The sequence below is a fragment of the Camellia sinensis genome, unplaced genomic scaffold (assembly GCF_055761805.1).
Source record: "Camellia sinensis isolate YWXY unplaced genomic scaffold, ASM5576180v1 Unanchor10, whole genome shotgun sequence".
Taxonomy (NCBI): Eukaryota; Viridiplantae; Streptophyta; class Magnoliopsida; order Ericales; family Theaceae; genus Camellia; species Camellia sinensis.
In genome coordinates, this window is record NW_028128988.1 from 3,798,932 (window position 1) to 3,871,020 (window position 72,089).

The window sequence follows — 72,089 nt, forward strand, 5'->3', positions numbered from 1 at the left end:
GAAATTGAGACAGGTAAAACGCAAGAGTGCGTGCCAAGGAGTGGCAAGTCTTATTTCTCTATGGTGGTTTCTTTAGTTCCATGGCAGCAGATGATAGAGTTGATGCAGATCTCTCAAGCAAGCTTGACGCAGGGAGACCAGAAGCCATGGGTGCGAGCACTATGCACGGAGTTGCATAGTGGTAACTTGTACAAAGCGGTGGAAGTTGTCTTGGCAGAAGGGCTAACTGTCAAACATCAGTACGGACGTACAAGTGAGACAGAACCGAACATCAGGGATTGCAGCACAGACAACGGGCGTATGAGATCGCTGGGAAGTTGTTCTGAAGTGCAGAAAGCAAAGGCTGGTTGTTCAGAAATAAGCTCCGAGCAAGGAAAATTGAGGATGTTGATGTGTCAAACTCTGAAGTTTTCTAGTTGCTCCAGTGTTCATCATGAAAGGAGTTGCACGGTAATGCAAGGAGTTGCACGGTAATGCAAGGGTATCCCGAGCAGGGGGTGCAGGACATCCAATCAGGGGGTGTCAAGATATCTTGGTTGCGCAAGTTCAAGCATAGCAAGTGAAGACATCCGAGACAGGAAGCGTAGAAGAGATCTGAGGGAGATAGGAGCAGAGGCTCTCTCCAAATCAGAGAGTTGTATGAGTTGAGTTGAGGATGTAGGATTCCCTCCTCTTCTTGTATCTCTGGTGTATTATCTCTAGCTTCAGGGGATGTAGCGTCTCAATGAGGAGATGAAGATTCTGTTGAAATTTGGGCGTGACAAGATTAGCAGCAGTGTGTGCAGTTTATCACCTCACATGGGTTGAGGGGGTGATTTGTTGGCTATGTTATTATCATCCCATGTGAGTGGCTAACCCACCTTAGAGAGAGTGGGGTGGTTGGAGACCACTTTAGAGAGAGTGGGAGTGGCACCTCCCCACTAACCAATCCACTCACCATTGTTGTCCAGCTACCTTCCTTCATGATATGTATAAATAGAGGTTGAGAGGAGAGTAGACAATGAGTGAGAAAACAGAGCAAGTCAGAGAGTGAGATATGTGAGGCGGAGAGACCGTCTCCCTCGGTGTGAGCGAGGGAGACGGGTGAGTGGGTGAGTGAGGAGAGTGTGAGCTCCTCCTCTATTGTAATCTTTCTGTAATATCTCCATTGTTATAGTGATAACCGGCTACTCTCCCGTGGACGTAGGCATTGAGGCCGAACCACGTTAAATATTGTGTCTCCTTGAGTGTGGGTGTGTTTTTCTGCATGGAATAATTTCTATAAGGTCTTGGGCGGGATCCCAGATCCCAACACTATGCTCAACAGTGGAAGTCCTGGGTGATTTGTTTGATGAACTGATATGTTTGTCTATTTTGTGGGTGATCTGTTTTGCTTGATGAACTGATATGTTTGTGTCACACCCCGAAAAAATAATCCCACATAACTATTACAACAACCCACTTCTGAAACGAGATATTAAACAAAATCATTTACATGGTTCCAAATGCTTACTAATGTATTCACACATGCCATTATACCTTTATTTACAAACTAGTACATAAACCGATAGCATGTAAAAGAAATCATTAAATCACAACAAATAAGGCCCTCAAGGGCTTACAAGTTCCGAGGCAATAGCCCGATTACACATAATGGTCTCTCGGACCCAAACACATTAGCCTTTGGCTTACAACAAATTTCACAATAAAATAAGAGTCAAACTACTCTTCTTCAAACATCTCCACGCCCTTAGCTTGGCGGGGTCGCCACATCTTTACCTGCACCAATTCCCATAGGGGTGAGCATAAAGCCCAGTAGAGATTCCTCACAAAGTATATATAGTTATGCCAATTCCATCAACGTTAAAAATGCATATGTAATGCCATGCAAGTGCCAATAATGAAGGAAAATCTTATTTTGATACACTATTTCAAAATCATCATGTTCTCAATAATATTCAATGCAAAATTTTAAATTCACCATATTCTCGATAATATTTAGCAATCTCAGCAATTTCAAACTTCCAATATTTAAATCAACAGAGGCGGTAAATACGACACTGGTAATCCCTAGGCTGGTGTCTACAAGTAGACTCTACGAGTACTATCAAACTGTCATTTTTACCGGTATTAACCGGAAGACTCGATACCTATCTGCGCGGCTTTCGGATCTTTCACCCTGGACACTCAGGCCAACTTATCAAATTCATCTACACCCCCGATTCGGATTTACCAACGTATTTACCCCATACACATTTCCATTAGTTCTCATTACAAAGATCTTTCTCAAAATGAATGCTTTTCCAACTCATGTCATGATGTGCAATAATGACATTAAAACAATTGAGAATATGATGCAATAAACTAACTCATAGCATTCTTTTATATTCAAAAACATGTCTACAACAATATTCAACATCACATTTTCATTTCCTCCTTACCATGTTCTTCCACAAGATACCCATACGTCTCCAAAGCATGATTACAATTTCTCATTTTACACAATAGTCACGTGTCCTTGACACACCACAACAATTCCTCAACATTAATTCATCATGACCAAACTTTCAATATGGCTAACATGCCATCATTCATTTCACTTTTCCATTACACTACGATTAAGCATTTTCACATCATTTATGGCACTCAACAACTTGCCATCTTACCACTTTACACAAATATACAATGATCAATGGATTTTAAAAGAGGATTTAGTCTCCAACACACACACACACACACACACACACATATATATATATATATAATGAAGTTGCTATTTTGTTAGACATTTTGCGAGATTAGCTCCACATTTCCTTTTGATACAAGAAAATAAATAATTTCAAGGCATCTTCATTATTTTTCAAAAAGCCCCAATTTCTAGGATTTCCATTGAAAGCAAAATTTCATCATTTCTAAGAGAAACTCCATCAAAATCATTCATCATGAGTTTTATAGAGGGAAACCCCCAAGAAGCAGTAAAAGATAGAGATTTCAAACCCATATTCAAGACTCAACATTTTGAACCAAAAATCTAAAATTTAGCACAAAACTTCAAGAACATTTTTAAATCAACACCCAAATAGCAAAACTATATATATAACTCAAGAAATCCCTACCTCAAGCTTGTTGATGAAAGGAGAGATGAAACCCTAGCCTCAAAGATGAGAGAAATTTTGGATCTCCACCACCCAAGTGAAGCCCTAACTTTGGATCTTCAAGATTTGAAGGAAGGAGATAGGGATCTTGGTCCAAAAATTTGTAAAATCAAAGTGTTTTGAGGCTTGAGGAAGTTTTCTAAAGAGAAGGGAGAAAAATATAGGGTTTAGAGTGAGAGAGATATGTGTATTATGGGTGAGATATTCTGACCAAAACGTTATAAGAAAACAGGGCACGGACTGCCCAGTTGGCCGCTCATGCGACCTTCTCCACCGCTCGAGCGCCCCACCTTGACCGCTCGTGCGGTCCATTTTCTCCGCTCGTGCGCTCTAGGCAGAATCGAATTTTCTGGGTCTAAGCCTCCACTGCTTGAGCAGCCTAGCCCACCGCTCATGCGGCCCAGCCCAGCACGTGCGACCTAGGGCCCCGTAAGTACGGCCCAAGCCCAGCCACCAAAATTTTCTGCTTCGCTCCCGGCACTCCGGACTCACCCGTACGCCCTTCGGAACAAGCGAAATTCAACACTGACAAAACAAGAACTAGAATTTTAACCTGGGGAACCATCCCAGACATTTCAAATCTAATAAAGGCAAATAGAGGACGAAGCGAAGAAGGAAAGAAAGGGAAAGGGAAGGAACCCGGCCATCATAGTTTGTCTGTTTTGTGGGTGATCTGTTTTGCTGCTAGGGGTATGTTGGGTGATTCTGGGCTGAATTTTGGGGTTATTGCTCCTTGGTTGTGCTCTGTCTGTGTGTGATCTAAGCTAAGGTTCAAGTATACATTATGAATTGGTTTTGGCTGCTGTTGTGGTTCATTCTGGGCTATGTGTGATGGGCTAGGTTACAAGCTGCAAGCTAGAGTCAGTGTTTACTGGAATCTGAGCATGCTTTAGCTCATTGTGATGATTTAGCTCTGTTGGTACCTGGTTTTTGTTATGTTGGTCTATTTTGTTATGTCTGTTTCAATGACTATTTTTTAGGTCTGTGATGGGCTAGGTTGTGAGAATCCGAATATAAAAATTAAGTAAATAATTAAATAATAATATTACAATCTTAAATATTTTGGTGGTGAATTCTAAGGTGCAAATTAAATATTATTGGAGGATCTTTTAATTAATTTTTAAACCGAAATTAAATTTATGGTGAAAGTCTTTAATTTAGAGGTAAGGTTTATTAGGAAAAAAAAAAATAAATAGAGAGAGAGGAGGGTGTGACTTGAACTCTAGACTACAAGGTTAATATATAAAACTCTTACCATTTGAGTTACATGTAACTTATGCATATGTTTTGTATATTTATCTATTTATTTGACCTATGTGTGCCCACCACTAGTATAAAATAAAATAAACACAAACCCTACTCTATTATTTGTTCACCACATAGGGCAACAACACATCAGCCACGGGAGAGGGTTAGAGAGAAGGAAAAAGAAGAAGAAGATGTTGCAATCAAAGAACTTTTGGGTGTATTGTGTTGTGTGTGATCATCAAAGGTTAGCCCTCCTAGGTTTTCTTCTCTTCTTTCTTTGTTCTTCATCCTTATTCTATAATTATTTTATTCATTCATGGAGAGGTTGTAGGTTTATGTGTTTTGTATATATATGTATACACTATTAAGAAATCTGAGGAGCTAAATTTATGTGTAAAGAATGGGTGTAATTCTTAGTTCAAAAATTCTGCACCGAATCGTAAACTTTAAAAATCAAGAAACCATATCAAACGGATGAATTTTAATCTGAAATTTTTACAGTAGATCAATTACATATTGAATTGCATATCTGATTTTTTTCATAATTTTTGGGAGTCGAAATCCATATAAATTGAGGTATTCAAATCTGTCCAGGAAACCAGTCCGAAACAGTAAATTCGGGAGTGTTGTTCTCTTTGGGTATAAATCCAAAAATTATCAAATTAGTGTCATTAGAACCGGTTACGAGTCTAGTTTCGTACGTTTTTGGCCTTGCATTGATTGCTCGTGTATATTAAGAGAACCGTCAATTTCTTTAAAGTGCTGCAGAAAACAACCTGTTTGGATATAATAAATTGTAGATAATTATTTTGATAAGCAAATCAAGTGAAACCAATTGGGTTTGAAACTTAGGATATATTAGATCATATCTGGAGGTTATTGGAATTTTTCGAATAGCTTGGAGTGCGTTTTGTAATTTTCAAAGTTAGCGAATAGGTTGGGAAGGCTTGTTTGAAATTCTATTTTATCTTAAAGTCACAATTAATTAAGTTTTGACCGGAACCCATGTCTTGGGTGATTTTAAACATTGAAGAACATGAACTTAGCTAATATTTAAGAGTAACGGTGAGTTGGGTTGAGCCGTGTTAGTGCGCTTTAGTTGAGGTTACTTAGTTCCTATTTTGTAGTATTTTAAATTAGTTGTGACGTGTAGTTTTTTTTTTTATACTTCGTTCAGGGCACTAGTTGGACTTTTACACTCTATTCGATTCAAGGATTATATCATTTCGTTTCAGGTGAGTAGTTTCATGCTACGTATTTTTATAAATGTTCCCCTACCCTGAACTGTTGGAAAATTAAATTGTTGTTTTAAGACTAAACTGTTTTGATAAATTATTATATTATTAATTGAATCAAATTATTTCCGAAACATGTGTGAACTTGGCATACTGTAAACTATTTGTTTTGGTCTCATGTTTATAATGATGAACTACCATGTTTTGCAAAACTGATGTGTATTGATTATTGGGACCATGTGTGTATTTAGTCCAGGGAAATTATTCCACTGTGTGTGGTGACTTTGGCCACTAGGGAACAGATCCGAGTTGGGCCGTGATGACTCTAGTGCTCAACGATTGTAAGGAAAAGACCTTTAAAAACAACTAGGTGACCTTCAATCGGATCGTCTTTGAGAAAAGGCCCAGGTGCCACCCTGAGGATGACTCTTAGCTCGGTATTGGATCCAACGGGGCTTATAGCCTTGAGAACTGTGTGGCAGATTATTTGTTTTTATTGGTACCCAGAAAATTATTGGTGTTCATGTTATAATCTGTTTTAAGTGGCAAATGTCGTTTATCATGTTCTTGCGAGACATGAGTATTTTAAGTATTGAATTGTGGAACCTTCTTTTTGAAACAGATTGTATTTACCAAACTGTATGTCAATCTAGTTTCTGTGATATATATCTTATTTTGGAATTGAACCCTGTTTTCAAAACTGTATTTACTATCCATGTTGCTACTCACTGAGCTATCAGCTGACTTAGTTGTTTACCATTTCCAGGTGTTAGAAGGACTTAGAGTGGACTCATGGCATAGCGGGGACTCAATTGCATGGACCTCTAGGGCATTCCTTAGTTTAGAGTGTTATGTCAAGTTTGTGCATATTTATATTTATTCTTATCGAAGTTCATTTAGGATTATTTTTGATATGTGGGTTGTTTATATCCCATAAGTTTGGATGGTTTTTTATTACGGTTGATTTTGCCATTTATAATTGTGACATGTCTGGATTGAGTTTTGGCTATTTATTATTGGACTATTGTTCAATTGTTCAATGTGATTGGATTCGTGTTTAGGCTTACGTGTGCCTTGGACTAAGTCCCTGTGGGCCACGGCCGGTCATGCCCGGATTTGGGGTGTGACATAGGTTATGTTCTGCTGGTGTGGTGTTTGGTTTGCTTTCTTGTTGGTTTCTCACCGACTCTGGGGGTGCTAGCAAATGATAGGATGGGCTCTTTAGTGCCAACCTAGTTGGGATGATTTAGCTCATTGTGATGCCTTTGCACTTCTCTTTCCTTTTTTGATGTAATGTGTTTGAACTTTGTACTTCACTCATTCATTAATAAAGTTTCTTTTTTGCTGATAAAAAAAATACTATATTTTAGTCCCAATTCTTAATTGTTCCATATTTGTTCTCAAATTATGTGATTTGTTACACTTTGATCCCTAACGTTAATACCAATCAAAATTAATAACACAAAAGAATTATTTTTAAAAAAATTTATGAAATGCATCAAGTTCTAATTTTTTTGGTTAGTTTTTTTTTTTTTTTTTTTTTTTTTTTAAGATGCATTAATGGAATAATATGGATTAAAGTTTAAAAATTAAGGAAAATGAAACTGATTAGGTTGTGACCTTATACTCCGTTTGTTTGGGCGGAAAATATTTTGTACAGAAAAAAAATTTCAGAAAAATTTTTCTAGAGAAAACATTTTTCTATATTTACTGGTAGTGGTGGTTGTGGTGGTGGTGGTGGTGGTGAAACAAAGGTGGAGGTAGAGGTGGTGGCATGGTGGTGGGGCATTGACGACGGTAATGGTGGCAGTAGTTGTGGCCGTGGTGATCATGGTGTGGTGGTGGAGGTGAGGTGATGGTGGTAGTGTGAAGGCATTGGTAAGATTTTAGTCCGGAAAATATTTTCTACCTTTTTAAAGTAAAAAATATTTCCTGTCCATATGGACTTATTTTCTGTTAACCATAGAAAATATTTTTCATCAACTTTTGTTTTCTACTATTTCAAATACCAAAAAATACAAAAAAATATTTTAAAAAAAATGTTTTCCGACCAAACTCAAAAGGCTACCTGCCATTTCTTTTGATAGGTTTGGGGGATGTTGAATTGATGTGCCCAACCTTTCATGAGGTCAAGGCAAATTAGGTTTTTTTAATATTTAAATAACTTTTATTAATTTTTATATTATGAAATATTTTATGAAAATTATATGTTTAATTCTTGTAAGGGTAAATTATACCGGTGGTCTTTACATTTTGCCCCTTATGTTATTTTGTTTCTTACACTTTTAACTGATACAATTTTGACCCTTAAAGTTTAAATTTTGTGTCAATTTGATCCAATTGATAATATCGTTAATGTTTTTGACTGAAAATAATTACTAAATTGGTTGAGATAACTTACTGAGTTTAGTAAATTTATAATTTTACTCTAAAAAATATGACACATACTACTTATATGCATATTTTTCTTAAAGTAATATTAAGAGTTGTAATCAATTGGATTAAATTAAAACAAAATCATAAATTCATAATCAAAATCGAGTCAATTGAAATTATAATAATCAAAAACACAAAAACCAAAATACATGAATCACTGTCACAATTTGTCATCCTTGCAATTAAAATTCTAAGTGTTAATATTGGGATCACTTTTGGATAATTATTTTTTTAGTTGAGCTTTGAATATGAAGTTTTTATTTGTTGATCCTTCAGAAAAGGAGGGTTTTTCCTTCTTTTCTTTTTTTTTTTTAAATTTTTTATTATGTATCATTAGTCAAAGAATAAAATTCTTTTCTGGGCCTGTTGATAAATAATATTTTTCTCAATTTTTACAATTGAAGACTTTTGGACAGAGATTATTTGGCTGGGCCTTGATTGAAAAAAAAAAAAATGAATTTCTTAGGGCTTGTTTCATGCTCAAATCAATTTTTGGGCTCTCAAAATCAAAAATTGTTTGGTTTTATAATTTTTTCAAAATTGTTTTTAATCAAATTTTCTATCTTCTCTTTTCTTCTCTCACATTCTACACATCAATTAATCATTTTTTTCTCTCTCTCCTCTTTTGCATCATCCACATCAATCAGTCACGTTTTCTTTCACATTCATCCATTCATTTACCAAAAAATTACAAATCATCCCAAATTACAAAACTATCTTCTATCTATACAGGAGTGTAAAAATGGCACGCGGCCCGTGGGCGGCTCGAAGCTTGCCCGCAACTCGGAGTGGGCCTAGCCCGTTTAGGTTTGTTTCAGCCCAAGTCCGAACCCAGCCCAAGACCCTGGGCCTGGGCCATCATTTTGAAGTCTGGCTTGCCCGAGGCCCAGTGTCTTTTTTAGTAAAAAATAATAAAATTTTGGTAGAAAAAATTTTAAAAAAATATTCAGTCCCGACCCACCAGCCCGCCCATGGCCCGAATACCCCCTAGGTTTTGGGCCTACTTTTCTAGCCCGTGGCCCAGCCCCGGCCCGAACTTTGATGGGAGCCTGCGAGGCCCAACATGGGCCGAACCGAGCCGGGCCGGGCCAAATTTACACCCCTATCTATACTATTATTAAGTGAAGGTCTCAATTAGTGTAATGAAACCTTACTCTCTTTATGCCACGTGGCAGTGTTTTATATAAATAGTGTTTTTTATTTATAAAAAATACACAAAGATCCTCATACCATGTGGTAGTATTTTATATAAATAGTTGGTGTAGTGAAACCTTATTCTCCTTATGCCACGTGATTGTATTTTATATAAATAGTGTTTTTTATTTATAAAAAACTAAATAAAGAGGTGGGTAGGATTTGAACCCATGATCATCATGAGTTTAAGATAAGAGAACTTATGCCACTTAAGCTGAGTACATATTATAACATTAATTTCATTATTACTTTCTTTTATTCTGACTAACTAGCATATTACCCGTACTATGCATGAGATAAAATAATATATTATTTATTAAAATAGGATAATTATATTTAATTTTTTTTATATTTTGTCTCTCGTAAATAATATTTTATATATAAGTTTAAGAATTTTGTTTCAAATGTTTCTTCATTGTAATATATAGCATAGATAGATTAAAATTGTTGTATTGATAATTAATAATTAAAATTATGCTTTGTTATAAAAAAAAAATGACATAGTTCTAATACTTCACTATTTTAGAATAAAAATATATTAATTTAAAAAAATTGTCATATTGGTTTTTGAAAGGGAAATAATTAAAGAAATTTTAAACATTTAATGAGTAAGAATAAATCATCGTAACATATAAAACCGTTAAAATCACGGTTAAATGAACAAATCATTCAAACTTAAAACGGTTTAGCTTAATCAATTAGGTCAAAAAAATAACTAACTTACACAAAAAATTAATTAATTAAAACTTTTAATTTTTTTTTTATTAAAATTTAAACTGTCACTAAATATGGAAAGTAACCTATTAATTTAAATATAAAATTGGCACAATATAAATTTAAAATTAGAATAGTCTATCCCTTATAAGTTTTTAATACAAATTTAAAATGATCATAATTACCTCATAATTTTTGTATTAAGGAGAAGTAAGAGTGACGTCGAGATTATTAATATATCTGTATATTTTACAAAAGAATACTTTTAAGGAGAGATATTATAAGAGTTTCAAAATCTTATATAAAATTATTTTTAAAATCAAAACCCCTATGTAGAATTGTTAAATAAAAGTTAAATGGAAGTTAGTCAATGGGGATTTTCTTAATTATTTAAAATTAAGAAAATCAAAAAAATTAGTATGAGATATTGATCATAAGGTTTCTCATTAAAAATCTCATTTTTCTTATATAAATGGAAGCATAAGATTCACTTTATATAAAATAATTTGCTTTTTTCTTCTTTTCTTGATGTGGGATTGTAAAATAAAAGTTAAGTGGAAGTTAGCCAATGGGGATTTTCTTAATTGTTAAAAATTAAGAAAATTCGATAATTTATATAAATGGAAGCATAAAATTCACTTTATGTAAGTACAACAATTCACTTTTTTCTTCTTTTTTCGATATGGGATTGTAAGATAAAAGTTAAATGGAAGCTAGTAAATGGCAATTTTCTTAATTGTTTAAAATTAAGAAAATTTAATAATTTTAAAATGAGGGTTTGGAGCTCCTAGAAAGCTTCTCTCTAAAAAACCCATTTTTCTTATATAATATAAGTGAAATAACTCAATTTTTTCTTCTTTCCCCGATGTGGGATTGTGTAAAATGAAAGTTAACAATTATTTGGGTAGGAAGTTTATTTCGAATCAAGCAATTCCAGTCGTTTAATATTTAATTAGGTCAATCTTTAATTTATTTCGAATCAAACAAATCTAACTAATATATTTTGATAAAACTGCTAAAATTGCGATTAAACCCAGCGAATCAGTCAAACCGAAAACGGTTCACCCTATGGGCTAGGTCAAAAGACCAACCAACTTATACAAAAATTAATTAGTTAAAACTTTTAAATTTTATTTTAATTTTAAAATTTAAACTATCTTGAACTGAAACATACACAACACTACAATATTAAAAGGGAGTATGAGATTTATATAGTGAAACAACTCATTTTTTCCTCATTTTCTTAATGTGGGATTGTAAAATAAAAGTTAACAGTTGTTTGGACGGGAAGTTCATTTTTAATCAAACAATTTCAGTCGTTCAATTTTTAATCAGGTCAATCTTAATTTATTTCAAATCAAACAAACCTAAAAAATTTATTTTGATAAAAACAGCTAAAACCGCAGTTAAACCAGTGAATTAATCAAACTGAAAATGATTCAGCCTAATCTGTAACAACCCTCACCTTACTCTTGTCATGCTTGCATACATTCATGCATGATCTTGCCTTGTTATATTGTATTGAAGGTTTTGTCTTGCCTTGATTTGCTTAAAGTTGTTTGCATGTTTTTGTTCTTTGCTTGGTGTGTGTGTGTGGCCGAGGTCGCCTTGAGCTTAGTTGGCCTTTGAACCCTTGTACTTAGTACTGTTTTGAGACCTTGGTCGACCCCCACCTTCACCTCGAGCATTTATTGCCGAGATGTTTTGCACTCAGTGAACCTTGTCCGCAGGCAGGTATGGCCTAGGCCGAGATGTGGCACACCCCGGCCAAGGTGTGGCACAGCTTAGTCAAGCGTCGTCCTCCCTAGCCGATGTTTTGTTATCCTGTTGCCGGATCCTTGATTTTGAGCCGATGTCATTTATTGCCGATGTGTCTTACCCGAGCTTGCTGCATACGCTTTGTCAGAGACTTGTCTTATCTATCAATCACCTTTTTGAGTTGAACCAACCCGGCAGCGCCACGTGTCCGAGCTGATTGTTAAGAAAGCCGACAGACCTAGAAACAAATCATTTTTGTCTCAAATCTTTGCCTTTAGAGAGAGAAGCTCTAGAGAGAAGGAAGAGAAGTTCTTGAGTGAGAATAGGTCTTCCAAGCTTGATCTTCGTGGTTTGATCCGTTGGATCCGAGTTTTGAGGTAAGAACCTTGATCTACTTTGATTGTTGATATTGATCATCTAGCTGCATTGCATGATCGGATTCGTTTTGCATGTCATGCATCGATTTGAAGTTGGTTTTGAAAAGAGAAAATGGTTTTCATGTGTTCTTGCAGAAAAGTCTCGTTTTGATCCAAAAGTTGGGACCGAAATCATGTTTTTATGTTTGTTCTTGCATGATCTTCTTGTATGGGTACCAGGTCCATGTTTTGAACTCTTAGCATGAAACCTCAGATTTTGTAACAAGTTTTGATCTTGCATTTATCTTTCTTTTGATCGTGCTTATCATGTTCTTCATGTTCTTCGAAGGGAACCCTGGTTTTCCCAACTTTGCTTTTGCATGAGGCCAACGGGACCACACCTCGGCAAGAAGTGTGGGACCTCGGCATAGACCTGGTTGGTACCCAGTTTGTTTTGATGAGGCGGGAGCAGTGTTTAAACTCCCAGCATGTTTTGCTTGTTATTGACTTGGATCTGGTAAGAATGCCGAGATCCTTCGCATGTGTATATGAGGCTTGTTTTGAGAATGTGATTACCATGTGTTTGTAGGACCTTGACCCTTGCTTTGAGCCTACACCTGAAGAGATAGGTGAGTGGTATTTCTAATAAAGCTATGTTACACTTGTTTTTGACAAATCTTGCTTTGTTTTGTTTTTGACGAAAGTATTTACTAAGCATGAATGAATAGCCCTGTTTTGATGTATCAAGTTTAAGCCTTGTTTCGATGTCATTCTTGAAAAGTCCCTTGTACCGGAGGACTCTAAACTTTCGCAGTACCAAGTGAAAAAGTCCCTCGTCCTGGAGGACTCTAAACTTTCACAGCACTAAGTATAAAAAGATACGGTCCTTTCTTGGAAAGACTATATTGTTAAATCGGGCTACGGGCCTAAGTAACACAAGTCCCTTGTGCTGGAGGACTCTAAACTTTCACAGCCCTAAGTATAAAAGGATACGGTCCTTTCTTGGAAAGACTATATTGTTAAATCGGGCTACGGGCCTAAGTAACACAAGTCCCTTGTGCTGGAGGACTCTAAACTTTCGCAGCCCTAAGTATAAAAGGATACGGTCCTTTCTTGGAAAGACTATATTGTTGAATCGGGCTACGGGCCTAAGTAACACAAGTCCCTTGTGCTGGAGGACTCTAAACTTTCGCAGTACTTTTGAATAAACGATTACGGATCGTACAGTCCTTATTTTGATGAGCTTGATGTGCTTCGCCGATGTCAGTAAGCATCCCTTGATACTTGTAAGATTTGATTGATGAATACGGTTCATCCCTTGTTTTGCCGATGTCAGTAAGCATCCCTTGATACTTGTAAGATTTGATTGATGAATACGGTTCATCCCTTGTTTTGCCAATGTCAGTAAGCATCCCTTGATACTTGTAAGATTTGATTGATGAATACGGTTCATCCCTTGTTTTGCCGATGTAAGTAAGCATCCCTTGAGACTTGTGACCTTGACTTGATGAATACGGTTCATCCCTTGTTTTGATAGATTTTGATGTGTTTTGCTTTGGAGGAATCTCGGCTATATTCATGCAAAACCTTTATTTCTAGTACCATTCACTGAGTATTTGTGCTCACCCCTCTCTATATATATGTAGGTGATGGGCAGGACGTCGGCGATGCCTAAACTGTTTTTGAAAGCTTATTTGGATTCATGATTATGTCGGCTTTGTTTTTGTATTCACGTCGGCGATGCCATTTATTTCATGTCGGCGAATCTTGAAAATCATGCTTCTTGGCTTGTATTTGCTGTATTTTGTGTATGTCGGCTCGAGAAGCCTTTTGATCAAGATGTAACACATATTCTGCTTTGTTGTATTCAAGTTGTAAAGTTAATTGGAAATGTTTGGCACTACATTTGATCTACGCACAGCTCTTATGGACTACTCGTATTTTGGATTATTGCTTCCGCATTTGTGAGCCCCGATTATCATACTCTGATTGTGTTAAGTTTTTGAAAGTTGGCCTTCGATAATTACGGATTACTGGCCATCACGGCACCAAACTACTAGGGGCGGTTTGGGGTCGTGACAGAATGGTATCAGAGCACAAGTTCCTCAGTATACGTTAATCACACACTTGAGTCCTAAAGAGCATAGGATTTCCCTTAAGAAGATGTTAGGGTTGCACCTTGGTATTTGTTGTTTGAGTGAGGTGTGCATTGTCTTGATATGCTTATTTGTTGCTTGCCTACGGGGTTATTTGTTTATTTGTTTTAAAGTCATACTTTGCACGCTCATAGTATCATGAGGAGAGGTAGACCTCCAATTGGCCGGGATCAGCCCGAATACAGAATGGATAGACTGGAAAGACTAGTTGAAGGTTTGGCCCGCGAGTTGAGGCAAACAAGACAGCAGTTCGCCAGTGCTACGTCGACTCAGGCCGAGCAGACCAACGGCCGAAATGTAGTTCCGCCTCCACCCCCTCTAGTGCCGCAAGTTCCCCCGCAGCCAGCCTTATATGGGGATGGCACGATAGCTTTGATTCGGGAGTTCAAGAAAATGAAACCACCAAGATTCTCTGGGGGTATAGAGCCGATGAAGGCTGAGGCATGGGTTTTAGAAATGGAAAAGTTATGCGAGATCTTCCCTAGCACCGACGCTCAGAAAGTGACGTTGGCAGCATTCACATTAGATGATGACGCTCGTAGGTGGTGGATGATGGTGAGAGAGAGCAACCCAGATCTGACCTGGACTCGATTCTTAGAGTTGTTCTACAAAAAACATTTTCCCCTAAGTGTTCGAAACCGCAAGGCTACCTAATTTCATACCTTGACGCAGGACAACAGAACAGTGGCGGAATATGATCGCGCTTTTACTGAATTGGTGAGGTTTGTACCTCACATGGCCAACGATGAATATATGAAGGCCAGGAAGTTCGAGTGTGGGCTTCGTGGACCAATTCAAGACCGGGTTAATTTGCTCGATATGCCGACTTATGCCGAAGTATTGGACAAAGCCATTCAGGCCGAAGCTAATTTGAATCGATACCAGAGCTCGGGAGAGAACCAGCGAAAAAGGCAGAACTATGACAATCGCCGAGGACAGCTGGGCACCAAGAAGAGAACGAACATGGGCAGTACTAGTGACCTAAGACAGGAAGGGAGTGCTAAGCTGACGTGTTCGGACTGTGGGAGACAACATTTCGGGATCTGTCGTCGGACGTCTGGAGCTTGTTATGAATGTGGCGAGATGGGCCATTATGTGAGAGATTGCCCCAAGGCAAAGGCCGATAACAACAAGAAAGGTGAGAATACCTCGGGTTCCGTTCAGAAGGGAAATGCTGGGAAAGGACAGATGAGACAGGGCAGAGTGTTTGCGTTAGTACCAGGAGACACTCAGAATGCTGAGGCAGTGGTGTCAGGTATACTTCTAATTTGCTCCCAAGATGCTTATGTGTTGATTGATTCGGGTTCTACGCATTCGTTTATATCTACTAAGTTTGCCGAGAAAATTGATAGAGAACTAGAGCCCCTTGATTTCATATTATCTGTGTCTACTCCATCTGGGAGACCTATGATTGTTGTGTCCATATATAGAGCGTGTGTTGTTGTGATTGAGAATGTCGAACTGTTAGTAGATTTAATGCCCCTGGATATGATTCATTTTGATGTTATACTGGGAATGGATTGGTTAGCCGCAAATCATGCATCTATTAATTGTGTTTCGAAAAGTGTCACATTGAGACCCCCGAACCTAGCCGAGGTTACTTTCCAGGGTAAAGGGCTAGTGCCCCCACCTTACTTGATTTCGTTCATTAAGGCCTGTAAGTTAATTCAGAAAGGGTGTCGAGGCTACTTGTGTAGTATACTGAGTGATCAGAATGGAAATGTTAGCTTAGCCGACATCCTAGTTGTTAATGATTTCCCCGACGTCTTCCCAGACGAGTTGCCTGGCCACTTAACCGATAGAGAAATAGAGTTTACAGTTGACATCATGTCAGGAACACAGCCGATCTCCAAAACGCCTTATAGGATGGCCCCAGCTGAACTTAGAGAATTGAAACTGCAATTGCAAGAGTTGTTAGATAAGGGATTTATTAGGCTGAGCACTTCACCATGGGGAGCACCTGTTTTATTTGTTAAGAAGAAGGATGGCACACTCCGTCTTTGCATCAATTATAGGGAACTTAATAAGGTCACCATTAAGAACAAGTACCCATTGCCTAGGATCGATGATCTGCTTGACCAATTACAAGGAGCACGAGTCTTTTCTAAGATCGACCTTAGGTCTGGTTACCATCAGCTTAAAGTTAAAGCCGAAGATGTTGAGAAGACTGCTTTTCGAACAAGATATGGCCACTACGAGTTTTTAGTAATGCCTTTTGGAGTGACCAATGCCCCTGCTGCATTTATGGATTTGATGAACAGAGTCTTCAAACCGCATTTAGATGAGTTTGTAGTTGTTTTCGTTGATGATATATTGATCTATTCCAAGAGTGAAGTTGAACATGAAAATCATTTGAGACTTGCCTTACAGATTTTGAGAGAACGGAAATTGTATGCTAAGTTTAACAAGTGTGAATTTTGGCTTTCTACTATCTCATTCTTGGGTCATGTGATTAATGAAGAGGGTATTTCGGTGGATCCTAGCAAAATTGAAGCCGTAGTAAATTGGCCAAGGCCGACTAATGTATCCGAGATTCGTAGTTTTCTGGGTTTGGCAGGTTATTACAGAAAGTTTGTGAAAGATTTCTCAAGGATTGCAATTCCATTGACGCAACTGACTAAGAAGGGGACACTGTATGAATGGACTAAAGATCGGGAGTCAGCCTTCCAGGAACTGAAGACGAGGTTAGTTACAGCACCAGTACTCGTACTTCCATCAAGTAATGAAGAATTTCATGTCTATAGTGATGCATCGCATAAGGGTTTGGGTTGTGTGTTAATGCAAAAGGGTAAGGTTATAGCATATGCATCTCGTCAGTTGAAACCCCATGAGAAGAACTATCCTACCCATGATTTAGAATTAGCGGCCGTAGTATTTGCTTTAAAGATTTGGCGTCACTATTTGTATGGAGCTTCTTGTCAGATTTTTACAGATCATAAGAGTTTAAAGTACCTGTTCACTCAGAAGGAATTGAATTTGAGGCAGAGAAGGTGGCTTGAGTTGTTGAAAGACTGTGATATGCAAATTCAATATCACCCAGGTAAAGCTAACAGTGTAGCCGACGCTTTGAGCAGAAAGTCAGATGGAAATTTGGCGTGTTTGACCATGATAACAGTGGAGCCAACTATTGTTGATGAAGTAAAGACAAGACAGATGGAGGATATCTTCTTCAAGAAAATAGCCGAGGAAATTGACACGAAGCCGAGATTAGGGTATACTATCGAAGAGCAAGTACTCAAGTTTGAGGGACGGTTATGTGTGGCCGACATCCCAGAGTTGAAGAGGAAAATTTTGCAGGAAGCTCACAGTTCTAAGTTTGCTGTTCATCCAGGGAACAACAAAATGTATCAAGATGTGAAGCGGACTTTCTGGTGGCCAAATATGAAAAGAGAGATAGCCGAATTCGTGTCCCAGTGTTTGCATTGTCAACAAGTGAAAGCAGAACATCAAAGACCGGCAGGACTTCTTCAACCTTTACCGATTCCTGAGTGGAAATGGGAACACATCTCCATGGATTTTGTGACTGGTTTGCCGAAGACACCGAAAGGTATGGATTCGATTTGGGTTGTTATTGATAGATTAACTAAGTCAGCACACTTTCTACCTGTTAAGACTGTATTCAACGCCGATCAACTTGCCTTGTTATATGTGAACGAGATTGTCAGACTTCATGGAGTGCCGATATCAATTGTGTCAGACCGAGATCCTAGATTTGTTTCTAGATTTTGGCAGAGTCTTCAGAGAGCTTTCGGAGTTGAGCTGAGATTTAGTACAGCTTTTCATCCCGAGACGGATGGGCAGACAGAGAGGACAATCCAGACACTTGAAGATATGCTTAGACTTTGTGTATTGGACTTCCTAGGAAGTTGGGGAACACACTTGCCCTTAGTGGAATTCGCTTACAACAACAGTTATCAAGCTAGCATTGGCATGGCGCCGTATGAGGCCTTGTACGGAAGAAAATGTAGGTCGCCGATATGTTGGACCGAGGTTGGAGACAAAGCTCTGCTTGGTCCCGAATTGATTCAAGTGACAACAGAGAAGATTAAACTTATCCAACAGAGGATTAAAACTGCCCAGAGCTGACAAAAGAGCTACGCCGACCAGAGAAGGAATGAGGTAGGATTCGAAGTCGGGAACCATGTATTCCTGAAGGTTTCACCAAGGAAAGGAGTTTCAAGATTTGGAAAGAAAGGCAAATTGGCACCACGGTATATTGGACCATTTGAAATTCTTGAGAGAATTAACCCCGTTGCCTATAGACTTGCTTTGCCGCCAGATTTGAGCCAAGTCCACAATGTGTTTCATGTTTCGATGTTAAGAAAGTACATCCGAGATCCACTACATGTAATTGATCATTCCGAGATCACGGTTAATAAGGATTTGGGCTACGAGGAGAAGCCGATGAGGATTATTGACAGACAAGTAAGACAGTTGAGAAACAAATCGATACCGATGGTAAAGGTCGAATGGAAGGAACATTATGGCACAGAAGCCACGTGGGAAAAGGAAGAGGATGTGAGAATCCGTTATCCGGAGTTGTCCTCAGAGCAAGGTAATCTAAGTTTGGGGACCAAACTTCTTTAAGGAGGGTAGGATGTAACAACCCTCACCTTACTCTTGTCATGCTTGCATACATTCATGCATGATCTTGCCTTGTTATATTGTTTTGAAGGTTTTGTCTTGCCTTGATTTGCTGAAAGTTGCTTGCATGTTTTTGTTCTTTGCTTGGTGTGTGTGTGGCCGAGGTCGCCTTGAGCTTAGTTCGCCTTTGAACCCTTGTACTTAGTACTGTTTTGAGACCTTGGTCGACCCCCACCTTCACCTCGGGCATTTATTGCTGAGATGTTTTGCACTCAGTGAACCTTGTCCGCAGGCAGGTATGGCCTAGGCCGAGATGTGGCACACCCCGGCCAAGGTATGGCACAGCTTAGTCAAGCGTCGTCCTCCCTAGCCGATGTTTTGTTATCCTGTTGCCGGATCCTTGATTTTGAGCCGATGTCATTTATTGCCGATGTGTCTTACCCGAGCTTGCTGCATACGCTTTGTCAGAGACTTGTCTTATCTATCAATCACCTTTTTGAGTTGAACCAACCCGGCAGCGCCACGTGTCCGAGCTGATTGTTAAGACAGCCGGCAGACCTAGAAACAAATCATTTTTGTCTCAAATCTTTGCCTTTAGAGAGAGAAGCTCTAGAGAGAAGGAAGAGAAGTTCTTGAGTGAGAATAGGTCTTCCAAGCTTGATCTTCGTGGTTTGATCCGTTGGATCCGAGTTTTGAGATAAGAACCTTGATCTACTTTGATTGTTGATATTGATCATCTAGCTGCATTGCATGATCGGATTCGTTTTGCATGTCATGCATCGATTTGAAGTTGGTTTTGAAAAGAGAAAATGGTTTTCATGTGTTCTTGCAGAAAAGTCTCGTTTTGATCCAAAAGTTGGGACCGAAATCATGTTTTTATGTTTGTTCTTGCATGATCTTCTTGTATGGGTACCAGGTCTATGTTTTGAACTCTTAGCATGAAACCTCAGATTTTGTAACAAGTTTTGATCTTGCATTTATCTTTCTTTTGATCGTGCTTATCATGTTCTTCATGTTCTTCGAAGGGAACCCTGGTTTTCCCAACTTTGCTTTTGCATGAGGCCAACGGGACCACACCTCGGCAAGAAGTGTGGGACCTCGGCATAGACCTGGTTGGTACCCAGTTTGTTTTGATGAGGCGGGAGCAGTGTTTAAACTCCCAGCATGTTTTGCTTGTTATTGACTTGGATCTGGTAAGAATGCCGAGATCCTTCGCATGTGTATATGAGGCTTGTTTTGAGAATGTGATTACCATGTGTTTGTAGGACCTTGACCCTTGCTTTGAGCCTACACCTGAAGAGCTAGGTGAGTGGTATTTCTAATAAAGCTATGTTACACTTGTTTTTGACAAATCTTGCTTTGTTTTGTTTTTAACGAAAGTATTTGCTAAGTATGAATGAATAGCCCTGTTTTGATGTATCAAGTTTAAGCCTTGTTTCGATGTCATTCTTGAAAAGTCCCTTGTACTGGAGGACTCTAAACTTTCACAGTACCAAGTGCAAAAGTCCCTCGTGCTGGAGGACTCTAAACTTTCACAGCACTAAGTATAAAAGGATACGGTCCTTTCTTGGAAAGACTATATTGTTAAATCGGGCTACGAGCCTAAGTAACACAAGTCCCTTGTGCTAGAGGACTCTAAACTTTCGCAGCCCTAAGTATAAAAGGATACGGTCCTTTCTTGGAAAGACTATATTGTTAAATCGGGCTACGGGCCTAAGTAACACAAGTCCCTTGTGCTGGAGGACTCTAAACTTTCGCAGCCCTAAGTATAAAAGGATACGGTCCTTTCTTGGAAAGACTATATTGTTAAATCGGGCTACGAGCCTAAGTAACATAAGTCCCTTGTGCTGGAGGACTCTAAACTTTCGCAGTACTTTTGAATAAACGATTACGGATCGTACAGTCCTTGTTTTGATGAGCTTGATGTGCTTCGCCGATGTCAGTAAGCATCCCTTGATACTTGTAAGATTTGATTGATGAATACGGTTCATCCCTTGTTTTGCCGATGTCAGTAAGCATCCCTTGATACTTGTAAGATTTGATTGATGAATACGGTTCATCCCTTGTTTTGCCGATGTAAGTAAGCATCCCTTGAGACTTGTGACCTTGACTTGATGAATACGGTTCATCCCTTGTTTTGATAGATTTTGATGTGTTCTGCTTTGGAGGAATCTCGGCTATATTCATGCAAAACCTTTATTTCTAGTACCATTCACTGAGTATTTGTGCTCACCCCTCTCTATATATATGTAGGTGATGGGCAGGACGTCGGTGACGCATAAACTGTTTTTGAAAGCTTATTTGGATTCATGATTATGTCGGCTTTGTTTTTGTATTCACGTCGGCGATGCCATTTATTTCATGTCGGCGAATCTTGAAAATCATGCTTCTTGGCTTGTATTTGCTGTATTTTGTGTATGTCGGCTCGAGAAGCCTTTTGATCAAGATGTAACACATATTTTGCTTTGTTGTATTCAAGTTGTAAAGTTAATTGGAAATGTTTGGCACTACATTTGATCTACGCACAGCTCTTATGGACTACTCGTATTTTAGATTATTGCTTCCGCATTTGTGAGCCCCGATTATCATACTCTGATTGTGTTAAGTTTTTGAAAGTTGGCCTTCGGTAATTACGGATTACTGGCCATCACGGCACCAAACTCCTAGGGGCGGTTTGGGGTCGTGACATAATCGGTTAAGTCAAAAGACCACCTAAGTTACAACAAAATTAATTAATTAAAACTTTTAAATTTTATTTTAAAATTTAACTCATCTTGAATTGAAACATGCACAATACTACAATATTAAATTGGAGTATAAGATTCACTTTATATAAGTGAAACAACTCACTTTTTTTTTTTTTTTTTTTTTCTTCTTCTTGATGTGGGATTGTAATTATTTTTAAAGTTAAATATTATGAGAGTTTCAAAATCTCATAGAAAATTATTTTAAAAATCAAAACCTCTATGTGGGATTATAAAATAAAAGTTAAATGGAAGTTAACCAATGGAGATTTTCTTAATTGTTTAAAATTAAGGAAAAAAAAAATTGGTATGAGATATTGATCATAGGATTTCTCACTAAAAATCTCCTTTTGCTTATATAAATGAAAGCATAAGATTCACTTTATGTAAATGAAACAATTCATTGTTTCCTCCTTTTCCCAATGTAAGATTGTAAAACAAAAATTAAATGGAAGCTAGTCAATGAAGATTTTCTTAATTATTTAAAATTAAGAAAATTCAATAATTTATATAAATGGAAGCATAAGATTCACTTTATGCCTTCGTTTGGGATATGGGTTAGCGTTTTGGTGTTTTGACTCTTGGCTATTTTAACATGAGGTTAAAAAACCTCGTTTGGGATGGACTTTTTGATTTTTTTAACTTTTGTGAGAGAAAAAATAAAATGATTATGATTTGGATGTGATATTTTGTCTTATTGACTTTTCAATCTATTTTGTCTTTTGTGGCTAAAATAGCCTCAAACCAACATGCCAAACATAAACAATTCATTTTTTTTTTTTTCCAATGTGAGATTGTAAAATAAAAATTAATAAGGGTAAATTACATTGACACCCCTTGAGGTTTGCACTTAATACAACTTCCCCCCTCACATTTTGAAAATCACATTCCCCTCCCTGAGGTTAATAATCCCATTACATATTACCCCCTCTGTTAGTCTACCGTTAGTCTACTTAACAACTTGTGAAAATGTCAGCAATCTTTTTTAACAAAATGCCAACTTTGCCCCTGAAATTATCATACCAAAATTTTCCATCTTTCTCACATCTCTTTGTAAATGGGTTCAATCCCACTACTCTCTCTTCCCTCCTCCACCCTCCACTATCATTGCCCCACCATGGAAACACTAAACACTTCATCCATCAACACCACCATGACACCACTGAAAATACAGAGTATATGCGATGTCAATTTCTTTATAGTGTTTAATTACCATGTAAACAAGAAGCAAAGAAAGAAACAGCTCAAGTTGCAAAACAAACTCCAATTCAACTAAGATATAACTAGTTAATTGCACCAAAACTACAAAAAGACACAATATACAATTGTTCTGGTAATCCATTCACTGAACAATTACATACATGTACATGTAATTATTATTATTATTGTTATTACTATATATATACATGTATGAATAAATAAAATAGATGGTTCAAGCACCAAATAGTCTTGGAAACTATGGTTCTTCAGTATTGTTTTCATGGCACTATGAGCATTGGCAAACTAGCAGGTTAGTGGCTTGAGAACCAACCAACGACCTCTACCATTATTGAACAAAGCAACCCATTTACCAAAAGCCCAACTCTGTCATCATCACCCACCCACCTCTGCTTCAATCCCTATTGCTATTATTCCGAACCACTATGCTTCCGTCCCACAGCTGCAAGCCGTTTCACCATCCCTCCTCCTCCATCACCCTTTGTATCGCCCCAATTTTAATTACTCGGAAATATTACCAAAGCCTGTAATTTAGGTCCATTTTATTTTATTTTATATATGTATATAAATATCTATTACACTTGAGTAATAGAAATACATCGATACATGTTCTCTCTCTCAATGAATATTACAATGACAACAATACATGCCAATCTCCTACTGTGCTACAAATAAATAATTACCAATACAAAATCCACTTCCTTTACATCTGCCATGAAGTTATACAAAAAGACTCAAGAACCCCATAAATCTTCAATCAAATAGTCCAAACTACCTTCCTGTAAAAAGATAAAACAACAACGGGGTGAGCACTAATGCCCAGTAGGAATCTCATAGTTCTCAATTAATAACTAACACACAGATAGAAATGATCATGCATGCAAGGTGATACCATATAGTAAGATGGCATTTTGTAAGTTCAAAACATTATATTGAAAGTATCTTTTCTTAAAATTTCACCTGAACCTTTAAGAAAACTCCCTGCCATAAATGTAGTCTCTCATCATTAGGAATCCATAGATTTTCTTTGAAAAACACGTACACTTAAGGAAGAACATCATCTTAAATTTATCAACTCAATTCCAAATTATTCTTCATCTCGTTTCCATTTTAATATTCCACATTTCATTTCCATTCTAATATTACATATTTCATATTTCATTTCCATTTCCAATTACTATACTCCATAACATCAAAATCCAAAGGATTAGAGTTTAACATGACACAAGAATCACAAACCCCTTTTTAATTCAATTTCCCAATTACTTACAAAACAAAACTCATAATCTTCCTTTTTGTCACAAGCAATCCATTGAGTTCATCATCACTAGCCCCTAATCCAATTACCCACATGATGCCAATTTCAATCCTTAATCCATTTTCCTTCAGTTCATTTATTCTTCTCAATTCATGAGTCAATTTCATTATCTTTCAACAACTAAATTGAGGCTACAACTCAGTGGTTTTCCAATCATACACAAAACACATAAACATTTCAAACTGCCATTTTACGAAAATTTCGTCAGCGGGATCGGCACCCATGTATAAATTTCGGGACTTTCACCCAGGACACTTCGGCCAACTTAGTTATAATGGAGTGCATCCCCTTTCTCCTCTCAAACAAACATACATATATAATGTATTTAATCACATAATCACACATGGTGTACATCCCCTTTCTCCTCCCAAACAATCATACATATACAATGTATTAAAACACACAGTCATATTCAATGACAACCATTTATCAGACTTATCATATCATTTACTCTTTTCAACTAGCACAATACATGTGATCCAAAGTATGATTTTCAAAGGAAACAAGTGCACTTAAAACATAACACAAGAATTTCCAAAATCTCTTTCCAAAACATACAGTTTAAATCCTCAAAATCCATTGCATGTTCCATGATATGCATGATTTATAAATAGTCCGGTTTGCCTAGTCAACATGCAATTTCTAAAACAATCATAGCTATCTTACACCGATAGCCCAAAACAAATATATCTAAACCTATAAATAAATTCCTTTAATGATACGTTTTTTCCAAAATCTCATGTGGGAGTGATAATGCATATCAAGCTCCACCATCATCATTAATAATCCTTCGATTTCACATTTACAATGACAATTTCAATTATTTATACAAAATGACAATTTGATCCAATTAGCACTACAAAAAAATTGACTTTTTGCGACGGTAAAATACCGTCGCTAATACTCCTAATGCCGTCACTAATACTTTTTGCGACGGCAATAGGGGGTCGCAAATGCAGGGGTCGCAAAAGAGTTTTTGCGACGGCACAGTGCCGTCGCTAATGTTTTGCGACGGCATTTTTGCCTTTTTGCGACGGCACTGTGCAGTCGCTAATAACGTTTGAAATTTCTTGACTTTTTTGCGACGGCACTATTTTGCCATCGCTAAAAATGTTATTTGAGACGGCAAAAAATACCGTCGCTAATAGTCTTTTTTTTGCAACGGCAAAAACACTGTTTTTTGTGACGGTGTGGTGCCGTCGCAAAAAATATTAAAAATATGAAAATTTCTATTTTTTGCGACAGTGTAATGCCGTCGCAAAAAGTATCAAAAAATAATAAAATTTATATTTTAAATAATAAAATTTCTATTTTTTGCGACAGTGTAATGCCGTCGCAAAAAGTAAAACCTGTAACAAAATTAATAAAAATATTTTTAAAAAAAATCATCAGACACTGTCTGTACTTGTGCTTCCTTATCCAATGAACCATCTTCTTTGTCCTGCCCAAACAAGAAATATGAATTTATCCTTAGATCAATTAAAAAAATTATCCTGTTTGAGCCTGTTTTCCAATCTCCCGCTTAAAAAAAAAATAAAATCAAAAAAACCTAAACAGGAGAAGATATTCCTATTCCTTTAAAATTTTCAGTAAATTCAAAGATCACTAAGAATACAATGTAGCATGATAAAGCAACAAGCATGAAGTCCCTAGACCCACTTTGGGGCATCATTTTCTAAAACGCAAGAAATGCTTTCAAAGATCAATCACACGAGAAAGCTTCTGAATTCGGTTTAGTAGGAAGTCCCCTTGCTTGATAGTTGCTTGATAAAGAGCATTCTTTGCATCTGGACGGTTAGTTTCCAAAACACCGGCAACTTTATCAATCTTGCAGTGAAGCTTCCCTGCTGCAATAAAACGTGACAGTTCCCTGGTGCAATCGAGGAACTCAATTAAACACCAATGGTTCACAATAAAAATCAATAACAATCTTACAGAAAAGATCAAAAGCATGAGTGAGTGTATCTAGGAAAATGAGATCACTTACAAATCAATGAACTCTACTGTTACTCCAAATGCTTTTGCCATTGCCTCAATTGTGACACTCTCATAGGATTCCAAGAATTGGGAATAAACCACGGTCCTAACCTCCCTCATGTATACCAGAAGTGGGGATGCAAATGACGGTCCAATTTTATTTGCTCCATCAGGCCAGCTGAAAATCAATTGGATAAAATTTCAGATTGGAATAAACTATAAGACAACATATTCAAATTGGAACAATAGTTTCAGCAATTGATCAGCTTCACAGTAATGGGGCATTTATACATGCATTGTATGTACTTGTGTCAACATGAGAAAGGGCTTGTGATCCTCCTTTATATATAGATCCCACATACTCAAATCTATCATGATTAGACTACTTCAGCCATTCAATTTCCAGTTCATTCTATGGGCAGTGTAAACAGATTTGAAGCTCTATAATCAAAAGGCAGAATATGAATACGTCCAACATTTTGTTTACCTATCTATGTAATATATAATACTGCAAGGGTAAAATATGAGATATACAAGATAAATACTTACCTAATGCTGAGAAAAATTACTTGTACTGACAATCATATAAAGAGTTCAAAAACCCCAACAGATGCGGGATTTTCCCAATAACTGTGAAGATCTCAAGAGCATCAACTACCTACAACATGTAGGAACACAGGCATAGTAACATGCCACATAAACAATCCCTCCCCCTCCCTTTTTTTCTTTCTTTATCACCAGGAAAAACAAAAAAAGGGAAAGGAAAGGAAAGGAAAGGAAAGTAAAGACAATCAAAAAAAAGAAAAGAAAACCAAAATACTGCCAGCCAAGCATCTCTCTAAAAAATTATCAAGGGGAAAACAATTCCATGCCAAAACCCTAATGTGCAACTGTGCGTACCTTCAGTTTCAAGGAAACTCTATCCAACGATATGATGCTGGTAAGGACCGTGTAAAATATGAAGTTGTCATATGGGAAAAGTTCATAAGTTGTGAAAGTTGAGATCGAATCAAGAAACAAACTGGTGGCTTTCTTAAAGTTTCGAGTAGACATGTAGTATAAGCCTTCATACACCTTTAGACGATTCTTCCTTTCCTAGTCACCTCCCTCCTCAGGCCACCACCCCTTACTTCTTTGCTTTATCAATGCTCTTGGAAATAAGATCGAAATCCATATAGAAAAAGCCAATCTGTAGCGTATGGAAAACCAGGTCCATTTTCTGCCCAGCAGCTACTGTCTTGCTTTCTGTTAACTTGAGCTATTCCAGAGCCTTCTCCTGGGTTTACATCACGACAAGTTAGGAATAAAAGAAGTCTACAGAAATGCATAAAAAATAAGAAGATGATTAAAGAATTGAAAGACATAACAGTTATATACCTTGTCGCCAATTCGTATGAAAAACAATGACTTGGCTAAATGGGCTTCTCTAATTTCGCTTTCACATAAGTTTTCTTCAGCATCAGCAATCCTAATAAAAAATGCAACCCGATAAAAGTATAAAAGAGATCAAACAACTGTACATCATATACACTTGCGTTACATTTAGATACACAGAAAGGGGAGTGAAGGGAAGTATAAATTAGTGATGGAAAAAAAATGGAGGGGAGATACCCCTCTTCTTGTTTGGTTAGATAATAATTGACCAAGGGCTAGGTAGGGTGACCTTTCCGCCCTTTTGTTTGGTTAGACAATAATTATAAAGGGAAGGTAGGTACAAAAGCCAAATAGGTAATGTTTAAAAAGTAGGGGCTGTTTGGATAGACATGGATTTCAAAAATCAAGGGATTTGACCTTGATCATTCAAGGACAATAACTCAAATTTAGAAATGCTAGTTTATTTATGTATTTCAAGATTGAGTTAAATAGTTTTATCATAATAGATTTGAAATAATTATATAAAACTAGTTATTTGAAATCATGCCAAGAATTATCTTTCTAAATATAAGGATCCTCATGCCATATAAAACTACTTATGTTTTCGTAAAATGAGGGGTATAATTGGTATTAAAATTATATTTAAAAACCAGCACTTTGCTTCCCCTCCATTTCCTCCCAATTTTAGAGGAGACGGGAAGCGCTCAATTTGTGGACCCTCTCTCCCCTCACAAACCCTCCATATACTTTCCATTGTTTTCTCAAAAACAATCCAAACAAAAACCAATAACTGAACCATAAGCATCATCAGGCATTGTCTCCATTTGTGCATCTGTAACAAAGGCCCAAGAAAAAAAAAAATGAACCATCAATGCAGTTAGATCTAATAATTCCTTTCTGCTTTGATTGTATCTTTCCTTTTGTGTCCACGAGGAAGTATCTGCTCAGTTGGAATAATAATGATTAAAAACAGAATTATGGAAAACCCATATACCTAGATTGTGACATTTTATTCAGAAAATGTTCTAAATTATGAAAATTATACTCTGGTTCTGTTGATTACCCTTCCTTTTGAAGATCCTTAGAGACTTGGTCATAGAGAACTTGTATATTGTCGAGGTTTGAGTTGCCACAATAGTGATGGAAATCAAATGAAATATATCTGAATCAACTAGAAGTATAAATTAAAACTTCCCCTATATTAAGTAGGGAATGAAAGTCTAAAAGATGATGTTTTCATTTAGAAACAGAGCATGTGAAAATGATATGTAATATGCATAGATTTTCCATAAAAAAATGAAAAGCTGCTATGATTCAATCTATCTCTCAAATTTCAGCAAGGCCGGAAAATCTTATCCTTCCTAATTGCACGTGATAATGGTGGTTGAAGAAGAAACAAAAAGTTGATCATGTACAAATGGCAACTGAAGCTGTCACCTGCTTTCATCTCCTCCAATCTTTTTCACTGTTTTTTTTCCTGTAATCTTTCTTTAGTTTATCTCTCAGGTATCTTGTTAATAAGATTTTCAAAAGCCGAAAAGGCAAACAAATATTCTATTTATGATGTGTTTCAATCATCCAAGTCACATGTTGACCTAGATGGTTTCTAATGTACTGACAATATAAAATATATTCCAATCAATGCATCAGAAACATGGCATAATCTGAAGCGCAAGTACAGGCACATATCCTAGAACCTCTTCTCAGCACCAAAATTGGAACTCAAGCAGAAAGAGACAATGACACATCTCTTTTGCATTTATACATCTCTTTCTACTAAAAATACAATTTTTTCAACATTTTATAACATCAGATCCAGACATCTATTTTTCTAAAATTTTTCTGAAAAATAGAAATTAGTTTGACAAAAATAAACACCATAATGATATTTTTGAATTTTAAAAAATTATTTTCTCCCTAAAAAATTGTAAGACTATATAAAAATGATGAGTGTTTTTTACTTATTATTTTTTCACTAAATTAGATTTTAGTTTTTTTCAAAAAAAATCAGAAAATAATGCTGCAAACCAAACCAAACCAAACCAAACCGATCAATGGATGTCTAAGCAAACATCTATCACTGTGGATATTATATGTTCAAAATTAAAGATTTCCATACTCAGAAATCTAAAAAAAGTTCACAAATTGCAATGAACATGAAAAGAAAATCACCTCACATTTGGCAGCTTTTCCATTTCAGTAGCATATGCCATACTCAGTTGACCCTCATCGCCATGCTATAACACAAGATAACATAAAGATGAATATTTGCAATTGGAGAATACAAAACAATAATTGCATAAAATTATATGTAAACTTATGTGCATAAATTTCCAGTTTGGAATTCCATAAAGTGGACCAGCTGACCTAGACAATGTCATGGAAACTGACTCAAAGAATGTAAAATTTTTTTTGCTACCATAGTGATAATTTCCTATTTGAACCATCATAGAGTTTCTTTTACATAAAAAAAATAGACTTCAAAGAACAACATTCATATTTGTTACCTGGATTTCTCCACTTCCAGTAAGAAAACCATATTGAAACTACGCCCCAGGTTAATGTCCTAGTGTGGTGCTGGAAAGTCTTACCTTATTGGTTAGGTCAACTGCTACAGTCTCTCCGTATCTTTCTATAATATCATGAAAATGGCGCTCCACAACCTTTGACTAAAGGAAGAAAAACACAGTTAGATGCTCATCATTACACAACTTAAACATAAAGAGCTGTATCCAGAAGAAAATACATACTGTTTGCTCATGATCAATAATATTAAGTCGTGGTTTATAGCTCAAATCAACAATTTGCTCCCAAATGAGTGGAATTGAACCTCGAATCTAAAGCAAATTAAGAAGTAGCTGTTACTCATTGGTTCACTTGCCAGAAATTTACTTTGGGGTCCAGGGAAGAAAAAAACAAGTTAGCCAGTGAATTGGTCCACTTAAGATATTGAGTTGAAAAGATATTAACCGGAACAATTAGTATCTGAAGGCACATTTCCTGTGGAAATAATACCTGTAAAAATGAAGACATAGAACCTTCAAGGTTAGCCCCTCTTTTCCACATTCGGGTCCCTCCATTCAATATAACAACCAGTTACTACAATGTTTTGCCATAGCCATATTAATAGGAACAAAAACCAGTGATGTCTATATTGCACTACCTAAGCGCCATGTACACCTCCTTGAAATTAAAGTAATTATGGCTGGTGAATTTTTCAGCTTGAGTTGTCCAGTCCGATAGCTTATGCCTTGGTTAAGTGAAAACACCATAAATAAGAAACTACTCTTGCATCCATAGTTACCTTTAACACGCACGCATGTGCTCATGCATAAACACATGCGCGCACACGCACACACAAAATAAGCATTGAAAAGCTTCAGGATATTCCCTTGTAACAGAGGGATGATAAACCCATCAAGCTGCATAGGAAAAATAAAACATATTAGACAAAGAATTTGTTTCAGTGATCATATTTCAGATGTCCAAATAGGCAACGTTGATTAATCACTTAGAAGTACTTGGTTTGTTTTTTATTGCAAACTTAATGCAATATTTGTGTCCTAAGGAAAGACAGGTGAGTACAAAGCAATGATAACATCTTTTGAACATAAGAAATGTTAACCTTATTCTCAATGAGCTCCTCCAAAATATTTCTGTTCCAAACAAATCGGGGGTCAACCTCAAATACAAATAAGAATTTAGAATCCCAGACTATTCAGCAAAGTTGTAGCTACTGTTACTTGAAAACAACAAAAGAACAAATGATGTTAAATTTTTTACAGACACACCCCAGACAATACTTGATAGTCTCTTACCAACAGTCTGTTATAAACAGATCTTACAACTATGGAGTAATGAACCAAATTCTGAAGAATGAAGTGAAACTTAATTATGATGAGTTTGAATTTTCTTGAACTAGTTAATATCTTCACCTAACTGTCATTTCAGATTTTAAAAAGTAATCAAGCAACTTTGTCAAAGTACTGTATGAGTAATTTGGCCCACAGAGACATCTTTTTCCTTATATAGAAGTGTACAACATGCAATTTGGAAGTCACACTGATAATATCTGTTAAATTCATCAGGTTTGAGTTACTTCGAGTAAAAGTTAGCTAAGAAACACAGTAAGCAGACAAACCTGCTTCCAAATTGGTTTACTCATTACAGAGATACTAAAGTGCAAAGCTCATTAGCAGGAACAACTAATTAGCTAGGCTTATGGGGCTTCGAATAGCTCTGGTCTAGTTATGAGGCTTCAAATTATTTTGAAACAAGAAAACAAACAAAAAAACAACACTACAAGTCTACAATATTTAACCCTATTTTCTGACATGACTTTTGAAGTAAAGAAAGCTTCAATTAAAAATAGAAAACTCACCCCTTTTGACAAATAGATTTTTCTTTGCCATCTCTGTGTGCAAAACAGACTTTGATTCCTCATCAAACACCATCTCCTAAACCACAAAACCAAACCCAATAATAATTTAGTACAACAGAGATCGATTAATCAAAACAAATAATATAGGTAAAGATTGTGAAGATGAGAACCTGAAGGGCATCTTTGGCAGCAATGGCAAAAGGAGGAGTAGTGAAGAGAGCGAAACCCATAGGATGTTCACCTTTGCAGTTAACCTGCGAAGCCTCGTAACGAGGTAACCATCTGAGAAGGTTCTGGAGTTCTCTCTCCTTCACATCCTCCGGGAGGCCCGATATGAAGATCGTTCGAAACTAGAAACCATCTAATGGATCTACTAATGATTTGAAAATGAATCGATCGAATTGATGAAATGAAATTGAAAATGTACCTCGTTGTTGGAGAGGCGATTAGGGTTTTCCATGGGCATGGAATGGTGGTGAAGAGGAGGAGCAGCCGTGGGAGTAGGAGGAGGTGGAGGAACAGTCGCCGGCGGCCACTACGGATGGTAGGGATGGATTTTTGATCGTTCGAACCTAGAAACCAAACACAGTGATGAATCTAATGGATCTACTAATGATTTGAAAATGAATCGATCGAATTGATGAGATGAAATTGAAAATGTACCTCGTCGTTGGAGAGGCGATTGGGGTTTTCCATGGACATGGAATGGTGGTGAAGAGGAGGAGCAGTCGTGGGAGTAGGAGAAGGTGGAGGAACAGCCACTGGTGGCCACTGCAGATGGTAAGGGTGGATTTTTGATAAATTTTTTTTTGGGGGGGAGGAGAGGGGGAGAGGGAAAAACAAGCGCGAAGGGAAAAATAAAGCTGAGCACTCAGATTGCGTTTTTTTTTTTTTTTTTTTTTTTTGCGACGGTGGTTTATGCGGTCGCAAAAACTTGCTTTTTTGTGACGGGAAGTAGTGCCGTCGCTTCAACCCGATCTATTGGCGACGGCAAGTGGTGCCATCGCAAAAACTCACTTTTTGCGACGGGAATAGTGTCGTCGCAAATACTTCCGTGTTATATGTCCCTTTTCCTTGTAGTGTAGGGCAAACCTCCTTTCTTATATCAACCAAAACTCAATACAACCCAACACAACTCAACTTAATTCAACACAATTCAACATAGTCTACACAATTCAACATAATCAACACACTTCAACATAATCAATACAATTTCACATAATCACCACAATTCAACATATTTTAACTCAAAACCACTAAATATAATTCAACATAATTCACGGTGTACTCTTAAATTTTCATTTCATCATTTCATCCCAAGGCTCATGTTATCCATATCATTAACTAATCATTTTTCCCAAATTTCATTTCATATCATAGCATGATTTACAATATCCATAAATAAGGTTCAATCACTAATTTATAATATAATTTTGAAACACCTCCAAAATCTAATTAAACTTGTACATATATAATTCAACCTACCAATTTTATGAATCTACTTTCAATTTGGGCAAAATCATTAATCATCATAACGAATCAACTTAGGGTTTTCAAGGAAAATTAAGATTTTTAACAAAAATTCAAACTTCTTAAACCACTACTTTTAATTTCAATTTTCCTCTTGATTATACACATAAGGTTCATAATCCACTATATTAACCCAACAGTTGAACCCCCAACACTTCAAACCCTAAACCCCCAAAAATCATAATGTACACTATATGCTCGAAAATGTGGGTTTTACATGTATATAATCAAAATACCACAAATCTATCTATTTATGGAAGTATTGAAGAAGAACTAGGACCTCTACCTCAAGAATCAAGCAAAGGAGCAAAGCTTTGATGAGATTCTACCACAAATCCGAACTTCAATCGGTTGAAAAGTGCAATCTTCAAGCCTTCTTCATTTCTTTGTAAGAGATCTTGGCCAATCCTTTGGAAAATGGAAGGAATTTGAGGTCAAAACCCTAGGGTTTTCGGACCTAGGGTGAGAGGAATGAAGAAGGAAAAGGAAAATGGAAAGAATGGGCTAAAAATCACGTTTTTAAGCTGCTGAATTCGCGCAGTTCGCTCGAGCGTATATTTCCACGATCGAGCGTACCTGCTTCTAGCACAGATATGAAAACTTCAAATGGGTATAACTCTCTCATCGGGACTCCGTTCTAGGTCGTTCTTGTGTCCAAATTGAAGCCCCAGAAACAAGCTTTCCAATGGTTCCAGCCTCACATTCAAATTCAAAGCACGGAAGGAGAAAAGGGCAAAAGAGTGAAGGTTGGTCAAAAACTCAAACTCAAACTTGGGGCTTTTTATCCAATCTTACCTAAATACCTTGTTAAGACTTCAATCAAGGTTCCAAACATCACCCAAGGGTCCTCAATTATAATATTTAAGGTTCATTTGCCAACCCATTAATATCAAGAGTCCGACAACCATACAAGTTTTAAGGTGACGGGCACCACTTTGCACCAATCCAATGTAAATTAAAATCCGAGTCATTACACCCTCACTTCCGACCTCTATGTCTTACCAACCCACAAATCATGCAAATAAGATCCAAATCACACAAAAATAATACCCAAATCAGACAAAATTATATACAAATCATACAAAATAAAATCCAAATCACACAAAATCATCCCCATTGCCACAAAGCAAACCCCTTTCTAATGACTCCTATTTCTCCAAACAAACGGTGTTGGAGTTGATGTATATTGAGGCAATGGAGCTAGTGTTGCTGAAATTTTTCGGTGACATAGAAGGTTCAGAAACTACTAATGGCAGTTAGTGGAGTTTGGTGATGATGAAGGAGACCAAGGGAAGAGAATTATGAAGACATTTTAGGGTTCAGATAAAGAATATAGAGGATAGATATGGTAGGGTTATTAATGTCTTTTTATGTTATTGTGTACAGGTAACATGGTAATTTTATCTTTTCCATTAATTTTGTCAAAAGACACGCTAATAGGGGTATCAGTGTAATTTCTAAAACGTGAGGGGGAAAGTTGTATTAAATGCAAACCTTAAGGGGTGTCAGTGTAATTTACTCAATTAACAATTGTTTGGGCGAGAAATTTATTTGTAATTAAGCAATCTCAACCTTTCAATATTTATTTAGGTCAATCTTTAGTTTATTTCGAATCAAACAAATCTGACCAATATATTTTGGTAAAATCGCTAAAATCACCGTTAAACCAACAAATCATTCAAACCAAAAATGATTTAACTTAATCAGTTAGGTCAAAAGACCAACCAGATTACACAAAAATTAATTAATTAAAACTTTTAAATTTTATTTTATTAAAATTTAAAAACAATCTATTAATTTAAATTTAAAATTAACATAATATAAATTTAAAATTATAATAATCTATCCCATGATTTATAAGTTTTAAATACAAATTTTAAATTATCATAATTATTTCATAATTTTTGTATTAAGGAGTAATAAGAGTGACATTGAGATTATCAATATATCTGTATATTTTACAAAACAATACTTTTAAGGAGAGATATTATAAGAGTTTCAAAATCTCATACAAAATTATTTTTAAAATCAAAACCTCTATGTGAGCTCGTAAAATAAAAGTTAAATGGAAGTTAGCTAATGGAGATTTTCTTAATTGTTTAAAATTAAGAAAATCCAAGAAATTAGTATGAGATATTGATCATAAGGCTTCTAGATAAAAATCTTCTTTTGCTTATATAAATTAGAGTATAAGATTCATTTTATGTAAGTGAAATAATTCACTTTTTCTTTCTTTTACCGATGTAGGATTGTAAAATAAAAGGTAAATGGAAGCTAGTCAAAGAAAATTTTCTTAATTGTTTAAAATTAAAAAAATTTAATAATTTTAGAATGAGGATTTAGAGCTCTTAGAAGGTTTCTCTCTAAAAATCACATTTTCCTTATATAATATACAGATTTGAATTATCACTCGCTAGTTTTTAAAATATACAACTAAATAATTTTTAAAATTTTAAAAACTCTTTTAAAAATTTTAAAAACTCTTTTAAAAAATATATCTTTTAAAATTGATTTTCAAATCGAACCAAACGGCTTCTTTTAGTCTTTTGGGTAAGTGAAGTATTTTTTTGTTGGATCTTTTAAAAATGACATTTTTTTTTTTCAATTATTAAGATTTTGGACGAAGAAAATTTTGGAGACTTATCCAATATGGGGACTAAAGCCATTGTTTGAATGGTCTACGACATGAGTCGGCCGGGTGTTTAACTGTCATGACCGGACTGGCTAGTTGTAGGTCGATCAGTTTCTATAGGTAGAACCAAAGTATATCAATATCAAAGGACCAAAGAGAAGAGAATAAATTACTTGCTTACACTCTGGTTTATAAAAAAAATAAGGATAAAATAAACTACTTGCTTGCATTGCAGTCTGATTTGGAGAAAGGGAGAACAAATTACTTGCTAGTTCATTACATTCATATATACAAACAAAGTGCATAAAAATAAAAATAAAAAATAAAAAAGTATACAATTTACTAGATTGGAAAGAAAAGAAAACAGAATCTAACTAGCCATGGTGTTTAAATTTGAATTTGGGGTGATTGTTGTGCTTTATGCACGGGGTCACTGTTATGCGGTCAATAGGGTCTATTATGGGTCTTATTTCAATAATTTGAATCATTCACTTTTAAAGTATATCAAATAAAATATATCTGCGAAAAAATCAAATTGATCGGATATCGATAACTTTTTCATCTAATTACATTTGTATTTTAAAAAAATGAATGGTTAATGTGATTTTGTGCATAAAATAGAATGTAAATGTACTTAGGTGAATGGGCTACCAATATCCGATTAATTTAATTTTTTTCAAATATATTCTACTCAATATCTCTAAAAATTGAATGATTCGGATTATCAAAATAAGGCTCGAAGTGAGGCCAGTTAGCTGTAAAACAGTGACTGTTGTGCTTTATGCACAGTAGCTACATATACTCATCTTCCTTAACATTTGGCAACATTTGTCCTTCTATTAGCATTTAATAGAATTAATCCATTGGCTAGAGCTCTTAAAGTGTACGAAGAGGTTAAGAGTTCGATTCTTTCCACCTGCATAAGGGTCGTATTACCCTTGCAATCATTTGGGATATCTCTCTCCTTCTTCGGGAGTTTATTTGTAGTCATCTATGCTATAATTGTTGGTTTAAACTACGTCAATGTATTGAGATACATTGTAATTTTTTTTTAAAAGAGTAATTACATTGATGGCCCTCAAAGCATACATTACGTTACATTTTAAATCTCAATATTTTAATTGTTCTATTTCAAGTCTCAAAGTATATCATTCGTTACACTGTAATTCTTGATGTCAACACCAATCAAAATGAGTAAAAACAGAGATATTTATAAAATTTTACATGAAATTACAGCGTAATGAGGAGCCTAATAGGTTTGACTTGGTGACTCTACTCCCGTTGATGCTCGACTTTAGAAAGAAAAATAAATTATATTAATTTGATGTGTCTAAATAAAATAATAATATTAGGTTGTTTTACAACACATTTTTTTTAGTATATATTATATGTAAGTTATGTCATTTATATCATAAATATTATAACTAAATTACTTTTATATTCAAAATAAAAAATAATATAATGGATCATGATCAAATATCACTTATGACATGATTAAGACTTTTTCGATCATAACCAAAATAATAATTGTAATAAGTTATAACACTACAACAAATGACGGTTTTAAAAATAAAAATTTAGGGATAAAATCACTTTTTAGATACGTAACATTTTTTTTTTGGGTCAAAAATAGCATTATTGTATTTTTAGAGACAAAAAAATTATTATTTTTTTGGGACCCAAATTTTATCTAAAAAAATGATTGTCCCTAAAAATGTATCTACCAGCAACAATTTTAAAATTTTATTGCTAAAACTTTTTTTTTTTTTTTCGAATTGACCTTTTAGCAATTATTCTCGTGACAACACAAATTGGTTCTTAAATATTTTTTACAACAAAATTTTTATTTTTTGAAACAAAAATTTGATATTTAAAACTCTTATTTGTTATAGTATAACCAACTTTACAACATAACTAAGGATCATAACCAAAGACTAATTGAGGCATAATCAAATACCTCAGGCATAACTAAAATAAAACAACAAGTGATTATAATCAAATTATAATTTACATTACAATTAGTCATAGTCAACTAATACCAGAACAAATAATAATAAAAAACTACAAAAAAATCACAACTAGATGTGTTATAGAATTTTCCCAACTAAACCCACTTACACTTGTGATTGTAATATATACCTCTTAACTTGTCCACTAATGATTCTAATTTCTAATATAATCTGTAGCTCTTTATGGTTATTTATATAGAGAACTTCTAAATTATTAAAAAAATATATCATTTTGATCTTTAATTTATGAAAGTGTACAAATGAATCCCTAAATTATTGTGAAATGTCACTTTGTCCCATAAATTATAAAAGCGTATAGATAAACCTCTTAAATTATAAAAACTGTACAAATTGGACCCCTAACAAAAGGGGTCAGAATGAAACATGCCCATAGTGTATAAAACTATACAATTTAGACCCCTAACGAAAGGAACGCCAATAGTTTAGGAGTCTATTTGTACGCTTTTATAATTTAAGGAACAAAATGATACTTCACAATAATTTAAAAAATCTATTTACAAGCTTTTATAACTTAGGAATTCAAAATGAAATTTTTCAACAATTTAGGAGGTCATGGTGTAAATAATCCCAGCTGAAATTATTGGTTATATTTCCACATTATTTGATAAAACTCTTCTATTTTGCTAATAAAAACAAGAGACAAAACAATACAAAGGTATCTCCGACCAGGGAACATAAGTTGCATTTTTTTTGTTTAATGGTAAAAGGCTGAATTTTGATGCAAACTGACAAAAATATTACCTTTTTTTTTTGTTTATTTATTTATTTAAGAAAAAGTGTGGTTGACTAGAAAATGGTACAATCATATTCAAAATTTCAAGCCTCATGTTTCTTACAGAAAGAAAATATGAGAAAAAGGCACCAAGGGACTACAACAAATGCTGCAAGCTTTAACAAATCTTCAGTCTCCTTTGAAATCACTCCAATCCTTGACCAGTCTCCACTATACCTTCATATTTAATTGTGCAGATTTTGCAAGTTAGAGTTGTGTGAGAGAGAGAGAGAGAGAGAGTAGATACTAGTAAAATCTAAACACTACTATATCTATTTAGATCAGAAAAAATAAAATAAAACAAAATAAAAATAAAATAGTAGAAATAATTTCTAGGAGATTACCTCGCATCGATGAACCCCAATCCGAGCACTGTAATTGCAGACTGAGCAAGAATTGTGTTTGAAACTCTCAATGAAAAAATGGGTTCCTATTTGTCCCTTGATTTCTCACCCAGTTCTCTCTTTTGAGCTATTATTGTACTGCTTCTAAACTTTGTCCCATTTTTCTTCACAACCATGTGTGTAAGGACGTTGGAGATAACACTCTTTTCTGTGATCAGCATTTTCTTGTCCAAGTCCTTTCTTGCATATTCATTGGTGGCTATCATTACATACATATCCAAAAAAAAAAAAACTCAAGGTAAGGGTAAAAATATAGCGATCCCGGTTTTTCCCTTTCTTTTTTATTCCGGACTCGATTCCGTGATTGATGGTTATTGGTTGTGTTGCATTTCCATCCTTTAACTCTTAGTGAGTGAGTTTAGAAATGTTTTGGGCAGAGTTGTTATAGGTTGGTTGAGCTTTGGTCCCATTCCTCGTTGCCCAAATTTTTGGTGGTACGCTCGAGTAGGTACTTTTGCACTCGAGCGGAGTTTGATTTTTGGTTGTCCGCTCGAGTGGGTATCTTTGCGCTCGAGCGGAGTTTGCACACTTCCAGTATACGTGCCTCTGCAAAAGTACTGCAGGGTTGTTTTTCACGCTCGAGCGGATTTCTTCACACTTGAGCGGGTCGCGCTCGAGCGGGCCTCTTTGCGCTCAAGCGGGTGTTTTGTGTCTGTGAAAGTACTGGAGGTGGTGAATCTACGCTCGAGCAGAACTTCTTTCGCGCTCGAGTGGGTGTGTTTTGCAGTTGTGTCTTGGCGCTCGAGTGGGTATTCTTGCGCTCGAGCGGGTCCAATTTTTTGTGCTTGACGCTCGAGCGTCCTATTTTCCGCTCGAGCGGACCTGTTTGTATATCACTTCGGGACTTCACCTTTTGGATCACTTTTTGATTTCCTTTTTCTCTCTTAATTACTTTTTCAAAACTCCATTGGAGAGTCTCTCTCTCTATAATACCAACTTCTCTCTAGGGTTTGATCTAGTAGGAGTGATCCCCTATCCTTGGGCCTTTGTAAAAAGTGTTGATCTCGTTGTGGGCTACGTTTTGATCCGAATGTCTTGAGGTTTGGAGCATTTCAAAATTCTTTATCTTCTCCATTTGAGCTCCGAGTTTGAGGTAGGGATTTCCTTGTTCTTTTACAATGCTCGTCTATAGATAGACATGTGGTAGTTTTGTATTGCATGAAAATCATATCCATGTTGGGTTTGTTTGAAAATCATGAGGGTGAACCTAGGGTTGGTTGCTTAAAACTGGGTTTGTTATCATTGATGGTGATTTGGACTAATTGAGGTGTAAATTAGTACATTATTGTTAAAAGGAGAAAAAGCCCTAATTTATGTTTGATTTGATAAATTAAAAGAGGGGTTTTGTACTTTGGGCCAATACATATGTATTTTGGGTCTCGAATGAGGTTATTGTTATTTGTTGTGGGTATTTGAGCCTTTTTGGTCAATATTGAGAAAGAGGGAGAAAAGCCCTAATTTTACTGTTATGAATTAATGTGCATACTTGATTTGGAAAGTTATGAAAGAATGAAATTGGTTTTGTGAAATGAGAGGAATGATATTGATTTTATGAAATGAAGAGGTTTTAGAATTAGAAAATCCTGGAAGTCGATCTTGGAAATGGGTAGTGTAATGTTAACTCCATGTGAGTTTTAGAAAATGAATATGAGAATTGAATTGTTGTATCTTGAGTGTTGAATACACACATTTGAGGGAAAATCGTTGTTGGATTTAAGATCTCATGAGAGGTTAAGTCTTTATAATAGATGTACTAAAATCATGCATCTAGAGGTTTTGTCCTTGGTCATCGGTGGAGGATGACATGGTTATGTTGAATTGTCGTGTATGCATTACACCTGTGTTGATTGAACATTGTATGTAATGAAGTGCTTTTGTACATTATATATGTATAAATTGTTAGGGAGGAGAAAGGTGATGTACTCCAGCGTGTGGGAGGAGATAGGGGATGTACTTCACACACCTATGCGTTCATATATTTTAACACATTGATTATGTATCTTGATAGTTCATGTGCATGTATTACACTTATTGGTTATACCTTAATATGTTGAGTTGGTTGATGTTATATACCGCGCTTATAATGAGGGGTACCATTACCTTCTAGCTAGTGCCTGGAGAATGTGGACGGGGTACCATTACCTTCCAGCTTGTGTCTAGAGAATGTGGCTAGTCATTTGTCGGGAGACATATCCTTGGCTTATTGTGCTTATAGCCGGTAGAGCAGAGTTTTATTGTTAATGCCCCAGTGTATCTGAGTAGTTTCGGTTGCGATGGTTACAATTTTGAAAGGCCGAGTTGCCTCATTTGATAATTATATACATGTTGATGATTTGTTGTCTCCCTTTTATTAAAGGCATGCATGTATAGATATGAATGTTTTGGGAACAAACCAAAATGACATTTTGAGATTTTGGAAAGTGTGAAGGAAATCGAGTATTTTGAAAATATGTTTTGAGGAAAAGCACATCTGTTGTAAGTATGGAAAATGGGAGGGAAGTAATGGGCTTTTAGTGAAATTGTTTTTCCTAAGAAGTTGTTATTGTTATGAAAGTTTGGGAACCGGGGGTATTGAAAGGAAAAGAAAGATGTATCGCTTATAGCGTCGAATGAAATGGTTGTTTTCGAGAAAAGCTCATACTTATGTATATTTTGTATAAACTGTCACATTACTATCGTAGTATGATATTGACCATTCATGATCATAACTATCTGTAAGTTGTTATTGTTGAGGATCATGTTGAGATCCCTACTGGACTATATGTTCATCCCACGTTGTTGAATCTTTTTCAGGTAATAAGCAGGATGTGCTACAAGATTTTGGATCTTCTTATTTGTCGGCCACGGGGCCTCTTTCTTGTTGGCGGAATGCCATAGATGTAAAAGGGTTACACCCTTCTTCTTGATTCTTTAATGATGTAAGCCTGCGGGCCTTTTATTCTGTATGCTCATGTTGTATTTAATTTGCATTCGAATGAGAGAATGGTTATTAATTTCTACTCATCGGACTAATGAGTTTATTTCCGCATGTTATCTCTGAAATTGAATTAAGTACTGAATTTGGTAATACCTTCAAGTAAAATAAAAGTGGGGCGTGACAAAAAATGTCATTTAACAAAAAACACAAACTCTAAATTTTCTAACATTTGATGAGCATTCAAGTAAAAACCTAAATAAAAGGTAATTATGTTAGCACACCCAACTTTATCTTAGTATGCATGTTTGTATTATTTCAATATCAATTGTCCAAAAATAATATTAACTTCCAAACAAAATTATTTGTTTGAATATCGTATTGAATAAAATTTTTATTTGAACAATAGAATTTTGTTTAAAATTGAAATTCGAACAATTAATTTTTGTTTCAAAGTTAATATTCAAACAACATAAATAATTTATACTTGGAAAAAAATAATGAGTTAGGAATAGAATTAGAGTAAAGATATAATTACCCAATTTTTACACAAATTTATAGCCTATCTCACATGGGAGTATAAGAGAGTTCGTTGAATTTTGTGTGGAAAAAAAAATGATTCATTTACACAATTTTTTTCTCCGAAATGTGCTTTTGACCTGTAAGAAAATGATTATGACCTTTTTAACCGTCAAAAACATATTCGGGAAAAATGCAGAAGGAAAAATTGTATGGATGTAGCATTGCTAGTATAGAAAAATAGACATTCATTGTTGGTAATAAACTCAATGGACTGGGGTTTTAAAAAAAAATAATGTTCGGTCCATACAAAATCCTCAGTTTGGTCAAGCCTGAATTATGTGGCACCATCAAAAGGACACAAAAAAAAAAAAAAAAAACCACGCTTTTCTTTGCTCTCTTTGTCTACACCAACAATCCTCTCTCTCTTTCTCTCTCAAACAAATAGCGTGGTCTCTCTCTTCTCTCTCAGATCTGAATCTATGAAAAAAATAAAGGAAGGGGTGATTGGAGAACCGACCTCCATACCCTCGCCACCACTTTTCTGCTAACCACCGTGAACCACCCACCCCCTTTCACGAACCTTGCCACTGCAAGTTCAACCCTCTTTTCCGCTATTGCAAATCATGGATCACTGCGCTAGAGAGAGAAGAAAGAATGGAAGGGGAAACGTGGGTTTAAAAGCACCATTTTTGTAATGCCCTCAAATTATTAAGAACAAAACAACATCCAACTGGACAAAAATATATATTTATATATATACCAATAATAACAACCAGTGATTACAAGATTAATCCCAAAGATTCTCTTTCTCAATGAACTATAAGTTGGGAATCACAACTTACATGAATAATTTTCATAGTTCAAAAAGCTAAAGAGAATTTATAACAAATGCACTACGAGCTTAGAATCTTTAAGGTAAAGCCTTCATTGAACAAAAGAACTCATGGTCCCAAAACAAAACCAAAACTCCAAAATGCCATCTCCCATGTTTTGCAAAATGTTCTTGGCTCAAACAAAAAGTGTTGATCCATTCCTACTTCATTGGGGCGGTTGCTGCTCATGAAGCCCTGAAAATTTATTATATAGGAATGAACAATTGCCCAATAGAGAATATATTTAACCAAGTATATAAATATTTGATTTAAATTATGCATAACCCATGACCCTTACCCATGAACACTAGTTCCACAATCCCATATTCCCATGTACATTATTCCAATTCATTCCACATTTCCACATTTCTTTGTCCTTAGACGGATGGCAAGTGGGCACCTCAAGTCCTCCACATTCATTGTCCTCACATGATTGGACATGTGGACACCTCAAGCATTCCCACATTTATCATCCTAGCATGATTGGGCAAGTGGGCACCTCAATTTCCCAGCACGGGTAATATCGTGACACACATCAAACAATTTATTCAATAACTCTAGTTTTGTCATAACACAAGATGCATCGACACATCATCAATTTATCCATTAATTCCCCTTTACTACCAACCAAGACCCATGAACAACGATTAAGGCTTCACAAGCGAATTAGGGCTTTTCATTCCATTCTTTCATTTTCCAAGATTCATGATGTGTACATCATTTTTCATTAAGCAATAACCAATTATTCCATAAAATTTGGGGCAAAAGCCCTCTATCACCATTAATGCCCACATATGAATCACCCATTCCCAATCACACACACATATCATGAAATTAATACAAAATTAAAAGGGTAAAAATATTCCTACCTCAAGGTTGCGTGAGAAGGGATGAAGACTCAACAAGATGAACTCCTAAACTATCATGATCCAATCGGTTCAAAATGTAGTTTTCAACAAGATCAACACTTTTGATAAAGGAACAAGAAGAGATTCTTACTATAAATAGATGAAATCTAGAGTTTTGGTACTAGGGTTTTCGGAAAAGAGGAGTAAGAAGAAAAAAAATGGAAAAAGTGAGAGAAATGAGTCAAAAAGTGGGCTTTAAAATATCTGCTCCTGAACAGACCGCTCGAGCAAACTTTCCACTGCTTGAGTGAAGTGTACAAAAGCAAAGTGACCACTTAGGCAAACTTTACACCGCTTGAGTAGTAAACGCAAAGTCCCACAGAAGTTTTGCATAGTTACGGTGGAATTACTGGGATCCTCATATCTTCGCTCAAGCGACCACAGAACCACTCAAGCAGTCTCGCTTGCAAACAGACAAGATACTGAGAGTTTTGCATCTTCGTTCGAGCAACTAATTGACCACTCTAGCAATCACCCAGAACAGATTGTTACAATTTTCACTCTGTTTCTTTAAAACTCTAGTGATCAAAATTAGGGCTGCAAACAAGCCGAGCCAAACTTTAGTATGTTTGGGCTTGTTTACTAAGATTTTAACGAACTCGAGCTCGAGCTCAATAAAAATTTAATGAACTGCTCGAGCCGAGTTGGCTTAGGCTTGACTCGAACTCAAGCATGTTCACGAGTTTTAACGAGCCAAAAAATTTATAAATTCATACTTGCATATGAGACAAAAGTTACAATTAAAACTTTGATTATACAATTATATATACAATATATATAAAGATTCTAAAAAAAGAAGTCAATATTTTATCAAAATAATAATATCTACTACCACTATTTTATAAATGTACTATCTATAGTTAACTATTATTTACATTTATATTTTTTAAATATATAAATAAATATTTGTTTTATTTTTCGTACATATTTTTACATTATTTAATATATAAATAATAACTATTAAACGAGCCAGCTAACGAGCCGAGCGTTAGAATGTTTGGATTTGTTTATTAAAAATTTAACGAGCTTAAGCGCAAAAAAAAAAAAAAAAAATTAACCAACCAAGTTCAAACGAACTCTTACCGAGTCGAGCTCGAGTTTATTCAAGAACGGCTCTATTCATTTACAGCCCTAATTAAAACCCACATGACCTCCATTTTGACACAAACTCCACATATTTTCACACACATTCTTCCACAAACACACACACACACAAATCCCTCACAACCCATGACGATCCTGACTCGATCTTGAAACTAACTGGCCCTAATTTGTCTATCTTAGAGGGTAATTGAATGGGTGTAGAGAGATTAACCATATTTTTTTTTTTCATTTAAGACTTCTCTCTCTTCCTGTGCATATGCAATACATACAACTATGACCAAAACAATAGTTGATGATGATGAAATTGACAATGCCAAGACTAGAGCTTTTTTTTTTTTTATTTGAATTTTTATTTCTTGATGGGTTTGTGTTTTTTTGGTGAATTTTGTGAGGTGGATTTATGAAATTTTGGATATTTCAAGTGTTAAAATCAAATCTCTAAACCACCCACTTGGTCATTGAAATTGTTGAGTGAGAGATTCATTGTTTTGAGACCAGACATGAGGGAAATCAAATGGGATGCTGGCATTGGCTTGGCCACCGTTGGGGCTATGGGTTTGCACAACTTGTGGGGGAGTTTTCTTTTTCTTTTTTAATTGGACTCCCATGAAGAAATCTGAAGTTCTAGTGTTTTTGATCATGTAAGAATTTGCATAATTAATCTTAAGATTAGTACTTTTTTTTTTTTGGATTTTTGTATTTGCAAGTGTTGAGAGAGAGAGAGAGAGAGAGAGTGTGTGTGTGTGATTTGGTGGTGGTCGGCGATGGGTGTCAGTGAAAGAGAGAGAGGCATCGGTGAGAGAAAGTGTGTTGTTTATCATTTTAGAGGAGAGAGAGAGAGAGCTTTGTTTACAATTTGAGAGGAAAGAGAGAGAAGAAAAGAGGCGTAGGTTAGATTTGATTTAGGCCAAGTTGGCATACACAAAATAATCCATCTTTTTATCTTTTTATCTTTTTTTCATCATATCACCTCTCTACTTTTCTGCACATCTTTTCGTAAAAAGACAAAAAGTGTATTTATTTAGGTCATCCCAAACAACCCCTAGTGTCTCTTCTTTTCCCAGCGCGTGAAATTCACACATTTTTTAGGCAAATGGGACAAATAGCAGAGTAAGACTTTTCACCGCATTCGAGCATTTTTGGTGGGCATAATTTCGGTGGACATAGCAAAATTGTTTTTTAAAATTCATAGTTGAACTTGATAGAATTTAAAGGGCTCATGTAGTAGTATTCGTTTTAATGATCTAAATTGTTTATTTTGTAAGGTCTTTCATAATCTATTAAAAAAAATGTCAATTTAATACATATAAGTTTTTATATTTTATCGTATTTGTTTCCAAAAAAAAAAAAAAAAAAAGATGGCCTATTTGAAAAAAACATGCTTCTTCATTTTTTAGACAAAAATATTATAAAATAAAAATGTTATAATTATTTGATCAATTTAATTTCTTTTTGAGTAAAATACACTAAAAATTTTACAAAATAAACGATTTAAATTAACAAAATAAAATTATGAATTTCACAAGTCTATTAAATTTTCTTAAATTTATATTTAAATTTGAACGTCATAACTCAAACTGAATTATCTAAGGCCAAAACCTTCCATTAGACTATCTGTAACTCAGACTCAAATCTTTCATTAAATTTAAATTTGATGAAAATTTAGTGAAGATGGTGTTCCAACCATTTCACTACTCGTTTGGGAAGAAAAAGCCCCAGACTTTTGGGTTAAAATAGTAACAAAAAAAATAAAATAGACTAGAAAGTCAATAAGACAAAATGTCACATAAATTATAATTATTTTATTTTTTCTTTCACAAAAGTAAAAAAAGTCAAAAAATTAATCTCAAACGAATCTTTTTAACCTCAAGCTAAAAAAATTAAAAAGTCAATTCACATTTCAAACGATGCCTTAAATCGGTATCAAATGATTAGAGTTTTACTTTTATTTAACCAAATGAAAAGAGCCTTTAATTTTTTTATCAAATTTGATAGATGATTGTCGGTGAATGACCAAATAAATGACCAGCCAGTCAATTGGCCGAAAAATCAAATGAACGGCCGAATTAGAGAAATTTTGAAAAAAATTTATAGTAGGCTGAACAACCGTTTGGACATTTTGCCGACTGGACATCCTCCCGTCGATTGATTGTTTAATGAAAATTAAATCTAATTTTTAAACCGTGTAGATGCTCTTACACTACCATCAATCACACATCTCACTTTCACAGTTTTTTTTTTGAACGACTCACTTTCACAGTTCACTGTCCAAAAACCTTACAAAACCCTAGCAATGGCGGTGAACAGGACACCGGAGACCCTCCAAGTCCATAGACTCCCACTCTCCAAATACATTGATGCCCTCCGCTGGCTTCCACCTCTCTCCGCCTTTGACCGCTTCGTCCTCGCCGTATTCGACTCCGATTCCAACTCCTCCGCCATCGAAATCCACTCTCTAACCCGATCAAACCCCTCAGATCTAACTCTCCAATCCTCATGGTCCTCACCCTAAAAAATTTCCTCCCTCAAAGTCTCTCAAACCCTCCACAAACCCCTCATCGCCGCATCCACCTTCTCCGGCTCGCTCCACGCCCTGCTCGCTGACCCGGTCGATGCGTTGATCAAATCAGAGGTTTCGGTGCCTGGGAAGACATTGCACGTTGGACCCATTTCGTGTATTGATGTGCAGGAAAATGGGTCTGAGTGTGTTAGTGTTGGGGAAGATGGGAGGGTGAATTTGGTGAGTGTTGGTAATTCGAATTTGAGTCATCGCCGGTTTTTCGATAGCAATGGGTTGGTGTCGTATACAGCGGCGAAGTGGGCGTCACCGATGGAGTTTGCCACGGGTGGATTGGGGTTTAGTCTTCAGTGGTGGGATCAGAGAAAGCCTGGAGGACCAGCTTCTCAGTTCAAGGGTAACTGGTAGGCAAATACCAAAATTTTTTTTTTTTATTTTTGTTTTTCATTTTGTGCAATTATTGCATAGAAATTTCATTTTAAACATTGCAGTTTCATCCAAAAATCTGGATAGAAGTAGTGGCAAGTAGGTCTGTGACTAGCTTATTTTCAACCTGATATGCAAATTTGCAAACTCTCTTCAAAATGATCTCATGGAACTTGTTGATCTCCCTATTTGAATAATAAGAAAATTCTATCTAAAATACGGGGTTCTAATTGGGTTCAGATGTGGCAAATGTTATTATACATGCCAATAATATGGGCAAGGTCTGGACTTGATCATGTTTATTTGCTTCCCGTATTTGAGTTGAAACAAGGGCTCATCAAATGTCTCAAGGGTACAATCTATCTGCAATAATACATGTATTAATGTATGTGGGTGTGTTTTGTGTATATGATGTAGAGTGAATGCTTCAAAGTATGGAGTTGGGATTAGAAGTATGCTTCAAAGTATCCTTTCCCAACCGTCTGTAGTGTAAGCTTTTTAAACCTTTTTAGCCTACCAAGTCCCAAACAAATGAAGAACAGAGGCAAGATCCCTAATCCCTGTTCCCTTTTGGAATGATTTAAAAAGAGACGGATGATTATTTATGTTGGGGCTCTTTTGTGCTTGTGATTCACTGCAATTGCATGGTTCCCATTGATTAGTCTGGGTATTACTAGGCAGCTAGTTTTCAATTTTCCGTTCATTAAAATTTTAGTATAAGGCCTACAATCCTTGCATGGAGCAATCTTTGTTGTGTTTTTAGTTCTTTTTCTCCTATTTATAAGTAAAACTAAATGGGTAAAAAATAGTATAAAATTAAGAAGGCAGAGGAGTCAAAACATGAGATAGGGTTGGGGAATCTTCCCATTTTTTGAATAGTAGAGATATATATTAAATTAAAAATAGGAAGGAATGTCAATCTGAAATATATTTCAGTGAGAGTCATGTGCAGATTGCATGGGTTGCTCTACTACTGTCTTTTATCTTTTACTAGTGAAAACTGCAGTTTAGGCTGAATTTTCCAAGTCCTAGTTCAATTTGGCTTTGGATTCTGGAGATGTCATAAATTTATCATGCCTATTAGTTGCCTACCCCATACGAAAATGAACCTTTATTTTGGGTACGTCTTGGGGGAAGATCCTTTCCAGTTCCAACACTTACTTTATACAATCATCATTCAACACTTGATCCAAATGCCACAATTCAATAGCTAGTCATTATCATTTGTGGTAGTTGGATAAAGTGTCGGATGATGGTTGTATGAAGAAAGTGTTGGAGAGGATCCGAATCCCATCTTGACACACCTTAAAGGTGTGTTGTTACGTGCTTTTATCAATATGAGGTGGGTTAAAGGTGTGTTATAGATAATGGTTGGAAATGTTTAGAGCTTATGTTGTTGGCTTTAAAGGGTGATCACTTGAGCTTTAGGTTAGTTCAATCTGGCTGTAAGTGTAACTTGCTGGCAAGTAATATTTGAGAGTACAAAGAGTTCTGTGATTTTATATACGTGGAGGTTTCAGCTAATTTAGCAGTCGTCACCTATTGATCACGTTTTCATGTCTGGTAGAGTTTTGGAGACCAGTAGACGAGGTTAAAGCCTCTAATTAGAGCATTTTAGTGAGATTTTCGTTCATCCCCCTTTTTGAACATGCTTCTTTATGAGAATTATTTTGTTCTCCACTCAGGTTCTTTATTTATTCATTTCTTTTTCATTTCAGGCTTTATTTTTATTTTCTTTTTGGAGCCATAATATTATTCATTTGAACTGAAATCAATTGTTTTTTTGCGCTCTAATGTGTTAAGGGGACCTATTTCCTATATGTTCTGATAAAATCTGCCTCTTATCAAATAAAGTTATGATTTTGGGAAAATAAACAAAAGAGAAAAGATGGATGGTGATACGCTTCACATGCAAGGATCATGAGGAGTGCATAATTTGTTGATAATTTGAACATACCAATGTAGGAATTTCTTGAAGCTTAATGTGTTCTTAAGTGGTACTAGTCATTTTCTTAGATGAGTTTCTACTATGCTTCTAAATTCAGTGTTTATTTTTGTTCTGTTTGCAGTATCTTAATTGCATATTTTGACAGTTGGGTTCAGCTCTGTCCATCTGAGTAGAAGCAGTTTATTTTTTTTATTTTTTATTTTTCATGGTTAGTTTTTGTTGTGATGAGATGTGATTCTTCATATTAATAATGTTGTAGGGCTCATGGAACTACTTCTGGGATTTTACACTCCATTGATATTCATCCATCAAGAAAACACACTTGTATTGTAAGATGCTGCTTTTTCATTCTTCATTCCTCTCATAAAAATATGTAGATTTGATGCACTAAGCTTAACTCATGGGCATAAAGTAAGAATTAAAAACATCAGAAAGTAAATGTTGAGGCATTAGGACAGGGGTATACAAGGTTTTGTTTTAGCTGTCCCCATTGTTCTCTCTCTCTCTCTCTCCACCTAATTTTTTTTTTTTTTGGGGGGGGAGGGGAGGGGAGGGGGGGGGGGGAATTACAGTATATTTGGAATATCCAGTGGCTGATAATATTTAAGCTTTGTCTGTAGTTTTCTTAGTTGCTAAAAGGTTCAGTATTGACTTGGTAAAGATAATAAAGATGATGATTTGGAATATAAACTAAAGCCTACTATTGTTTGTGTTAGAAACAGATCTTATCAAAATGTATCATATTGTGGTATTACAAGGGGTTTGGGCAGCTATATAATTATATGGTTTATTTGATTGCCACACTATAACGAAGTTTTCTGTTGTACTGCTGCTGCAGATGCATGCTGATATTCTGTCCCCGAGTCAACTGATTAGGTTTTTTTGAGATAACTAGGATCTCTAATTGTCTGCTGATTAAGTAGCCGAGATAGCTCTAGCTGTGTTTAGTTGCTGGTTGATGTTCATCTTGATGATCATTGAGATTTATGTGTTGGCGCAAATAGTACCAACTCTGACTGAAATTGTTTCTGTGGCATATATTTCTGTGTCCAAGGGTTTAGAATGATTCACTTTCTTAAACTTAGCTTGTCAAAGTCTATGAATTTTGATTTCTCAACTATGGCTTCTTCTTTTGTTTTTTTTCCTTTTTAATATTAAATAGACCAGACAGGAATTATGCTTATGAACATTCATTTAAATGATGCCTCCAAGGAGAACCCCTTTTTTACTGTTAAAAAAAAATAAGTTTACATGCTTAAATTTCATGCTGGGTGATGATTCAAAGGATTTTGTGATCACATTGAAATTCTTCCACATTTAATTATTGGATTACATGGTTATTTGGAAACCGAATAAGTTATCTTTCTGTGTTCTGACTCGAAAACTTTTTCGAGATTGTTTATTTATTATGCTGGTTTACATGAAGGCAGGAGGCTCTTCTGCTACTGTATTTGCATGGGATCTTCTGTGGCAACAGCAGCCAATAGTTCTTTCTGGGGTTGCAGCAGGTGAGTTTCAGTCCCACTCATTATCTGAGAGTGAAATTTGGGAGGTCCAGTATGACAGCTATTCTTCAAACATTGGTAACATGTCAACATCACGGGTGTTGCCTGTTATGATCTGCTCAGAAGATGGAATCCTTGCTGTTGTTGAACAAGGTATGAAGTTTGTTGCCATATCTGGCTTTTTCCATTTGAGTGCTCTAGTGGAAAGGCTTAAGGTCATCTTATTTGCCAAGTGGCTGAATTCATATTTCTTGTTTTCTGTGGCAAAAAGATAGAGCTGGCACATTTTACCCGAAACCGTAAATCCATCCAATTTCACCCATTTAACCTCTCATCAAAATACATAAATAAATGGGTTATAAATGAGTTGTATACCTGTTGGGTTGATCTGATTAATTTGTCGGGTTAATCGGTCGATCGGATTAATTTCCCATACCTGTGTACCAAATTCAACCCAACTTACTTAAACCTGTTTATAAATGGTCAGGTTTTTCAAATGCATAATTTGTTTTGACCCATCCAAACCTTTTGCCTCCTCTACAAAGTGAATACTTGCTTCAGACAAGCTGTAACCTCTCTTATCTGGTGGTTGATTTGTTTCACACTGTTCCTTTGCACAGGTGAGGAACCCATTGAACCCTTGGCTGAACCATGTGCTATCAACAGCTTTGACATTGACCGACAGAACCCCTCGGTGATGTGTTTTTTCTTCTCTCTTTCTCCTATACTCAGTTTTATCTCGGAGATGTACAACAGTTTGATCTTGGGGATAAATTACTTTGCTATGTCATATATCTGTGGAATTGCTAAAAATGACTGATGATTTCAATTGTTGCCATAACAGCATGTGATATTTAGTTTAGAGTGGTAGGCTATTGCCATCTTGATGAGGGCATAATTTCTGAAACTAAGATGAAGAATTCGGTGGCATAAATAGGATCTGTTCATTATCCTTTCAGTGTATCGTAAAAAGTGAAAGTGATGATCAACTTGGGGCAAAAAGCAGCAGCACATCATTATTTTGGGAAGATGAACCGGGTAGCTTCAGTGTGTTCTGGTAACCAGCATATGCACCCAAAAATGTAAGGTTTATAGTTATGCTCCATCTTATCCAGTAGTACAGAATGCAGATGGCTTTTTAACAGCACCAAACTGAATCCATGTTGGAAAAGTAATTGTTCTAATCTTGGGCCATCTGCTTTTGTTTTTAATGACATTGCTAACGAAACACTAATGCCATGGACCCAAAAAAAGTTGCCATGAAAACTGTTCAGAGCACTAATGCATGGCTGAGATTGACTTATTGTATTGTGGGGTTCATGGTTTAGATGAATTTTAACCGCAGAATGATGTTTCTGGATAATATTTATGGGTTTGTAGCATTGTTGCGAACGAAATGCAAGCTGCAGTTGCAGCTAACTATGGCTTTGCCCCAGTTAATTGCTTTCAACTGCATTAGGAAGGTTTATATATTTATTTGATGTCATTTTCTTTTAAGTGCCTTTAGACTAGAAATGGGGAATGGGTCAAATAAGATTTATTTATTTTATTTTACTAAGGACAAATTTTTTATTTTTTATTTTTTGATTTTTTTGTTGTCTTTTTGGGTGGAAGTTTTACAATAACTCTTCCTTTAAGAGAAAATCGAGACTGTTCTATCAACAATAATGTTAGATTTACCACTTTTTTATATTATATCAAGTTTTAAATTTTGTCAACAATATTCAATAAGTTGCATAACTAATGTATATTTGTAATGCCATATCATGTATACAAGTCTAATGTACTATTAATAATTAGATTAAGGGGGAATTACATTGTAGTTTGGGTCTTATAACATTTTGATTATTGATTTTTTAATTGTGGCATATTTGATTCTGAATTTTGACTCTTGTTCAAAATAAGGACAATTAAAGATATCGTTGTTTAATTTCAAAGGTAAAATTGTCAATTTTATAAAATATAAACTAATTTGACAAAAATAAATATTAAAAAAATATTTTTGAATTTTTAAAAGTTATTTCTACCAACTAAAAATAAAATTATGTAAAATTAATAAATCTTTTAGACATTTATTTTTTTATTAAATTAATTTTTATGTGTTTAGATGATAATCATGTAATAGGTGATTGTTTTTATTTTCATTAAATTAGTTTTTATTATTTCAAAAATCAAATATCGCGACAATTTTGATATCATTATTAAACCAATCCATTAAATCAAAAAATTAAAAATTAAAAAAATTTCATATATTAAATATGTAGATTATATATTAAAAGCTTAATAACCATCTATTACATAATCATTATCCAAACACATAATAAAAATTAATTTGGTGAAAATAAATAAATAAATGTTTAAAAGATTTATCAATTCTACATAATTTTATCTTTGGTGAGTAGAAATTATTTTTAAAAATTCAAACATATTTTTTGACATTTATTTTTGTCAAATTAGTTTATAATGTATCAAATTAACGACTTTATCCTTAAAATTGAGCAATACTATCTCCAGTTGTCCTTATTTAGAACAATATTCAAAATTTAAGATCAAATGTGCCATAATTGAAAAGTCAGAGACTAAAGTGGCGCGAGTCTTAAACTATATGGACTATTAGTGTAATTCACTCTTAAATTAATAATACATATGATAAATAAGAATGTGATATCCTTTGTTGACATTGTGTATTTGTGTTTTTCTTTTTGGTAAAAATTAGTAATTAGTTGTTAGACCAGTGAGATGTCCCCTCGGAGGAAACTTGTTAATTTAGATAAAAAAATAATAATAATGAAAAGTTGAGTATAATTTTAAGTGTTAAAATTTGTTAATTTAGAAAGTGAATGAACACCATCATAAAAAAATCGAAGTATATTAAGAATTTCTTTTTGGAGAGTTGCTATTTACACTCTATTTTGTTCCAAATGTATATTTTTTTGGGGTCTTTATTATATAGTTATTATTGTCAATTCACTTTACTCTTTTTTTTTTCTTTTTTTTTTTTAAAGTATAATAAAGACAATGAAAAGAGTATTTTTGGAATAAAGTAGGATAAAAATAGTGACTTTTTTTTTTATAAATATATATATAACTTAAAAAAAAAATTCTTTGAAGCTCTAATTCTTAAGTTCTAAAGCCAGCTCTAATGAGTTGGTAGTGAACTCCACCTACTGTGATGCGATGTTTTGATCTTGATTTATTTTTTTTTCTCCTTATCATGTCATTGATACTCTATTAAAATATCAAAATTAATACTCTGAACCATTACCGTAACTTAAAATGTGTCATATGGAGAAAAAAATCATTACAACAGTGGCACGCAACAGCCCCTCTTCTCTTTGTTAGTCACTACAATTAGTGATTAGGTTAATATACATTTATTTTGGTAGTTAACTCACAAACGTCTTCATTATGTTTGGCATAAAGTTTGAGTTGGGTTTGGATTATTTTAGTTACAAAAAAATAAATAGACTTTTTAGTTCAATAAGATAAAATGTCGCATTTAAACTATAATCATTTCATTTTTTCTCTCACAAAAGTAAAAAAATTTAAAAAAAAAAATCTTAAATGAGGCTTTTTAGCCCTAGACTAAAATAGCCAAAAAAACCCAACCCAAACAAAGGTTAATAAAAAAGTTTGGGCCCCTTCAGTTGAGTTTTTGGATCACTTTTTCAAAATTTAAAACCTAAAACTTATTTGGTTTTCACAACATATATTTTTCAAAACTCCTTTTAAACCAAGGATGGCACTTCATTATTGGCTTCAAAAGTGTTATTTTGGGCAAAAAATTTTAAGATTTTAGGCTGGATTTTCAAAAAAAAAAAAAAATGAAATTCAAAATATGCAACTAAACAAATATTCAAATTTCGTAACTTTTTTCAGAAAGTTATCTTTCAAAATTAATTTTGAAAATCAAACCAAGCTGACCACTTTTGTTCATTCGGAAAAAATATTACACACAAATTTCTTTCATTGACTCTTTTTTTTTTTTTTTTTTTTCCAAAAAACAAACTTATAACATAACCACTAAAGAAAATTTAGTACATCAACAAAACTCAAAATTTAAACATAATTCAACACAATTTATTGGCACGTAATCTATTATAAACATAATTTAATATCAATTAGGTTAATTAAGAGAGTGGTGTTATATGTACCAATTAGTGTACTAACTATTATACAAACACTAGTTATGACATTATTATTAATCACACTTATTATACAAATTACAAATATCAAAAATATCTTAAATTATATCATATCATTAATTGATACATTAGTTCTGCATTAATTAGTGCATATAGCATTAGTTTAATTAAAATAATAATATGACATTCATTAAGTCATTTAGAAACTAAACCCTATGCTTGTGTTTTGTAGTTGTCTAGGAATGTTTTTGGGACATGAGCAAACAATAAATTTTCTCTATTACTGTTATGTTTTATGATTAAGAGAGATCCCAAAAAACAAAAACTGTTTTATATGTTCTATACAATTTGCGTTCACTCATTCAGAGACATTCTCTCTCCTATTTTACCTTCTTTTTTTTTTTTGAATTTTTTTTTTCCTGAAGTCGGGTGGGGGTAATTGCCACACTAGGGTTCTCCTAGGGGTGCATATTACTTCAAAATATGCAATTTTATTATAAAATTACATAATATCAATTATAAAATACGTAATTTTATCACAAATTGACGTAATAAAAAATGTCATAATTAAACTACAATTTTTTACAACATTTAACTACAAAATTGTGGACATTTTTGGGGCGAGAGTATACATTTTGTAATTGATATTACAAAATTTTATGATAAAATTATATATTTTATGATAAGATGCATATGTTATGCACCAACAATAACGTTTTCCCTTAAACTAATGTAATACTACACATCCTTATCCATTTTCGAACACAAATATGATTAATTGAATAAATTAAGATTATTTGATTATTTATTTATTTTGATAATATAGACGAATGGGCATACAAAATGAATGATTGAGATTATCAAAACATGACCTATGATGGACCCACAAGCCTGAGTAGGCACCCTTCCAGATCTTGACTTCAAGAGAAATTTATATTTAAAGGTAATTATGAATTAGTCTCATTAAGGAGACTTAAATATCATTAAGTCCTATTAATTTTTTATTCAATGATAAATTTATCAGTCTCTCTTGTTTTTATAAATAAATTTATAGTGATAAATTTATCAGTTAGAACTTATAAGTAAATAAGCCTAGTCAACAGGCTCAGCTCGCAAGTGCCTCTTATATTTACTTATATATATATATATATATATATATATATATATATATATATATATATATATATATATATATATATATATATATATTAACATAATTTTTGAAAACTATAAACAAAATTCATTTGGCTTTTGTTTTCATTTTCAAAAAGTTTTAAATTTTGTAAACACATAAAAGTTGGTTTTGTTTTCTATTTATTTATTTTTTTTTTTTTTTGACATTTCTTCTTCTTTCTCCCATTCTTTCCGACTACCACCCATTAGTCTTCCATCCCGATCTACCCTATCCTCATCTCAATTGTTTTTCATATAATAAAATTAAAATATTAAAATATTATACTTAATGTTCATTTTTACTCATTCATTTATCATATTACATATTTTAACTCATTAATTATAAATTATTATCTATAATATACTATATTACCTTTAATTATTATTATTCTTTAAAAAAAAAAAACAACAACAACAAGCTCAGCTCGCAAGTGCCTCTTATATTTACTTATATATATATATATATATATATTAACATAAATTTTGAAAACTATAAACAAAATTCATTTGGCTTTTGTTTTCATTTTCAAAAAGTTTTAAATTTTGTAAACACATAAAAGTTGGTTTTGTTTTCTATTTATTTTTAATTTTTTTTTTTGACATTTCTTCTTCTTTCTCCCATTCTTTCCGACTACCACCCATTACTCTTCCATCCCGATCTACCCTATCCTCATCTCAATTGTTTTTCATATAATAAAATTAAAATATTAAAATATTATACTTAATGTTCATTTTTACTCATTCATTTATCATATTACATATTTTAACTCATTAATTATAAATTATTAACTGAGAGGGTAATTTTTGGTAAAATTGGGCCGAGCTGTGAGATGGATTTTATGGCCCAAAGTACGGAGGACTGTGTAAAAAAGGCCGTAATGTTACTCCGGCCCAAGAGAGGTACAGTTACTCCGGCCCAAGAGAGGTACAGATACTTCGGCCCAAGATGATGTAAAGCTACTCCGGTCTAGAGGTAACTTGAAGTTATTCCGGCCTCACATTTAGTCCGGTCTCAGAATTAGTCCGGTCGCGGCGTATTGTGGTTAGATCGGTCAGAGCTTATTACTCGGAAGTTTGGTCTAAGCACACCATGGTTGAACAAGAGAAAACCGAGATAAGGAGTAGAAGGGGAAAACCGAACTAAGGGTAGTTCGGCCTACTCTGTGGCTCAGCATAGCCAGAGTTATTTCGGTCAGGTGGTAGTTCGGCCAAGGTGGAAACCATCTCACTTGGTTTAAGCAGTGAGGGGGGTGTTGAAGGATAAGCATTATCTTTCAGGAGAATGAATCCTAGGAGGACTCTGTATGGAGGAGTACAAGTCCTACTAGGATTATGCTACTCGAAACCTATAAAAGCTTACAAACATCACCTTGGAGGAGGTAACAGAACACAACACAATTTTGCTTTCTAAGAACATAGAGCTTTTGTCTATTTGTCAAGTTTACTGACTTAGGCATCGGAGAGGTTTCTGGCAAACAGCCGCCGGCTAAGCTCACGTTTGCGTTTTCAGGTGATAAAGTGACGTCGTACGGAGGAGCGTGGACTTGGTCAACAGGATTATACGAGAAGGTGTATTTCTTTCCCGTACAATTGGCGCCGTCTGTGGGAAAAACAGACAGAACAGAACCTCTTGACTAAGCTTCTCCTTTTCTCAATCAATGGCGCACATTGAAGAACTACCGCAGTCCGCCGTCGACGGGCTAACTCCAGATGGGGGCGCAAGGCGTGAAGGATTACCCTCTGTCCCTCCCATGGCGGACTTGGAGCCCCAACGACATAGCTCCAGGAGGGATGGAAGGGGAAGACGAACTAACAGCCCCCGTCATTCTCATTCACAAAGTCCTGACAGGCAAAGGAGGAGGATTGATCCCCAAGCCCTGGAAGATCGCGTAAAGGAGCAAGATGAATTGATAAGGAAGATGGCGGCGGACATGGAGGCCTTGAAATGCCAGATGAAGAAAAAAGAAGTGGCGACAAGAGAGGGGCGAAAAAACAAAACGCCCCCTCGCCACTCAGAAAGTCGTGGTAGGAATACCACACCCTCACAAGGAGAGAGCAGAAGCCTTAGGACAGACGACACTCATTCCTTATCTTCCAGAACTCGTCACTCCAGGTCTGAGAGGACGAGATCCGAGAGATCATACACTGAAGGAAGCACATATTGGCCTTCGCATTCACACCAAACCAGATCTAGACAGACAGAGCTGCCCAGGTCATCCGACTTACGAACCGTGCTTGAAGAAAAAGCACGATGCAAGGAGGATGCCAGGGCGCGAGATCCACACAGAATCTCTGCCTTACAGCGGTTGGCTCCTCGGACGCATGGAAGCGTCGAGGTTGGAATGCCAATACCGCGCCCAGCATACGAACCAACGGACAAAGCCTTAGCAAGACTACAGACTTCACCGTTTGTTCCGGCGATTGAAAACGCGCCCCTACCATCAGGCTTCCTTCAGCCCAAATTCACTACATATGAAGGGAAGACGGACCCGTATTCGCACTTGAGCCACTTTCGCCAAGTCATGGCTGTGTACAGGCGAAACGAGGCCTTGATGTGTATACTCTTCCCCTCAAGCCTTGGCGACCTAGGCTTGACTTGATTCGAAAAACTTCCTGAGGGCAGCATAGCCTCCTGGGCTCAATTGGCAGAAGCGTTCGTAACAAGGTTTCGAACAAACACTAAAACACCGGTGGAGATCGACCAGTTACTCTCCATCGACATGGGGGATAAAGAGACCCTTAGATCCTACAACAGTCGCTACTGGGAAACATTCAATCAGATTGGAGACTGTCCCACCAACCTCGCCATTGCCCAGTATAAAAGAGGCCTTCCAGTCGGGAACAGACTAAGGGACTCGATCACCATGACGCCACCCCTCACCATGGAGGCCCTGATGGAAAGAGTGCATCAGCACATCAGGGTAGAAGAGGATGGCACACGTGCCAAAGCAAAATCTAGTACGACCGCAGTACCAGAAAAGAAAACCTCAGCAAAGGTCAATGCAGTAGATCGGCAGAATAGAAACGGACGTAGCAGACGAGATAACGGAGAAGACCCAGACAAAAGATGGTTGAGAATCCGCACTGCCATAACAACGGTGTTCAAAAAACCAATATATCGGATTCTGAGCGAAATAAGAGATGAGCCTTTCGTCAAGTAGCCAGCCAAGCTGGGAGAAGCTCAGAAAGACTATGACGACAGATCACGGTGCACCTTTCACAAAGAAAAGGGGCACCGAACTGAGGATTGCACGCCACTGAGACAGCACTTGAAAGAACTGGTGGCAGCAGGCCACTTGGACAAATACATTGAAGGAGGGACACAGCCAGCCCCCCAGGTTCATAATAACCCCAATGGAATGCCAATTGACGCCCCACCTCAAGGCATTATCAATGTGATACACGGAATCTTTGAACCTGAGCGTGTATGCGAGCTCAAGGGATCAATCAAAAAAGCAGAACACTTTAGAGAAGTACACAGTGCCCAACCTGCCTTTCAGAAGGGGAAGATAGAGGCAACAAACATCATGTCCTTTTCGGATAAGGACTTGGATCGAATCTACTGCCCCCATAATGATGCCCTGGTCGTCACTCTCCGAGTCAAGGATTTTGACGTCAAGCGGATTCTGATTGACCAGGGTAGTTCATGTGAGATCATGTACTACGAAACATTCAAACAGTTGAAGCTACAAGACAAAGACTTGGCGCCTGCCGTCTCTCCCCTGATTGGGTTCAACTCCATGCTAGAATGGCCCGTTGGTAAGATAATTCTTCCAGTCATAGCAGGAACCGTGACAAAACAAGTGGAGTTCTGGGTACTGAAAGTCCCCTCCACTTACAACATCATTTTGGGCAGAACATAGCTGCATGCCATGCGATCGGTGGCGTCATCCTACCACCAAGTAATGCGGTTCCCCAACGACACCGGCATAATTGAAGAAGTCTATGGGGATCAGATCATGTCGAAACAATGCTTCGCTACGGTAAATGGCAGCCGCGCTGCCAAAGGATACGTTCATTCAGTGGAAGAACCAGAAAGCAATAAGCTATTCGCAGATGTCGGCAAAGCGGCAGATCAGAAAGCAGTGGAGGACTTGGTAGAAGTAAAAATAGATGAAAAGAACCCGGATAAGTTCTTTTTGCTTGGTTCGTCGTTGTCCAGCACTGAGAGATTAGAGGTCTTGGAATTCTTGACCTCTAACATCGAAGTGTTCGCCTGGACTCCCTACGACATGCCAGGCATTGATCCAAACTTCATCTGTCACCAACTCAATGTCCACCCATCCGCCAGACCAGTCATTCAGCGCACTCGTAGATCGGCACTTCACCATGCCGAAATAGTGGCAGAAGAAGTTGGTAACCTGCTGGAGGCAGGGGCAATTAGAGAGGTGCACTACCCAAAGTGGATCTCCAACACGGTCGTAGTACCAAAGAAGAATGGCAAATGGCGTGTCTGCGTCGATTACAAAACAGTCAGCAAGGCGTGCCCAAAAGACAGCTTTCCTCTACCAAGGATAGATCAACTGGTGGACCTAACGGCGGGGCACAATCGACTTAGCTTTCTGGATGCATACAGAGGCTACCACCAGATCGCCATGCATGAACCAGACCAGGAGGTCACATCCTTTACAACTCCAAGAGGACTATACTGCTACAAGGTTATGCCCTTTGGCCTAAAGAATGCAGGGGCGACATTTCAACGGATGGTCACCAAGATGTTTGAACCATTGTTAGGCAGAACAATGGAAGCTTACATCGATGACATGGTGGTCAAAAGCAAGGATGAGAATGACCATCTCAAGAATTTAGGAGAAATGTTTGAAATATTGAAGAAACACAAGTTGCGCCTCAATGCATCCAAGTGCGCATTCGGAGTGGGATCTGGTAAATTCTTGGGCTTCCTTGTGACCAACCGAGGTATAGAAGCAAACCCCTCCCAGATCAAAGCAATCCAGGAGTTAGAGAGACCAAACTCAGTCAAGGAAGTGCAGCATCTCACCGGCATGGCGGCTGCGCTCAACCGGTTCATAAGCAGGTCGTCAGACAGACTACGACCATTCTTTCAAGCTTTAAAGGCCAAGTTTGAATGGGATGAAGAAAGCGACCAAGCTCTAGAAAGCCTGAAGGAATACATGTCTTCCCCACCTTTGCTTGTTACCCCAGTACATGGTGAAGAACTCTTCTTGTACCTGGCAGTCTCCCAGCACGCAGTTAGCGCAGTGTTGGTTCGTGCAGAAGGAATACAACACTTGCCCATCTTTTATGTCAGCAAGACATTGTTGGGAGCCGAAACAAGGTACTTGCCCTTGGAGAAATTAGCATTGGCATTAATGATGGCCTCCAGAAAATTGGCACACTACTTTTATGCCCACACCATAGTCGTCCTCACAGCCTTTCCACTAAAAGCTTTGTTTGAGAGGGCGAACTTTTCTGGACGAATCTTGAAGTGGGCAGTAGAGTTGGGACAATTCGACATCAAGTTTTAACCCAGAACTGCAGTAAAGGCCCAATCTTTGGCAGACTTCGTCGCAGAATTTACTCCAGGTAGTCATCATATCTGACCAGTCGGCCTAACTGACACAACCGAACTAGGGATGGAAGTTGACGCCGGAATAGCGCAACCCCTAGAAGAAAGCACTCAGACAGACTCCAAGGCAGACCAGAGTAAAGACAGCAAGAAAGAAGCAAACCAAGGCTCACCAACAGTCCAACCAGATGGTGAGGGGCAGACAACAGGCATGGACCTTGAAGAACACACCATCCTTGACCCCACGACATCATCTGACCCCTCCACTTGCTGGAAGTTGTTCGTTGGAGAGATGTGGAAGCTCTTTGTGGATGGAGCATCCAACCGGCATGGTGCAGGGCTTGGCATAGTCCTCATCTCTCCAGACGGCCTGGTTGTAGAGCAAGCAATCAATCTTGGCTTCCCAGCATCCAACAATGAAGCAAAGTATGAAGCGCTTCCTGCAGGTCTCAAGTCAGCATGCTACATGAAAGCCACCGAAGTAATGGTCTACAGCGACTCACAGTTGGTGGTAAACTAAATTTCTGGCGACTATGAGGCAAAAGATGAAAGGATGGCCAAATACCAAGAGTTGGTCAGAACAGAGATCAAGAAGTTTGATGTAGTGAGGATAGAACAAATTAGCAGAAAGAAAAACAGCAGAGCGGACGAACTAGCAGGCTTCGCCTCAATGGATGATTCCTCCATACCTCATCCACTTCTGATCGACTACCTACCAAGACCAAGCATAGAAGACCCCGAAGCAGAAGAGGTATTTTGCGCAGAACTAGGCCCCTCCTGGATGGATCCCATCATCTTGTTCCTAAAAGACGGCATCCTACCAGAAGAGAAAAAAGAAGCCAACAGAATAAGAGCAAAGTCACAGCGATTTTGGCTATCTCCATCTTTGGCATTATACAAGAAGTCATTCTCAGGGCCTTACCTAAAGTGCGTTCATCCCAACAAAGTGGAAGCATTTTTGTTCGAAATACACGAAGGGGTGTGCGGAAGCCATCAAGGGGGAAGATCGCTAGCTTATAGGGCCATTTCGCAAGGATATTGGTGGCCATTTATGCAGGTAGACTCAGAGAAATATGTGAAGAAGTGTGAGAAATGCCAAAAATTCGCACACCAAATACATCAACCAGCAAGAGAACTCCTACCATTAACTAGCCCATGGCCTTTCGCAATGTGGGGCTTGGACATAGTAGGACCACTTCCAACAGCACCCGGCAACAGGAAGTTTTTTCTCGCAGCAACAGACTACTTCACAAAGTGGGTGGAAGCAGAAGCATTGGCATCAATCAAAGAAAAAGATGTGAAGAAGTTCGTTTGGCAGAATATCATCACTCGGTTTGGCATACCAAAAGCCCTAGTCTCAGATAATGGTACTCAGTTCGACGGTAGAATTTTCAGAAGCTTTTGTAAAGAATACAAGATAGAGTTCTACAATTCTACACCGGCATATCCTCAAGCAAATGGGCAAGCAGAAGCATCAAATAAAGTCGTCTTGGATGGACTAAAGAAAAGGCTAGAAAAAGCAAAGGGCAAGTGGCAAAGGAACTCCCTCATGTTTTTTGGGCTTACCGAACCATACCTCGGCGATCAACAGGAGAAACACCATTCTCCTTAGCCTATGGAATGGAGGAAGTAATCCCACTAGAAGTTGGCCTCCCCACAATTCGAAGCGAAAATTTTGATCCAGACTTAAATGGAGAAGCCATAGCTTTGGAACTCGACCTTGCAGAAGAAAGAAGAGAAAAAGCACTGGTTCACATTGCCTCATACCAACGAGAGTTAATCAGAAAATATAACAAGACAGTGCATCCAAGACAATTCAAGATCGGCGATTGGGTACTTCGCAAAGTAATGGGAAACACCTTGGTTCCAGGAAATGGCAAGTTAGGGCCAAACTGGGAAGGTCCTTACAAAGTGGTTGGATTAGCAGGCAAAGGGGCATACCACCTAGAAGACAAGGACGGCAAAGCAATCCCAAGGCCATGGAGCACGGCCAATCTCAAGTTATTTTACTTTTAGCTTGTCTTTTTCAAATATATGTAATTTTTTCTTTCTTCAATAAAAACAAGCAATTCTCTTCAGCACAAGTTGTTCTTTGAAAAAATTAGCTTTAGCGGAGATTAGGTACATTGCAAGCACTTTATTCTAAGTTAGCTGGAAAAAACTAACTTAGAGGTTGGCTGGAATAAACCAACCCTTGTTACTCTTCAGCCGAAGTAAGTGTATAGCTGAAGAGTGGTTGGCTGGAATAAACCAACCCTTGTTACTCTTCAGCCGAAGTAAGGGTATGGCTGAAGAGTGATTGGCTGGAATAAACCAACACTTGTTACTCTTCAGCCGAAGTAAGGGTATGGCTGAAGAGTGGTTGGCTGGAATAAACCAACACTGGTTACTCTTCAGCCGAAGTAAGGGTATGGCTGAAGAGTGGTTGGCTGGAATAAACCAACACTTGTTACTCTTCAGCCGAAGTAAGGGTATGGCTGAAGAGTGGTTGGCTGGAATAAACCAACACTTGTTACTCTTCAGCCGAAGTAAGGGTATGGCTGAAGAATGGTTGAAATAAACCAACTCTTGTTACTCTTCAGCCGAAGTAAGGGTATGGCTGAAGAGTGGTTGGCTGGAATAAACCAACTTTTGTTACTCTTCAGCTGAAGTAAGGGTATGGCTGAAAAGTGGTTGGCTGAAATAAACCAACTCTTGTTACTCTCCAGCCGAAGTAAGGGTATGGCTGAAGAATGGTTTAAACCAACACTTGTTACTCTCCAGCCGAAGTAAGGGCATGGCTGAAGAATGGTTAGCTGGTATAAACAGTATATACTCCTCAGCCGAAGTAAATATATCGACTAAGGAGTGGTTGGCTGGTAAGCATAGTTTAACCAGCTAAAACCGGAATGAGAGTTCAAGAAAAATTTCATTCAAGACATTACAAATGCAAGCATACGAATTAAAACCGGAATAAGAGTTGAAGCAAAATCTTCATTCATTGAAAGGTAATTACAAAAGGGGCATAGCCCGGTTACAAGGACAAAAGGTAACAAAAGGAAAAAGTACAAAATCAAGAGAAAAGTTCTTCAATTTCAGCATCAAAAGCTGCATCACCATCAACTTGAAGACCGGTTTCATGAGGGAGCTCACTCTCGGTTGCCAGAGTGGTTTCGGTTGGAACCACGGTTTCACCTGGTTGTTCAATAGTCAGGTCTTCTACCATGGACTCCAACCGAACTGATGGGTCCACACTGACAACCGGAGCATCTTCAGAAGCAGAGGAGTCGTCAGAATCTGAGTCTTCTAGAAACTCCTGTTGCAGGGCATTAGCATAGTCAGCAAGGGAGCTCAGTATAAAATAGGCTGGAGGGTTGAAAACCTTGGTCTGTGGATCAAGACCGAGCTTCTCAACGGCCGCCCTCCAGCCGCACTTGAAGAACAGCTCCTTGGCAGCATCGCACTGTTTGACATAAGCGTCCTCTGCCTTCTTGTAACCCTGCTTGTAACCCTTCTTTTCGGCTCCCTCCGCGCTCTTTTTTAGTTGGCTTATTTCGGTATCTTTTCTCTTTTCAAGCTTTACCAACTCGCGCAGATACTTGTCTTTCATAGCAATAGCCGCTTTCTGCTTCTCTGCCTCGGCCGAACTAACCAGATCGGCAAGTCGGCCGTTTTCGGCTTGAAGATCAGCCATTTTCTTTTCAGCTTCTTCTAGCTCGGCCACCTTTGCTTCGGCTTCCGCCATTGCTTGCCTTGTGGTCTTTCTAAGCTCTTGGACTTTCTTGTAAGTAATGTTGTTTTTCTGTAAGGCCTGACAAAACGAAGATTTCTCTTGAGCCGAAGTAAAAGTTGGAAAAATCAGACAAAAAACGGACAGAGCTACTCACCAAAATCATGGACTTCGATGTAGACCGGATTGACTTCAATTCGGTGTTTAATTGCTTCAGGTGGTGCTCCATATCCTTTGGGAGGCACACACTCTTGGCCAGGTTGAAGGCCAATAGATGATCTTTTTCAGCAACAACCGAATCAGAATCTTTGATATCCCGATCGTTGAAGGTTAGCTTCGAAGCCCATTTGGAAGTTTTAGCTCGGTCGGTTTGCTCCGGTTGAACGGTAGGTTGAGGACTTTGGGGGATGGATTCAATCTCATCAAAAAGTTGTTGTTCGGTCGATGTAGATCGGGCGCGTTTAGAGGGGCGAGATGAAGAAGGTTGTTGAGAAGGGAGGGCCACAACGGCAGGCTGCGTTTCAATTGTTGGTGGTACTTCGGCCCTGGTTGTTGCGGTCAGAAGGGCCCTAACTCTGCTTTTCTTTGCCATCACTTCTTCAGCAGTTAGTGGGACAAGTCGTATTTCGGGCAAGGTTGGGTCCGGTTCAGGGGCCTCTTCGAGAAGGAAATCGGTCACTCTGGCTTTTCGGCGACCGCTATATCTGTAGGTCGGCTCAAAGTTTAGAAGCTTAGTCCAACTCCTTTCTTTAAACCGTAATGCGGCTCGGAGTGTGTTCAAATTTGGGTAACTGTACAGGGATGCAAGATGAGCTGAGTCTGCAAAAAAAATATATACCACTGTTAGATCGGTCATGAAGCCTGAAACCGAAGTAAAAGAAAGCATGCATAAAACCGAAGTAACTCTACCAGGTGCTCCTTTCTTCCAGTTTATACTTCGGCCTGGGATTTGGGCTTGCTGATCTTCAAAATTTCCCGATACCCAGAAAAAGTCATCATCATTTACATCCTTATCTGGCGTATCTTTTATTATCTTTTCTCTACGGCGGCGTATCCTAAGGTAATAAACCCAGCCATCATCTTTGGAACCTATGGAGTACTGATGGAAGATTTCGGCTAAACCGAGGTTCAGGCCTGCTTGGCGGTTTAGCTCGGCTATACCCATTATTATTCGGTATGTATTGGTAGATAGCTGGGTTGGGCATAGTCTGGTTTGCCTAAGGAATTCACAAATTAAAGACTGGACTGGGAATCGTAGTCCGGTCTCTATTATTGAAAGCAGGGTAAAAGGTACGAAGCCTGCTTCGCCCCAGGGTATGATATCCTTCTTGGCTAAGGTAAGGTTTACATCGTCTGGAATGCCATAATCCCTTCGGAATTCGGCCATGCCACCTGGGGTTTCTACCAAATACCTATACTTACCCATTCGTTATATAATTTACGAATAAGTTATATCGGTGCAAAAATTGTGCTCAGTAGCTCGGTTGAGCGTACGCAGGAGTGCCTGGGTAACCTAAGTCTGCAAAGTAGAAAAACAAAGGGGTTAAGCACAGATCATTGGACCGTGCTACAAATTAAAAGCAAGGTAAATGAGCCCTACTTCGGCTTTGTGGGCAAGTTCTGACTCGGTTCGGCGAAATACTTGGTAGTTCGGTTTGAACTTAGAGTACGTAAGATCAGTTTTTCGTATAAGGTTTGTTATCTCGGTTTGAACAGTGGGTTTTTTACTTCGGTTAAGCCACTAGGGGCAGCTTTCTGAGTTTGGTTTTAGAAACTAAGAAAGCTGGCTTAGCCCCAAGGCTTAGCTCGGTTGAAGACCGTGGTTCCTAGACTAATGTGTTCAAAACTTCGTTCGGCGATTTTATTTCGGCTACAATGAATCAAGAGTTGGTGATTTGTTAAAACTTTTACGATCCTAGTTCGGTTATTGTTTAAAGTAATCTACCCAAATAGGACAAACGGTATCCTGGTTCGGTTGCTACATGATTTTGGATCTAAGACTAGTTTTCTACAGAAGTTCATACACGCATGAGTTCTGCTATTATTTGAAAGTTCAGAAGCAAAAACAAAAATGAACAAACATGTTTCACAAAAACAGAGAAAGCAGAAAGAAGAAAAGCAAAACAGGTTTTTTGAAGCTTACCAGAGGAAGATGAAGCTAAAGAAGGAAGAATGGCAGCAAAAACACAGCCTCTTCAAGTACAACAGAAGAACAGCAATAGCACAGAGTAGAGAGAGAAGAGGTAATAGTGGAATGGTTAATCCAAAGGACGGAGTGTTTGTTTTGAGGAAAGAGAAAGAGAAAGGGCGGGAACTGTTCAAAAATTTCGTGGTACGAGGGCGGCGTGGCAGCTACCCACGACCTATCAGAACCTTCCACGTGTCATTGGAAAGTGAAGCGTTACAATCGCTGTGATTGAAGGGACGTTTTGACCGGACAAAACAGAGCCCGGAGTAAATTAGCTCGGCTTAAAGGCTTAAGAGTTTTTAGCTCGGCTGGAGAGGCTAAAGGGTTTTTAGCTCGGCTGGAAAGGCTTAAAAACTCCAGCTCGGCTAGCAGACTAGTAATCCCAATCATGCTGTGCAGATGGAATTAAGGGGCAATTGAGAGGGTAATTTTTGGTAAAATTGGGCCGAGCTGTGAGATGGACTTTATGGCCCAAAGTACGGAGGACTGTGTAAAAAAGGCCGTAATGTTACTCCGGCCCAAGAGAGGTACAGATACTTCGGCCCAAGATGATGTAAAGCTACTCCGGTCTAGAGGTAACTTGAAGTTATTCCGGCCTCACATTTAGTCCGGTCTCAGAATTAGTCCGGTCGCGGCGTATTGTGGTTAGATCGGTCAGAGCTTATTACTCGGAAGTTTGGTCTAAGCACACCATGGTTGAACAAGAGAAAACCGAGATAAGGAGTAGAAGGGGAAAACCGAACTAAGGGTAGTTCGGCCTACTCTGTGGCTCAGCATAGCCAGAGTTATTTCGGTCAGGTGGTAGTTCGGCCAAGGTGGAAACCATCTCACTTGGTTTAAGCAGTGAGGGGGGTGTTGAAGGATAAGCATTATCTTTCAGGAGAATGAATCCTAGGAGGACTCTGTATGGAGGAGTACAAGTCCTACTAGGATTATGCTACTCGAAACCTATAAGAGCTCACAAACATCACCTTGGAGGAGGTAACAGAACACAACACAATTTTGCTTTCTAAGAACATAGAGCTTTTGTCTATTTGTCAAGTTTACTGACTTAGGCATCGGAGAGGTTTCCGGCAAACACCCACCGGCTAAGCTCACGTTTGCGTTTTCAGGTGATAAAGCGACGTCGTACGGAGGAGCGTGGACTTGGTCAACAGGATTATACGAGAAGGTGTATTTCTTTCCCGTACATTAACTATAATATACTATATTACCTTTAATTATTATTATTCTTTTTAAAAAAAAAAAACAACAACAACAACAACTACAAAACTAACCTATCCCCGGCCCGATATAATATGGGGTAGAGTTGGAAGATGATAAATTCGCTCCAAACTTGTCTCGTTACCATTCATTCTCATCACCATCGGCTACATTCACAACAATGACATCATTCGTCAACCATCTTCAATACTAATACAATAATATTTAAGATCACACAAGAAAATTTCAAAAAAGAGAAAAGAAAATCTCACTTTTATTAGAAGTGTGATTAAATAAATTTAATCACATTCAATTTAATTAGAATAAAACACCAATAAATCCCAAATCTAAGTTTTATGAACAATTTAGTCCTGTCTTTTTTTTTTTCTTTTTTTTTTTTTTTTGTAGACTAATAAGTCACATTTCAATGTTAATGACACTTTTGTACAGCATTGCACCACGTTTTTCCCCAATAGGGAGGGGTAAAAAGGGGTTTTGGTGATGTTGGAATTACAAATGTGTTCAAAAGCGTACTGTAGAGTTCTTTGGTTTTCCCACCCACTCGATTAAAGCATAAGAGAAAATGGAAAGTTCTGGGGTTGCAATGTTAGTTGGATGAATAATCCTCAATTTGTTCAAAATACATTTATGGTAATGTTAAATCATCATTCGAACCTGCCCCAATTAACATTTGGTTTTCCTCCTAAACCCTAAAAATACGAAAACCCTATTCTGTAAATAAAACTGCATCATTGGTAGCGAGCAAAACTGAGTAATTCTGTGGTTGTAGTTGACGTTACCGATGTTACTCTGGCAAGTTCCGAGTTTACATCCACCCATCATCGGCGTCTGTGATTGTGCTGGTGAACAATGACGTCAGGTATGCAGCCCCCGATGTTTGATTTACTAGTTTTTATGGTTGATTCGAGTTTTGTGGTTAATGTTAGAGTATATGTTTTTCTATGATGTTATACAGTGATGTTTGCTTCTCGTCTGTGATGTTGTTAGATGTTATTGTTTGGGTGGGTTTTGATTTGCATTGGGGGTATAGTTGTGTAATGGCTCGTTTTTTTGAGGTTGTAGTTTTGGTAGTGTTACTTTTCTATGACATTCATTTGATGTTTGGGGCGCTATGTGTTTGTGGTGGTGTTTTTTGGCATCAATTTAATGGTGGTGCCATTGGTTGTAATGTTATGTTGTAATGGCCCAATGGGTCCCCTGTTTTTCAATTGTATATATGTTGTTAGTGATGTGGAATGTCTGCGACATCCATGTTAGCTTAAGAGTAATGTTGGTGATGTACATGGTAATGAAGTGTAATGTCAATCGCATTTTTTGAGTGGGTTTTGTCGTACTGTTGGTAAATGGTTTAGTCCGCTATTGTTTGAGTTTGTTTGCTTTTGTGTTGATTTGTGATGTAAATTATATCAATGTTAGGTAATGTGTGTTTGCATTCACACCCATGTTGTTAAATATTCCACGTGGTGGTACGTCAAGTGTCCGAATTTTTTACGTTCTATTGTTAAATGGTTGGGTTGACTTTCGGTTGAGCTTGTTTACATTAGTGTTGATTTGTGCATTTGATTAAGAGTACCGTTACGACTAGCATTTCGATGGTGTTACAAGTTATGTCTCCGTAGTTGAGTATTCATGTGGGAATGTATTTGCTTGTCAGTTAGAAGATGTTTTGGCTCGCCGTGTCTTTGTCACTAAGAATTGAATCACATGACTGGTTTGCTGTGATGTTCATGCTGATATCTGAGTTGTGTTGTTCATCTTTTTGGTATTTTTTCCTATATACAATTGGATTAATTTTTTTTTGTAGTTTTTGATGTGGCAGGTAGTGCAATAGGGATGGCAATTTGAACCCAGCCCGACGGGAACCTGATCCCCCGACCCCGATTAGGATGGTTTTTTCCCGAAAAATACCGCGGTGGGGATAGGGATGGTATTCGAAATTAAATCCCCGACCAGTTTCGGGCCGGGGACGGTGATCAGTGTTCAAGCCCCGGTCCGTCCCCGTCCCCGGCCCCGAATTTTCCCGAAGTAAAATTACTATTTTATCCCTCTTTATATAGATATATAAACCACCCCTTTCACTCACACACAACACTGCACCTCACACACTCATCACTGTCTCTCATCTCTCTCTCTCAAACCCTTCGCCGATCGCCCTCCTCTCCCTCCTTCGTCGATTGCCCTCCTCTCCCTCCTCCACCGATCTCCCTCCTC

The 72,089-nt window shown here is 36.8% G+C and overlaps 1 protein-coding gene, 1 long non-coding RNA gene and 2 pseudogenes across 3 annotated transcripts; 2 read left to right on the forward strand and 2 right to left on the reverse strand.

Moving 5' to 3' along the window:
* Window positions 1-4,497: 4,497 nt before the first annotated feature.
* LOC145814435 (uncharacterized) lies at window positions 4,498-6,974 on the forward strand. Its single transcript, XR_014357757.1, has 3 exons — window positions 4,498-4,626; window positions 5,560-5,617; window positions 6,384-6,974. It is a non-coding gene; the product is annotated as an uncharacterized LOC145814435 (long non-coding RNA).
* An 18,569-nt stretch (window positions 6,975-25,543) lies between these two features.
* On the reverse strand, window positions 25,544-26,245 carry LOC114320575 (26S proteasome non-ATPase regulatory subunit 6 homolog). Its single transcript, XM_082911167.1, has 2 exons — window positions 26,083-26,245; window positions 25,544-25,965 (listed from the first exon to the last, which is right to left on the reverse strand). The coding sequence occupies exons 1-2, from the start codon at window positions 26,190-26,192 to the stop codon at window positions 25,791-25,793; spliced, it is 285 nt and encodes a 94-aa protein (XP_082767293.1). The 5' UTR covers window positions 26,193-26,245; the 3' UTR covers window positions 25,544-25,790.
* A 392-nt stretch (window positions 26,246-26,637) lies between these two features.
* On the reverse strand, window positions 26,638-31,611 carry LOC114265709 (phosphoinositide phosphatase SAC8-like; annotated as a pseudogene).
* A 16,071-nt stretch (window positions 31,612-47,682) lies between these two features.
* On the forward strand, window positions 47,683-53,275 carry LOC145814448 (nuclear pore complex protein NUP43-like; annotated as a pseudogene). Its single transcript, XR_014357803.1, has 5 exons — window positions 47,683-48,437; window positions 50,667-50,736; window positions 51,834-52,065; window positions 52,533-52,606; window positions 52,757-53,275. The product of XR_014357803.1 is annotated as a nuclear pore complex protein NUP43-like (transcript).
* Window positions 53,276-72,089: the final 18,814 nt, after the last annotated feature.

Coding starts and splice junctions, on each gene's coding strand:
- LOC114320575 (XM_082911167.1), bottom strand. CDS start 26,192: ATGAGGGAGGTTAGGACCGTGGTTTATTCCCAATTCTTGGAATCCTAT. Junction 25,966..26,082: donor ACAGTAGAGTTCATTGATTT/GTAAGTGATCTC, acceptor CGATTGCACCAG/GGAACTGTCACGTTTTATTG.